We start from the raw sequence: 72089 nt of genomic DNA, 5'->3' as shown, positions 1-72089 counted from the left end.
TAGTACAAGTATTTTCAATGCATGCCTGGAAGAGATGATTGGTTGTCCATACGAATTTATAGTATCCTTCAATGACATAGCAGGCATATGCAGTGTTATTAACCAGGAAAGAGTCCCACTGAAGGTGAAGGTGAACACAGCAAGAGATTTAAGTATGATCTTCTGTCGTGGGTCTTACAAACACTTTGCTGGGTAAGTAAACATCCCTAACAAGTAATAACCCCAAGGCCACATTTATCAACTTATTGTGTCATTGCTTCTGATATTTCTGTATAGATAGACAAGTAATAAAAATAACAACTATGTGCTTTCAGGCTGCTATGTCGTACAACAATGTATCTCTAGAAATGAGAGTGGTCGGTGCTGAACCCTTTATAAGCCAAATGCGTAATTACAAATCAGCTTATTGTCAGTACGAGATGAATTTGATATATTTATAGCACATGCAGCATGCTGATTATACTCTGAGATCAATTAAACACTACTATAGCATGAGACCTGATCTTAACAAATGTTAAGCACTCCCTGATCACCTTGTTAATGTCAGGTCTCACAATGGGCAGTCAAATCTGCCAGTACTCACTAGTAAATGACAGTGGCAGAAAAAATAAACAGATCTGTTTCTGCCTATTGTCTGTACCAGTAACAGATCCCTGACTCGCTCTTCTAAAGTAAGAAAGTTGCTAAAACAACAGGATTTGTGTTAACAGGCATTTTTAAAAGATGCACAGTCTGAAACTTTGTTGTGATTTAGTGACTTCAATCGTATCCTGAGTGAGCTGTCAGAAATCCACAGATTTTTTTGAGGAACAAACTAAGCTGAGCTGCATGGAAGGTAAGTGTGAACATAAGAGACAATTTTACACTGCCTAACAGCCATAGCTCTCAAGCAATCAGGGATGAATCCAGAAATAAACAGGAACACTTTGAAATTATTAGTACTATTAACTTGATACATTGACAGAAAAATAGAATGAATGACTGTATTTTCTGAAGTAAAAGAAGTAGACGATATTGTAGTTTACACCGTACCATCTTGTATGACAGATCGCTGTATGTTGTCATGTGTACAGTGATCTATGTCTAAGTCCACTTGAAGAATCCCGCCACAGGGAAACTAATGAAAGTCAGTGGTTGTGGCAGTGATGGATTCAGATAAGCTTCCATGTGGTCTGGAGATTGTTGCTGTGTTTTATCTTGTTAACTTCTCTAGACTGGATTTAGATAGGCAGTCATATTGGGGCAATGTGTATGAGGTGTCATAATCAGACAATGAAAATAGATTACTTTTTACAGAATTTCTGTAACTGTACAGCAGTATGTAAAGCCAACTTCTAGAATGTAGTCCCATTTTTTCCTCATGTTTTTCACCTGTTCCTCATAAAATTTGTGGTTTTCTAACAGATCACAAAAGACTGAATTCACTAAATAAAGGTATACCTTTTAGTTGTAGATTTTATATCTTTAGAAAATGCATACTAACATAAAAGATATTATTCTATTTACAAGAGGAAGATATTTTAGTTTGGACAGCACCGTCTTGTTGGGCGGATTGTGGTATGTTACAAACTGTTGTTATCTTACAGGCGTGTCCGTCCACTCATAAGATATAACATATAATGTTATTTAATCTATCATGAATGATTGTTGTCAGCTATGTGCCACATGATTTTCAGAAGTAGCACACTAGCGTGCCAGACAAGGTACTTTCTCAAGCGTACTGCTTTGGCACCTTCAAGCCCTACTTCAGAAAAAAATGTACCTTAGGGTCAACACTCTGATACCTCACTCACACGCAAGTTCTTTGTAATTCCAGTGGAAATTTAACCTTTGTAAGCTTAGAGCCTCTGCAAATACATTTGCCACTTTCCAGACAAATACTGAGTAACTCTCCAGTTTTCTTTTTCTCACAATGAATCCTGAAGCTGTCACCAAATGCACCTAACTCAACTACAGTAGAAATGCAGTTGGAGGAGCAATTGAGGATCGTCATATAGCTCACATGTCTGCATCCTCCAATCGCATCAGTGATTTAGTTGAGTTAGACTTGTTTGATGACAGCTTCAATCTAGGATTTGTTGTGAGACAAAGAAAATGCACCTGTTACTGAAAGTGTAAGTTGAAATGGAAAAATGAAATGTTTGGCAGTACATCTTCCTGTTTTCAACAACAAAAAAAAAAAACTGCAGTGCATTATCTTTTCCACAAATCAACAGTTCAGTGAAAGTTTCACTGAAACAGTAAAAAAACGTAAGTTGAAACCAGAAAATCTATTGCTTTTCCGATTTCAGCAACAGTGCAGTGCATTTTCTTTCCCAGGAATCAACAGCTTTAAAAAGAGGGTGTCACTGCCCCTGCGACCAGGCTTGAATCTGCCATTGCATGGTTAGCATGTCTTTGGGAAGTGGAAAGAAAGAAGAGCACCAACAGAAAATCCACACCGGCCCAGTGAGGACAGTGCTATACAGACTCCGCATAGAAAGCACCGCAGCAAGGGATCAAACTAGGGACTCAAGATATGTGAATCCGTAATACTAACCACTACACCATTGTGCCACTTTAAAATGGAAGAAGCATCATTGTTGCGGGTCTTTCAGATATGATTAATATGCCATGGAAATCCTAATGTAACACTGAATAAAGCTTAATTTGATTTGAAACTTTGAAAGTAACAAAGCCAACCACATCTAAGTGTTACAGAAATAACATTTCATTACACTAGCAGGATTAGTAATCATTTTGAAACTTTTCCGTAAAAGAAAAAAAAAATGGGATGCCTTGCATCTTTTTGAGCTTAGCTGCTTTTTTAGGGTCTATGTTAAATGTTCGAACACGAACATTACATGGTCGAGACCAAATGTTCCACATTTGGATGTTCGAACATAAAAAAAAAAAAGAAAACACAGAAAAAAACACTTTAACAGTGTAGGCTGCACCCCCCCCCCCACTTAAATATACCAACTCCGAGACCGCACTTCAGTGCAGAAAAGGGAAATTCACCCTATCTGCACCATACGGTGCCATTGAAAGTCTATCTTTGAGCACTCAAAATTTCAAACGTTTGGTCTCGACCATGTAACATTCGAAATTTTGAGCGTTCGAAGATTTGACAGGTACCCGCTTTTTTATCTTCCAGCTTCCAGTAATGAGACAATTTATTTGAGTGGCAAAATCTGTTATGAAAAAAAATCTGTAGGGTTTTCCTGTCGTTGCTTATTGCAACACTGAACAGATTACTTCAATCCATATGTTTAGTGAGGTTTCCACCACATAAATACCAAATAAAGGTTTGGTGACAAAATGTACACAAGCAGTTTTGTGATTATTTCTATGGATGGTCTAAACAGTTTGTCATACTGTATAGTCCTGAACAATTTCTGTATAAGAGTAAAGCTTTTGGAATTGATATAAGGAGTAAAAATAGATGGAGACAGGCCACTTTGAAATAATTGATGTCACACAGATTCAGGTCAGTGTAAGTATGTAGGTGAACAAGTCCGTAGTCCAACTGCAGTGTGTTTCTAGCACTGCAGAAATAGTTAATTGCAATATAATGTAAGCAGAATCTTTATCTGTTTTCTGCCAGCATTTATAGATATATTTTAGCTACATTTGGTTTTGTCAGTAATGCTGTATTGGTGAGAAAAAATATCTTCCGTCTGGATGCGGCAACATAAAAAAAAAATCCAGGCAGCTTGCAGTGGCTGAAGCTTAAAAGATGTTCTTGTAGTCAAGACTGTGTTTTGATAGTGCTGTAAAATATTAAGCTGTTTTTTAACCATAACTTTTTTGTGAAAATAGATTTGTGATTGCATATGCAGTTTTCTTATTGTTTTGCTGGTTCCTTTTTACCTTAGTAATGCGTGATAACCCTAACCCTACCTACATCTAAATTACAAAAAAAAAATCCCATAACACTACTACTGTTCAGGCAAATTTGAACTGAATGTGGTCAGGTTTTGGGTACTGCATCAGACAAGGAAATTTGTTTCTTTTTTCGCTTTACTGTGAGTCAGTGTGGTATATTAGCGATGCAATGATTGGTCGATGTGTTTTGGTTGCTGTTTTATGCGTCGACCAATTAATATGTCAATTAATCATTATCTAATCATGTCTATGTCTATCTCTCTCTCTCTCTCTATATATATATATATATATACACATATATACACACACACACACACACACACACACACACACACACACACACACACACACACACATTCCTTTCTTCCAGTTTCAGCCTGTCCAGTTCATAATCCTATTCCTACACTGAATGAAAGGAAGTAAAAAAATGCAGAAAGATAGCCATTTGCTGTGAAACACTCTTGTTGTTTATTTTGCCTTACTGTTCCTTTTTCTTTTACTGGAAACTCACAAACATTGTTTAGAGGTGTTTAGAAATAGGCCATGTGTTTAGAAACTCACTGGTTGCTTATGGCTAGGATATGTTGCCCTATCTAACTTCGTGCAGCTGCTGTTTCCCCCCCACTTCCCCCAGAGTACAATTGATCGGATCCTTCAGGGATCTACTCATTTGTCTTTGTTAAGCTCTTAGTCAATGCTCCTCCATCCAGATATTCTCCTTGAGACAGTTTTAATGGACTGCTGTACGCAATCCTCCTGCCTCATACTAAGTCTGAGCTTGGGATTTTGTGTCAGTTTATGCTGATCTGGACACTTACTGTGAAGTACTAGTCCTACAGCCTCAGTCATAAATTTGTGAAATCAGATTGCATTGATTATAGGCTTTTCACTTGTCATGTAGGGAAATTCTTAGGATAACATTTACACTCACATATGCAGCCAAACATGTTTACACATGCACTACCACCCCCAGCCACTGCCTATCCGCTAAACTCCTTGGCACCATTCCCCTACAGAGACAGAGGCGGCACACACACACACACACACACACACACACACACACACACACACACACACACACACACACACACACACACACACACTAGAAAGAGCCAGATATGACATTCTTAAGTTCTGCAACAGTAACGTATTTTTTAATGCTGCATAATGGTTAAGTTGCATGTGGGTTCTTTTCTAAATTTATGGTGCTTTAGTTTCTGTTTCCTCTGAAATGCAGTCCTCAAGGTGAGCATATTTAAAACAAATCTGTCTGTTTATATGCTTGTTTGTTTAATTAACCTGCCCTCATCTCATTCTGGTAATTCAGTTTATTCTTCCTGTCAGGACATAGAAGTTAAGGTTTGAGCACCATAAGAGCAGTTTACTTCCCTGAGAATGGACTGACTTCAGCAAGTGGCCAGGTGTAACATTTAAAAGACATAAGATGAGGACGGAGCACTGGACCCATGTAGATGTGTACATACTAGTACATATAGGCATATTTCAGGGGACACTGGACACTACTGACCTGTTGCTACTGTGTTGTCAGCCAATTCTGTCCCCCCACCATTGCTGTGTCAAGGTAGGTGGGTATGTAGTAAATTATTAGTAGCATTCTGAGAACTGCTGTAGGGTGAATAGATTGTACACAAGTCCATTAAAACTCTCTCGGGGGAATGAGTAGTTGGAGGCATGCTTACTAATGCAAATGGTGAGAAATCAGTGTCTTAAAAAGAAACTGTGCTTCAATAGCTATCTTCCTGTTATTTGGAGGCATGCAGGTTAATTTTAGGAATTTTAGCAGAAATAAGATCTGATGCCTGTCCCTAGACCAGTGGGTATATTTGTTTTCACTTACATACAATTTAACAATGTGCAATTTGTCAAACTTGACTTGACAAAAGCATTTTGTCTGTAATTGTTAAATCAGATCAATAGCCCTTTTCCGTGAGATGCATTGATCTCAGAGTTGATTATATTAGAAAAGGGGAGCATTATGATGTTCTTCGTGTTTCACTGTTGCAGTCATCACACTTGGGTTATCTGCCTGCAGGTAGCCCTCAGTCAGCCCGAATAACAGGGTCTTGGGATTTCTGTGTCGGATGCTGTTGCCTCTTCCATGACCTCAGGACGTCATGTCGTCAGAGGTATAAAACATGCAGCTGATGCCATTACACCAGTCTTTCTTGCTGAGAAGGAGCCCGAAGCAGAAGCAGTTTGCAAGTGCCAGTCAGCTGCTACCTGAAATTTTCATTTTTTGAGTTTCAAACCTGAAGTCTTCTAAAGCTAAGTACCTCACTGGGGATTCTTTTTTCTTGCTCTAACCAATGTCAGAAAAAAGTTAACAATTGTCTTGCCTGTGGAAAGCAAATACCTCACAGAGATTTTCATTCTTACTGTGTCACCTGTTTAGGCCCAGAGCACGACGTCCCTTGCTGTCGGTTTTGTGCCTTAATGCCTGAACCATTTGTCATAGGGCTATTTTTGTAGCTAAATTCTTTCGCTCTCATTCTCCGTATTCCAAAATGGCTTCCATAAGCCATCCGACTACTGATCTTCTGAAAAAATGCAAAGACAAAGACAGACCGCATAGGTCAAAAACTGCCGACAATTCTTCTGTTAAGCTAGTCGCCAGTCCGCCGGTACTCAGTGAGGTGCCTTTGCAACCCCTGATGCCCGCTTCTTCAGATCCGCAGGCCTCTGCTGAGACCCATTCGGAGTCCAGTATGCCACGAGATGCTTCTTCAACTTTGGAACCTGCGGATGTCTCTACCTTGGATGGGTCTGCAGCCGCTGTGCAGGCATCGGCTTTTGAGGGTGTATTCCAACCTTCCAATATTCTTATTAAACCAACAACTTCATTTTTAACTAAAACTACCAAGTTTCTCAGGACCAGAGTTCGCACTACGCCTAGAAAACCGACGTCCAAAGCGCATGCTCAAGCTCCCATGCCACAAAAACAAATGCTTAGAATGGCTGAAGACTTATTACTCTAATTAGGGGAAGCCAGCCTTCCCTTGCTAAAAGCAAAGAATTGAATTTCCTTCTGATTCTACAGACCAGGAGTCCAGTGACTCTGACCCTTCTGATTACCAGGACATACCCTTATCTACCTATGAGGATTCAGATGCAGAGGAAATGATTTTTCTTTTGGTGAAACCTTGCATACCTTAAGAGAGCATTTCCACTGGGAATGCCAAGACTATCCTCAGTCCAAAAAGAGACTCAGGGAATTTTTAGATTTGCCTCAGCACAGGCCTCTAGCTGTACCCCCTGTCTTGGATATTGTAGATGATGTCTTCATGGAATCTAGTCTTACTCCTGACACTTTACCACCAGCTCCTAGAAAACCTGACAGGTACTACAGAGTACCTGACTCTCATAAATTTCTCTTTAAGAATCCTACTGCGGATCCGGAGACCATTTCCCAGGGACCTAAAGGCATTAAGGCTACTACAGCCAAAAACCCTACCCCTTCAAACAGGGATTCTAGAGCTTTAGACAGATGGGGTAAGAAGGTATATACCTCTGCAACTCTTGCCATCAGGGCTTTGAATTGCCAGTTTCACATGTTGAAGTACCAGCAACATATTATGGAACTAATTAAATAAAAAAAATGGTGTTACGTCCAGGTTGTGCAGAAAATAAAGATTTACAAGAGTTAATGCGTTCTCCAAACCAAGTTAGTAAACATACTTTGCAGTGTGGGTTTGATGCCTTAGAAGCATCTTGCTGGGCTGCTGTCACTGGGTCTGTACTGAGAAAGGCATGCTTGGCTGAAGGAACAAGTCTTGTCAGACCATGTCAAAGCAAAATTACTACATGTTCCATTAAATCAGGATTGTTTGTTTGGCACAAAAGCAGAAGAAGTTCTTAAAAAGATGGAAGAAAAAGCTAGATCTATGCAAACTGTCAAAGATTTCTTACAGCTGCAGCCACCTAGATTCAGCAGGCATTGGCCTTCAAAAAACTAGTCCTTTCCAGTCCCTCCCAGGCCTTCTCAGTCCAAACCCAGGGGAAACAGACCACCGAGACTACAGTCTAGGTATGCAGAGATCTAAACAATGGAGTGTTCCCACCTCAAAAACAGGGAGTGGTAAACCACCCCTTATGGAAAAAGTTACAATGACTTTCCAATTATCCTTCCCAGCCATGCCCAAGTACTTGCACCCCTAGGAGGAAAACTCGCCCTTCATGCAAAAAAAACTGGATGTCCATTACTCAGGACCGATGGGTTCTAAACATTGTATCCCAGGGATACAGATTCTACTTCCACTCACTGCCAACCCCAAGTGGGTTGCCAGACCTTCTTCCAAACCAATAGGCAGAGGCTCAAAGCAAGTACTTTCCCTTCTCCATATCAGGGCTATTCAACCTGTTCCAGTAGAACAAAGGGGACAGGGTTTCTACTCCAGACTGTTCCTGGTGCCCAGAAAAGAGAGCTTTTGGCACCCTATCCTGGATCTATCAATTCTCAATACCTTTCTGGTGATCCCAAAATTCAAAATGCTTACACTGCAACAGCTTCTTCCTATGCTAGCCAATGATGCCTGGTTAGTCACCCTAGACTTAAAATAAGCTTATCTGCACATCCCCATAAGGGAGTCTTGCAGGAAATATCTACGTTTCAGGGCAGGCTGTATGCACTATCAGTTCTCTGCACTTCCCTTTGACTTATCTACTGTGCCCAAAGTATTCACAAAGTGCCTGGCTCCAGCCATTGCATACCGCAGGCAGAGAAATATTCAAATTTACCCATACTTGGACAATTGCCTGATTCAGGCAGACAGTCAGGAATTGCTACTTCAGCACCTGGCATTTGTAAAAAGACTTCTTACTTCACTGGGATACACCATCAACGAAAAGAAATCACAACTGGTGCCCAGCCAACAAATTGTATTCCTGGGAGCAAGCTTGAACACAACTTCCCAGATGGCATTCCTCACTCCAGAAAAGCAGGTCCATTTGACAAACTATTTCAAACTAATGGCCACCAAAACCCAGATATCTGCAAGGAAAATACTGCAAGCCGTAGGGTTCATGGCCTCATGCATTCTGCTAATTCCATATGCAAGACTGCATATGAGGAAACTTCAATGGTACTTAAAAAGTCTCTGGTGTCAACATTCTCAGGACCTGGAAACAGTGATTCCTATCATACCTTGTCTAAGGGCAGAGTTCCTTTGGTGGGCAGAGGCATGTAACCACAACAAGGGACTTCCTTTCACTCAACCCCTTGCCACCCAAACCCTGACAACAGATGCATCAGACTATGCATGGGGGGCTCACATGCCAGGCAAATGAAGCCCAGAACAAATTCCCCTGCATATCAATCGAAAAGAGATGCTAGATGTACAGAATGTTCTGACAGCCTTCAAATACCTTATCCTTCCAGGGCAGCTCCTGATAAAGACAGACAATACCACAGTTATGTGGTACATAAACAAGCAGGGGGGAAATCATTCTTACCCACTCTGCAGGTTAGCCATGGCCCTGTGGAACACAGCCTTGAGCAACCAAGTACACCTACAAGCTCAATTCCTGCCAGGCAAGCAAAATTCACTGGCAGATGACTTAAGCAGAAATGTACTGGACCCTCATGAGTGGAAATTGGAACCCATCTCATTCAAACTTCTAACCCAGAGGTGGGGAACACCGGAGGTTGACCTTTTTGCCTCCCCCCAAAACCACCAATTGAACAAATTTTGCAACAGGAACCCTCACAGGAGAGCCTAGAAGGTGGATGCCCTATCCTTTACATGGGAAAACCTCTCAATGTATGCCTCCCCTCCTCTCAAAAGTACTACTCAAGATCAAACAGGACAGGCCAAGGGCAATCCTTATTGCACCAGACTGTCCACGCCAGCACTGGTACCCACTCCTAATGCAGTCTAACAGCAGTGCCACCCTGACACCTACATCAGACACCTTCCCTGCTGTCTCAGCAGGAGGGACAGATTTTGCATCCATAGCTGCAAACCCTAAACCTGCAGCCTGGCTTATCCCCTGAATATACCACCAGCATCCCTCAGCAAACAGGTGGTGGATGTCATCCTTGAGGGCAGAAAGGCTATTACTAGGAAATCCGATACTGAAAAGTGGAAAAGATATTGTTCTTGGAGTCAGTCTCAAGGAAAGGACACAGCTGTGCCCACCTTACCTCAAATCCTTGATTACCTAGCAGTGCTGCTCCACAGAGGCCTATCCTTCTCATCCATTAAGATTCATGCCTCTGCCATCTCAGCTCATTATAATACGGAGCCAACTCTCTTTTCTCACCCTCTCATCAAACAGTTCCTGAGAGGAGCTAACAGTTTAAGGCCCCCTGGGAGAGCTCCCACCCCCAGTCTGGGACCTTAACTTTGTACTGGAGAAGCTCACACTTCCCCCTTTTGAACCTGCTAGTTCAGCAGAGTTAAAATTCCTCTCTTGGAAAACAGCCTTACTTCTAGCTATTACTTCAGCAAGAAGAGTGTCTGAGTTACAGGCACTAATGGCGATGGAGCCCTTCATTATTTTCCATGCAAGCAAGGTTTCCCTCAGGACTAACCCATCCTTTATGCCCAAGGTGGTATCCAGTGTGACTTTAAACCAGTCCATCCATTTGCCAACCTTATTCCCTAATCCTCAGAATAAAGGAGAAAGGATCCTGCACTCCTTGGATGTGCATAGACAGCTCAGGTTCTACCTTGATAGGACTAAGCTTTTCAGAAAATCTGACCAGGTGCTAGTCAGCTTTGCTACAGGGGCAGAGGGCAAGGCGATTTTGAAGCAAACCATTTCCAAATGGATAGCACACTGCATCCATTTCTGCTACAAGCACCATGGAAAACCTACCCCTCATGGGGATCAGAACTCATTCCACTAGAGCTACTTCAACCTCTACAGCATTTCTCAGGGGAGTCCCTACCAGGGACGTCCTGGAAGCTGCAACCTGGATTTCTGTACACACCTTCACCAAGCATTACCACATACCTATGCTTTCTAACTCCAGAGCTAGATTTGCTACAGCAGTTTTACAAGGCCTGCTAGCCAGCCCTAACACTTATTGACTGCCTCCACCCTTCCTCAGATTTGGGAATCAACCCAAGTGTGATGACTGCAACAGTGAAACACGAAGAACATAGTACAGTTGTGTACACTTACCATAAATATAGATGTTTGAGTGTATTCACTTTTGCAGTCCTGGTTTCTCTCCCTCCAGCCCCCTGGATTTCTCTATCCTTTCTACCTATCCTCTTTATGGCCATCTTTCATGGCAGGGGTATTTACTTTTTACTGGAGGTGTTCCACACCATGTAATAGCTTCCTATTTGGGGTGCTCCTGACATCTGGGGCAAGAAAAACTGATGTAATGGCATCGGCTGCATGTTTTATACCCCTGACAACCTGACATCATGGAAGAGGCAACAGCATCCGATGCAGAAATCCCAAGACTCTGGTATTCAGGCCGACTGAGGGCTACCTGCGGGCAGATAACCCAAGTGTGATGACTGCAACAGTGAATACACTCGAACATCTACATTTATGATAAGTGTACACAACTGTACTTTTCCACATGTTTGAGGATGAGTGAAGGGGTACATTGGGTCTCTACAAGTTGGGAGACATAGAGAACCTTATTATCCACATGAAACAGTTTATTTTCTCTTTTATCTGCTGTCAGTGCCATTTTGACTGTTGTGTTCATTGAAATGACACTTGACTGTGTGTTTCAAGTAACAGACCATAAATTGACACATGCAGTTTTTGAGGTAAATTGTTCAGTGAGTAGATTGGTTCAGTCTTCTCTCAGCCAGTTATGTACATACTTGCTCATTGGGAATTCAAGTAAATCTACATATTTTCTTAACAGTGGCCTGTAGGAGACCAGTATTACATGCTGTGCTGAAGGTTATACAAGGTGTTGTAGACTGGACATTAGGAAATCTAATCCTTCTGGCTTCATATGTCAGCAGATCAGTAATCCTGGAACATATGTTGAGTTTGTTCTAACCCCTATTATACAATGTCTGGGCATTAACATTCAAAAACATACATACTGATTGGCCAGCCCAACTAGCCTGCTCGTTGTAAAATCGAGCATACACCAGCAGAAAAAAGTCCGTTTGCCGGGACTTTCTTCTATTAATATATGCTATGGCTTTCCAGTTGTCTTGAGTTAAGAGGTCAATAAGTACGAAGTTTGAAACCCAGACAGTTTACAGGCACAAGAGAGATGGGGCAGAAGTGCAATGAAAATCAGGTATGTTATGCAAAACTAAAGAAACGTACCTGATTGTCCTTCTATTTCTGACCGGCCTCTCTCATACCTCTGAACTGTCCAGATTTCAAACTTTATTAAAAAAAAAAAAAAAAAAGCAATGAAGATCTTCCTTTTTATGTTGCCTCCTTTTCAAAGCGCTAATGCATATGTGTGGGAACATAAGTCCCATACGCATGCACAGTACATCACGAAAGCAGCAGGATACTGAAAGAAAGCAAAAGAACACCATAGAGATGTTATACAAAAGACATTATTTAAGAAAAGTAAGTAATTGTTTTCTTAAATAATGTCGTTGTATAGTCTCTAAGACCCTACACAGCCGTCGGTACCCCCTCAGTATTTATTTGGAGAATCAGTGTCTTAAACGCTTAGCTTTAGCTATGGAGGGGCCGTCTGGTCAGCCTTTCGAGCCACCTAAGCAAAAGGCCAAAGTTGCTAGACCTGAATCTGTTGCTGCACCTCCTCCACCCGACGTCCCTCCTTTGGCTGACATCATCCTGGAGGAATGCTCGGAAACCGCCGATATGAATATAGTGGGTACCATTGGGGAAGCCACAGAACCCAGAGCAGAAGGCACATTCAAGGAGGTATGGCAGACATCAGCTTCCGATGGTGAGGGGGAACCTCAGCTTGTACCAGCCGTTTTGATGGGTCCTTCCTTTGCTACAGAACCTGGTGTCTCCAAGTCTACCTTGGGCCCTACACCCTCTAGGCTTTCACTAAAAAGAAAACATAAGTCAAAACATGTTTCTCCTCGTGCAGACAGCCAACCAGACTGGTAGGGCCTTTCTCAGAGCCTCTTCAATGCTTTTGTGGCTCTTAGGCCTGCTACGCCCTCATCCTCCCCAGTGGCACCCCCCCCTTAATTAGTCCTAGGCCTCAGGCTCAAGATGTTCCTCCACCTGAAGCTGAGGATTCCTCTGACTCATCTTCAGAGGACCTCTGTCCTATGTGTCTCAGTTGCCATCCCTCCCTTGGTTATGCCTCCCCAGAGGAGGGTTATGCTGTGACAGACTCTCCAGGTGATAACCTCACCTTTGGGGAGACCATTTCCAAAATAAGGGAGTTCTTTAAGTGGGATTCCACTGAGATGTTAGAAGTACAAAAAATGTATTACAAACTTCTGCAAATGGACAATCCTGCTCCTTCAACTATCCCTCCAGTCTTGCCAGCATTTTTGGATGCTTTCAATGCAGCCTTTGTGTACCCTGATTCACAGGCCCCTGCCCCTCAAAGGCCTGACAGATTTTACAAGGTCCCTGAAGGGGCCAAATTTCTTATTAAATGCCCTGTTGCAGATCCTAACACTGTATCAGTTTCAGCTGATAAGCCTCCTAAACTGCTTCCCCTCTACCTCAGTTCTCCCTACAGATAAGGACAATAAGGCCATGGAGTGCCTCGGCAAAAAGGTTTATAACTCGGCTCCCCTAGCATTCAGGGCAGTAAATTACCAAATCCATTTGTCAAAATATGTCCTAGCCCTGTTAGGCCAAGCCACTAAGCTTTTGTCTGAGATCCCTAATTCCCCTGCCAAGGCTCAGATATCCAGTCTCCTATCTATGTCTTCTCAGGTCACAAGGCATTCCATTAGATGCAGCTATGATGCCGCTGAAGCTTCTGCCAGATTTGCTGCATCTGCCTCTGTCCTGAGAACATATTCCTGGTTAAGGTTACAGTCCTTACCTAATGACATTAGGGCAAAACTATTGGATGCACCTCTGGATAACTCTGCCCTCTTTGGGACAAAGGTGGTTGAGTTATTCAAAACTCTACAACAGAAGAGAAGGGAGTTACAAGACCTGAAGCACCTGTTTATTCTCCTGTTCCCAAATTCCACAGGAATTACCCCCTCTAAAACACAATTTATAAGAAAACATTCTGCCCTACCACCTCTTTTCAGGGGCAGAAAGAGCACCAGGAAGCAACAAACTCATTCCAGACCTGCTCAGACCCTGGCTTAGAAGCCTGAATTTCAGAACAGGGCAGGTAGTCTGTGACTACCTGCCATTACTGATCAAACTCTCAATACCATTCCCCAATCCCTAAGGATCTCTCACTGTCTCCCTGTTTGGAAAAACATTACATTAGACAGGTGGGTCTTATCCATCATAGAAAAGGGTTATTTCATGACCTGGATCACAACACCTTCTTTGAGGGGCATTCCCCAGCCATCCAAAGTGGAGCTCCCTGTTTATCAACCAGTCATAGACAGTCTTCTTGTTCAAGGAAAAATCCAATCTGTCCCCATGTCAGAAACGGGAAGGGGTTTCTATTTAAGACTCTTCCTAGTCCCAAGAAAGGATGGTCCCTGGAGACCAATCCTAGATCTTTCCCACCTCAGTCTTTTCCTGCAAGTGCCCACCTTTGGAATGCTTACTCTGCAGACCATTTTCCCCTTGATTTTACCTCAGGGATTCTTAGGCAATATAGACATCAAGGATGCCTACCTGCACATCCCCATACGGCCCAACTACAGGAGATATGTATGCTTCTTGGTAGGCTCCTCACACTTTCAGTTCTCTGCCTTGCCCTTTGGACTTTCTACAGCATCAAGGGTCTTCAGCAGATGCTTGGCACCAGTGATTGCCTACTGCAGGACTCAAGGGATTCAAATATTCTCTTACCTGGACAACCTACTGATCCAGGCAGAATGTCCTGAAACTCTGCAGTGCCCTTTACAAACAGTGATATCAGTCCTGTATGCACTGGATTTCAAGATAAAACTACCCAAAGTCCAACATGAACCCCTCTCAAGACCACGTATTCCTCGGGTGCAGGATAAGAACAGTTGTCATGAGGGTCTTTCTACCACCTCAAAAGGTGTAAAGTTTAAAGCACTACCTGCACTCTGTCCTTCAAGTCACAGCCCTGACTGCCAGGCAGTACATCAGGCTTCTGGGTTATATGGTGTCAACTGTTCTTATGTTGCCACTGACAAGGCTCCACATGAGGAAGCTACAGTGGCACCTAAGGTCCATACAGACACAACAGTCGCACCCTCTGGAGTACAAAATCCCTTTCCTTCCTTGTCTCAGGAAAGAGATCCTCTGGTGGTTGAATCAAGTGACCATCAATCCAGGGCTCCCCTTACAAGCTCACTTGCCAGTTCAGGAGATGTACACAGAAGCCTCAGATCTGGGATGGAGAGTGGCCATGGGCTCTCTAAGAGTACAAGGCACTTGGTCAGACTCCATCAGACAGGAACATATCAATATCAGAGAGATGAGAGCTATTCTTCTGGCCCTGAAAGCTTTCCAACATACCCTGAAGCGGGGCCCCCTAAAGATGCTCACAGGCAACACTACAGTTGTGTGGTATGTAAACAAACAGAGGGGGGGACTCTTACTAGCTGTCCAAGTCTGGGAGCTTGCGACCCAGCAGGGGGTCACTCTGCAGGCAGTATATATCCCTTCAGATCAGAACACAGACATCTTGAGCAGATCCATGTCACAGTCCCATGAATGAATGCTCCACAGGGATGTGTTCTTGGACATAATCCACAAATGGGGTACACCTCAGATAGATCTGTTTGCTTCCCCTCTGAACAGACAGTTTCCATTATTTTGTACCAGGCTACCCAGTCCCCCAGCAAGGGCAACAAATGCCTTTTCAGTCTCCTGGAAGGGGATGTTTCTATATGCATTCCCCCCTTCGCACTTCTTCAGAAAGTCCTACTGAAAATCCAGCAAACCAAAAATCTTGTTGGGTGACTCCCTTCTGGCCAAGACAGCATTGGTTCCCCCTCCTTTTGCTTTTAGTCAGGGGCAATCACCACAAGTTACCCCACAGAGTGGACCTTCTCACACAGGACAAGGGAACCCTAATCCATCCTCACCAACAGTCTTTGAACCTTACCCCATGGGTGATAGAAGTTTGATCCCTTACAGACACTGTTACAATGAGGATGTGATCACAGTCCATCCGGAGGCCAGGAAACGTAATACCAGGAGATCTTATTTGTCTAAGTGGAAAAGATTCTCCATCTGGTGTCTAAAAAGGCAGTTAGACCCCTTTCAGGGTGATGTCCCCATGGTACTGTCTTACTTGTGTGAACTATTGCAGACAGGGTTGGCTTACTCCTCTGTTAAGGCCCACCTTGCTACTATTTCAGTTTGTCTGCCTCTGGCTCCCCATTTGGCATCTCAGTTGCTGCAAAGTTATTCCTAAAGGGAATGCTGCATCTCAGGCCCCCCCAGGAAACCTGTTCCACCACAATGGGACCTGAACTATGTTTTAGAGAAGCTCACGGTGGCCCCTTTTGAACTAGCTTCTAAGGCCTGTCTGAAACACTGCACTTGGAAAACTGTACTCCTGGTAGCCTTGACATCAGCCAGAAGAGTGTCAGCATTTCAGGCACTCATGTCTATTTCCCCTTTTCTCACCTTCCACACAGGTACACAGTAACCCTTAGGACCAATCCTTCCTTCATGCCGAAAGTGGTCAATGCATTATCCTTAAACCAAGGTATTCATCTTCATCTATTTATAGTCACACCTTTCATTAATTATCCAATAAAACAATTATGTATAAAAATACATGTTCTTAGAATCAAATTCACATTAAATAACAATATAGTATTACTATTACCTTGGGTCAACATAATGTTAATTTTTGTGTAATATGATTGATGAATTGTTACGTAATAATTTATTTTCATTTAATGGGGTATATTATAAGAAACGAAAAGGGGTGGCGATGGTGTCTTCAGCTGCCCCTTCTTATGCTAACCTCGTCATGGCATGGTGGGAAACCATTTTTGTTGAGATATGACAGAGGTTTATGATACATTATTACACAAGATTTGTAGATGATTTATTTTTTGTCATGGAAGGAACAGAATCAGAAGTAGAAAGCATGATAGCGGTTATTAATGGTAAGTCCAAATTTTTAAAGTTTGTAAAAGGGGACTCAGGTACTAAAGTTAATTTTTTAGTTGTTTGTTTAGTATGGGACCGTAAAACAGTTTGAAAGTATGATACATAGAAAGAAGATTTTTACTAACGAGTATTTACACAACAAAAGTAATCAGCCTTTTTTCATTAGGAAGAATATACCTAAAGGTCAGTATATACGGGCAAGTAGAATGACCACCAATGACAAAAATGTTATAGGAGAATTTAATTTTATAACAAGTTTGTTCCTGAAAAGGGGATATGATGAAGAGTATCTTAATTTTTTAAGTAAAGATATTTTAAAGAAAAGATATACTTTCTATCCCCCCATTTTAAGAGTTCCTTTCAAGTGCAATACAGACACTAATAATAGTCATAATAAAGATAAAAAAAGTACTGTATGCACTTTAGATATGACTATTGGTTGTTCAATAATAAGAAACATAGTACAGAGAAATTGGAAAATTTTAGAGGAGAATGCTGATTTAGTCAAGATAATTCCCACTAAGCCCGATTTTATTTATCGGAATAATTATAACATTAAGAAATTGTTACAGAAAGATCATACTAGATGTCTGCCTGAAGTTATGCTTACAAATAAAAAGTTAGGGATGTTTAAATGTGGACAATGTAACTTTTGTAAATATATATTGGAAGGTCCTTATATCATGTTAAATAATTTTCAACAGACATTTAAAGTTCTGGGACATCTAACCTGTAAAACCAAAGGAGTGATTTATATCAGTTTATGTAGTGATTGTGATGCATTCTATGTAGGGATGACTACACGCACATTACTGGCACGTATTAGGGAACATGTATATAATATTAGGATTAAAGATTCCAAAAGTGCATTCTTTAAACACATATTGGAATGCAATAAATATGAAAAACAAATTATTTTCAGTTTTGGAAGTAGGAACTTTAGATTTAAGGGGAGGAGATTTTAAAAATGATCTTGAACAAAAAGGAACCTTGTGGCAAATAAAATTAGAAGCAGATAAGAAGCCAGGGTTGAACGAAAATATTAACATAAAGTGTTTTTTAAAGTATAGGAAGTTAAAGTTATGAAAGGTATAATGACAGTTATTGATACTTTATTGTTATTTATAGGTTCATAGGTGTGTACTAGGCTAATGGCCCCGATGTCTTTACAAACCTAGCCCATAGGATTACCCTGACATCATGCCACCCAACCTTAGTGCATCTCTCGAGTAGAGCCACTGGAGTGATCCCGGGATGAATTTTCTATTTCCCATCCACTCATCAAGGTTTCTCTTGAAGAGGGCCAGTGATGTGCTCTGTTTGAAATGTATGGGAAGTCTATTCCATAGCAAGGGCAGTCTCTGGGTTATCAACCTCTCCCTCCAGCACATTCTGTTGATTGTGGTAATGAGGCTGAGGTCACTGGAGCATGTGGTGTCGAGGGATTGGGATTTCTTTAGATGTAGCATTTCTAACAGAGCTGGATCAGACATGACTTTGTATGTCAAGCAGAGATCGCCTCTAAGTAGACGATAAGAGACAGAGAATAGTAGGTTTTTGAGTCTGTCCATATAGGACAAGTGTTTAAGGCCTAGGATCCTCTTTGTGAGGTACTTTTGTGACCTCTCCAGTTGTTGCAGGTGTCCATTGCGGTGCATGCCAAATGGGGCATTGTACTCGATAATTGGCTTAATGGAGAAGAGTAGAGGGAGACAATGACCTCATTCTTCCTGGATGCAAAACCCTTAGTAATGAGATGTGCTATGTAGAAGGACTTTCTGACCACAGTGGCAGTGTGGTGGTCAAAAGAGAGGCTGTTGTCAACCTGTGTTCCCTAGATCTCTTATAACACCTTCTGTGTTCAGTGGACTACCATCAATGTGGTAATTCATGGGAACCAATTTTTTTCCAAGGAGATGATGACACATTTTTTGGGATTTAGCCTAACGCCATGGTTGTGACACCAGTCGTTGGTCTCAGTGAGGCCTTTCTGTAGGATGGCAACATCACTTGGCGAGTTAATAATAGCTACCAACTTGCAATCATCTGCGAACTTTGTCAGCCAGAGACCCTTTGTGTTGGCCTGGACTTCAGAGAAGTAGATACCAAACAGGAGAGGACCCAGGACCGAACCCTGTGAGACTCCACTCGTGACTAGTCAGCAGTCTGACTTGGAGTCCGCTACTTTCACACTGTTGGTTCTATCTGTGAGCCAGATTGCAACCCACCTAGTGATATAGAGGTTGATGCCTAGCTTAGTGAGTTTTTCTGTGATTCCTGAATGGGGAATGGTATCATACGCCTTGGCCAGATCAAGGTAGGCTGTATGAACCACCTTGCCTTCATCCACAGCTCTGGTGACTGGCTCAAAGAAGTCAACCAAGTTGAGCAGGTATGATCTACCCTTCACAAAACCGCACTGTGTGAGATCTAGAGTTTGGAGATTCCCTATATCCTTGTTTATTAGGTCCGTGATGATGCATTCCATAACTTTGCATATCAGACTCATCAGGCTAAAGGGGTGATAGTTCCCAAAGTCTGTAGTTGCTCTTCCTTTGTGGAGTGGGATGACTATAGCAGTGCACCATTCTGTAGGGACATAGCCTGAGTTGAGGCTGTGATTGAACAGGGCACACAGGTGAGGTGCCAGTTCACTCTGTAGTTCATGTAGAATACAGCCAGGGATATTGTCAGGTCCCATGGAAGCTGTATTCTTGGCCCTGGACAGTGCTGTTTTAACCTATGCAGCAGTAATACTAGGTGCCTGGCAATCTACTGGTATTGTGATTGATCCTTTGGGGTGGAGGGGTAAAGTTGGCACTGAATCTGTCGGTCATTATATTGGCAATATCTGTTGGCTCGGTATAGGAGGTACCATTGTGCAGTAACTAAAGCTGGAGGAGTGTCCATATTCACCAAGGATATTCACACTACCAGGCTAGTTGCCCAACACAATGCATCTGAAATTCTCCAGGTGAAATTAACACTAGGTAAGACTTCAATCCAAATTGTAGCTTGCTACAGATCCCCCACCATGCCCCAAGATTCTCACTACACCTTTCTAAACATACTGGAAAATATTAAGATACAACCAAACACCCTAATACTGGGTGATTTCAACTACCCTGCCACTAACTGGGAAAACTACTCGGGTACCAACACCTTTTCCCAACGGTTCTTGGAATTCATAAATTCCAACGCCTTGGATCAACTAATCCATTGTCCCACCAGGGGCTCCAATGTCCTAGACCTGGTCATTACCAACATGGGAGATAGATGCTCCATACCAGTGGTCACCCCCTCATTGGTCAGGTCTGACCATAAGCTAATCACCCTTGCCATCCACATCTCACCCCCACCCCCCAGTAAGGAAACCTCTGTAAAAACCCTCCAAAGCCAACTTCATGCTATTCAAGTCAGAAGTGACAAACTTCATGACACCCATGCAGACAGGAGCTGAAAGTTTGACTGCTGAATCCTACACTAAGGCACTGTACAAGCACATCCACTCGTGCATGAATCATGCCATCCCAAATAGAACCAAGATGCTCTCCTCAAAAAAAAGGAAGCCAATCTGGTGGTCCCCTGCCATAAACAAAATATACAACAGAAGGAAGAAACTGTTACAGAAACGAAGAAAATCCCAGGATGCAAAAAACTCCCTTACCAGCCTCAGTAAGAAGCTGAGATCCCTCATAAAATCCTCCAAAGCTAGTTACAAAAATAAAATTGCCAAAGATTCCAAAGACAACCACAAGGCATTCTATAATTATGTCAAGAATCTAAATGGCAATGCTCAGATCTGCTCTGAGCTACAACAAATGTGTATGCCATTAGATCTGATGCTACAGTTTAAAAAGGAGATTGACAGCTTTCTTAATCTAGCTTTGGAAGAGGGTATTATCAACAAAATAAATGTCTATCATTTGACTGTTTCTGACCCTCAGTCACAATATCTGTACCTCTTACCCAAGATTCATAAGGATTTGTAAAATTCCCCCAGGGAGACCAATTGTTTCAGGCCGTGGGTCATTAACTGAACCATTGTCAGCCTTTTTGACCAAATATCTACAGCCTTTGTTGCCTTTAGTTCGGGCCAGAATTCAGGACACTACTAATTGTTTTACAAATTATTGAAAACATGCAATTAGAGCCGGACTGGCTCATATGTACCCTTGATGTGTCCTCACTCTGTACTAATATTCTACACTGGGCTGGCCTTGAGGCTTTACAATTTTGGCTGGACAAAGCCAGCATTTATCTCCCTGGATTCAATACTTTTTTGGTTTGTTTAACCGAACACGTGTTGACCAAGAATGTTTTTTTTTTCTTTGGTGCTTTTGGCAAGTGAAGGGCATGGCTATGAGGGCATCTTTTGCCCCCATTTATGCAGATCTTTTCATGGGCTATAGTGAATAACAGTTAATCTATGATGATCTACATAATTTATATCTTAGGGAAATTGACATTTGGTGACGCTACTTAGACGATTGCTGGATGGTGTGGAGGGGGGATACCGTTTTTTTGCATGAATTTCTGGAATATTTGAATTAGAACAAATGGGGCATTCAGTTCACTTTGAATGCTCACAAGGATTCTATTATGTTCCTAGATGTTACCATCACTAGGGATACAGACCATAAACTAAAAACTGAGGTGTTCTGCAAATATCCTCAGTATAGCACTCTTCTTCATGCCCACAGTCATTACCCCCGACACATCATCCGCAATATACCCAAGTCGCAATTTCTTAGAATGCATCGCATTTGTTCCTCACATGACTCCTATTCCCATTATGAACAGGATCTACATGCCAGATTTATCCAGAGGGGATACAGTGATAATAATATCTGTCAGGCCAGGGACTTTGTCAGGCAACAATCCTGATCTGATCTGTTGAAATATAAACAGTCTTGTATTGATAAAGACTTACAGCAGCCTATTCGATTGGTTACGACTTTTGGACGGAATATTCAAACCTTTAAACACATCATTAACCATCATTGGGGCATTTTAAAAGCCAATGCCAAGTTTAACGAAATTCTTCCTTCTAAATGCTCTTTTTCCTTTTGCAGGGGACCCACTTTGGGGTCTCATTTCAGTCATTATAAATGCAAGGTGCTGCCCTCATTACAACAATCTACATTGTTTGGGAACAAGGTTAGGGGTTGTGTACCTTGTGGACATTGTTCTGTATGCCCCCATATATTTAAAACCAAGACCTTTACTAGTTCTAACACCCCTAAAGTTTATGACATGTTATGTTATGGTAATTGCAGTACTGAGTGGATTGTGTATTTGGCTACCTGTTCCTGTTCGGCGTTCTATGAAGGACAGATGTCTAGGCCATTGAGGCTTCAAATGTCTGAATACCTCAGTGAGATCAGGAATATAAGACCTACAAACGCTTTATATAAGCACACTTTAATTCACAAAATGGCCAGGTTTACATTTACGGTTATTGATAGGGTCCAGGGCCAATGTTTTTCTAAAGTTGGTTGGCACACGTTATTAAATAATAAAGAATCAGGTTGGATTATCTGGCTGGGGGGGTTTGTTTAAACCTGGCTTTAATGAGTTGTCATAGATTTTTTAACCAACCAATGGTATTTTTATATCCTAATGATGCTATCTATTTAAGGGATTGTTAACTTTTGCTGTTATTAAGCACTGATGAAGGCTGTTGCCGAAACCAGTATGCTGTTTGCTTTTGGTGCAACCCCAATAAAGGAGTTTTAAGTTATCACCCTTTTGTGCTGGACCTTTTTTGTTTTTTACAATTAAATATACTGATCCCAAGGATATTGCCAATATCCTGGCAGATCAATTTACTGCCAACTTCACCCCCCCTCACCCCCTATAGGGCCCATCTGAATACCAAAAGATTGCCAAATTCTGGTAATCACGGCCACACAGGTAGAAACCGCTCTCTCCAAAGCTAAGAATACAGCATCCATGGGACCAGATGGCATCCTGGGCTGTGTACTACATGAACTACAAAATGAACTGGCACCTCACCTAACTGTCATGTTTAATCATAGCCTCACCTCAGGCTTCGTGCCCACTAAGTGGCGCACAGCTACAGTTATCCCACTCCACAAGGGGGGGATCCACCTTGGATCCCAGGAACTACCATCCCATCAGTCTGATGAGCCTGATCTGCAAGGGCATGGAACTCATTATCATGGAACTTATAAACAAAGACACTGGACCCCACCCAGTTTGGGTTCGTCAAGGGCCGATCTTGTCTCCTGAACCTGATTGACTTCTTCGAATCAGTCTCCAGAGCTGTGGACGAGGGTAAGGCAGTCCACACAGCCTATCTGGACCTCGCCAAGGCCTTTGACACCATCCCCCACTCTGGAATTATAGATAAACTTACTAATCTGGGCATAAATCCCTATATCACTTGATGGGTTGCCAACTGGCTTACTGACAGAACTCAGAATGTAAAAGTAGCCGACTCCAAATCTAGATCCAGACAAGTGACAAGTGGAGTACCTCAGGGTTCAGTCCTGAGACCGCTCTTGTTTGGCATCTACACACATCCTTTTATGTGGCACACCTCATCACTAAGGGCTTGTCATCAAGAAAAAAGGAGGTCATTGTCCCACTGTACTCATCTCTCATTAGACCCATTATAGAGTGCAATGCCCCATTTGGTATGTACCTCACAAGACATCTGCAACAGCTGGAAAGGCCGCAGAAATACCTCACTAAAAGAATCACAGGCCTAAAGCAGATGCCCTATGCTGATCGTCTAAAAAAACTCCAGCTATACTCTGTCGCATATCATCTACTCAGAGGTGATCTCTGCTTAACATACAAGGCCATGTCAAACCCTGAGCTGTTGGACATGCTCCACTTAAAGAAATCCCAGTCCTTCAGAGCCACATGCTCCAGGGATCTAAACCTTGTCATCACAGTGAACAAAATATGGTGGAGCGATACGTTCCTGACCCAGAGACTCCCCATACTCTGGAATAAACTGCCCATACATGTCAAACAGAGCACCTCCTTGGCCCTCTTCAAAAGGAACCTTGACGATTGGATGGGAGAAATTTACCCCGGGGATCATGCCAGTTGCCCTGCTAGACGGGTCAAGGGAAGTAAATATTGTGAGAAGAAATATCCAGGGAATTGTTATGGCTAGGTGTGTATAGGCCCTAGGGCTGATAGCCTGGTACCAACCTATGAACCTAAGTAGCTCAGAGCAAATCTGGGTATTGCCATGGAGATTCTGTGCATAACTATATTGTGGCTGTGTTTACTATCTGCTGCAATTCTATTTTCATAGCTAGCTTTAGAGGATTTAATGAGTGATCTCAACTTTTTGTTGAGGCTGAAAAGGGAGTTTTTCCAGTCTTAGGACTTCACCTTATTCCGCATCAGTTTCCTCCTTCTGTTGTAGAGTTTGTTTATGGCAGGGGACCACCAGATTGGCTTCCTTTTTTTGGAGGAGAGCAGTTTTTCATGATGGTTACCTTTGCAGGGGGGTGGGAGGGATGTGGATTTCCACGGTGATTAGTTTGTGGTTGGATCTAACCAGGGAGGAGTTGACTATTGGTGTAGAGAAACGGTCGCCCATGTTAGTAATGTTGCCACCTCTAGTGGGGGTAAGAACGAGCTGATCCAGGGCATTTGAATTAATGAATTCCAGGAAACGTTGGGCAAGTGTATTGGTACATGAGTAGTTTTCCCAGTTAATGGAGGGGTAGTTGAAGTCGCCAGTGAGTTTGATTTTAAGAACATGTATTTTTATACATAATTGTTTTATTGGATAATTAATGAAAGGTGGGACTATAAATAGATGAAGTGGCATTGTATTTTTTATTTTTCGCATTTTGAAGAAGTTAGTTAGATGAAAGCATGAAAATAAAAAGTGTTACGCTGAAGGGGTGGTTAATTTCTCCTTTTCAAGCCTTTATTGACCATCAGAACCCTTTACTTTTGTGTGGTTTTGTCTTTGTGATGGTGGCTCTTCGTATTTCAGCAGTCAAGCTATTCATCTCCCCACCATCTTCCCTCATCCACAGAATGACAGTGAGAGAGTCTTACACTCCCTTGATGTTCACAGACAACTTAGATTTTACCTTGATAAAACCGAGTCTATCAGGAAAGCAGACCAATTGTTTGTCTGCTTTCATCCCAGGGCTCAGGGGAAAGCAGTGACAAAGCAGGCCATTTCTCCCTAGATCTCCAAGGCAGTTTCCTTCTGCTGCTCATGGGAAAGCCTTAGGATCCAAGATTAAGGCTTGTTCCACTAGAGCTATGGCTTTATCTGGAGCCTTCTTTAAAGGGCTGGACACTGCCTCCATTTTAGAAGCAGCTACATGGACCTCTGTCCACACCATTACCAAACATTACAGAGTGGACTATGTTTCCAATTCTAGGGCAGGATTTGCCAGGGCAATCTTCCATGGATTCCTAAAAAGCAGTTCCAAGCCTCCACCGTCTTCTTTCGTTTGAGGTTTGGCACTCACCCAAGGGTTTGGAATACTGCAACATGAGAATAGAAGGACATGGAATAGTTGTGTAAAATCTTACCATAACCGTAGATGTCCTTCTCTGTCATATTGCATTATTCTTTCCCTCCCTCCTTACCCCCTTCTTCAATAAACTATCCTTTCTTGGATGGCAATGCACTAATACCATTACCCTGTGACTGGGGTCTGACTGGGGTACTCAGTTGTGAGGTATGGTATGTGCAGACATCTTTTTTATGACCCACGTTCCCTTAGCCAACATCAGACGTCCCAAGTACCTGGCAGTGACTAGAAGCTTTTATATGCTGGCCAGACATTTGGGGTAGCTGGAGAGGATAACCCAAGGGTTTGGAACACTGCAACATGTAAGAGAAGGACATCTATGGTTATAGTAAGATTTTACACAACTGTTCTCTCTCTGATGTCTACTTTATCCCCCACCCCCTGTCCCCATAGTAATGTTGGTGCTATTACAGAACTTTAAAGTTGAATCCCAGGTCACTAGTATATCTTTCCACCCCCAGATCCCTACTGTAATGTTGATGCTATAATGGCACTTAAAGCATTCCTTGGTGTATGGTGGTCTCCCCCAATCCCAGTACTATCATTGGTGCCATCATGGCAAATAAGACAAACCAGTAATTCCACAAAATGGTGAACCACCAGCAGAAAAAGCAGCAGCAAGTCCATCATGGATAAAAGTTCCTGTAAAAGATTTATTAACAAACTCACACTTAAAAACAGTAAAAAATAATAACAAAGTATCATTAAATAAAGTGAAATACTAGCACTTTCATCCTGGTGTTGGTGCCATTATCGTACTTTTAAAGTAAGCCCTGGTGTGTAGTGGTTCCCTTCACATTCATGTTTGGATGTTGAACATGGCCTTTTATCTGCGCTTGCCACTGCATTGTGGTAGGGGTGGCTGTGCTGATCTACATGGCCAAGCATTTTCTTGAATCACTTAGCCATTCAGATGCCTTCCTGGGGAATGGTTCTGGGGAAGAGAGCACATGGCTAATTAGCATATTATGCCTCTTCCCCTAGAATGCTTCATTAGCATTCAGCATGGCCATAGGGTACCCCTTCATGGTACTGCATGTCGTCATGTTGGTGGAACATGCAACAACATTTAAGGGTACCTGCTGAACAGCAAAAAGGTACTGCAGTGAGTACACTGCATGTACACATTGTGGTACCTTTATTAATTTAGCCCATAGTGTTTGTTCAAGACATAGAATTGCATAACCCTTGTAATGCACACACCTGTCCTTGTCTTAATGATGTAAAGAAAGTGGATTTCCTCAGAAAGTATGAGTTAAATGGATGTGATGTTGCACACCAGTGGTTCTACTTGGACTGTCATTGTCAGCTTCTGAAATGTCAGGATTCACTTACAAATTAAACAAATAGGTAACTTTTATTCTGAGCAAGATGGCAGTTCAACAGAAATGATGTCAGCACTTATAAAATACACTAGCACTAGCTTAAAAAATGCAATGCATTATAGCATAAATACACTCTTAAAATGACATTGTCGTACAGTAGTCTTAAAGTAGTGAGGGCTATAGTACAAATTCACAATATATACAGATACTATAGCAGCATTATACCAATTATCATTGCAGCGGAAGAGTATGAAATGTACACTAACCGATCCTGAATAAATGTATATTTCTATTTACTATCAACTTTGTTGTGATCTCCAATCCATTTTCAGCCTTGAGTATTTTGACTTTATATTTATTATGTGTGATGTGGGTATTTTGGCATTTACTCATGGGTGTCAGAAAACTCATCACTCAGGTTTTGTCCTCCTGAACAGACTGTGTCATGTGAGAGTAAATCCCAGGGTAACCACACCAAACATTGTAGATTGTTGTCATGTGCTTCTGGAAATGCTGGTGCAATTCGTTTGATTCAGTGTTCAATGCCGCTAACTGAACTTGGGTCGTACTCTGGGCTTCATCCCTGTATAGCACACAGCTGAGGCTGTGACAGTTCATTTTTTAATGTATTATAGTAGCACAGTAAAGGCTGTGCTAAGATTTGCTACTTTTGTAGTTTACTTGTTTTGTTTTGGCAGTTTATTGTTGTTTGTTTGATAATTAGAATTAGGTTCACTTTGCCAGTGGAATTATTTTCTGTTAGGCAAGTTGTAGTTATTTTATTTTTATTTTTTTAATGCAACATTTCTTTCAAATTTAAACACACTACATTTCAGTTGCGTTAATTTAGGTGTACAGTGTATTTTGTGGACTGTTTGTATGTGTTTTTGGATTCAGTGAGTACATTTTTTTTCCATTATTTTGAAGTGAATGAAAAATGTAATAAATGGTTTGGTTTAGTTTTATTTCATTTCATTTTACTTTTTAAAAAGCTCAATATAGAACTGAGTTTGGGGTATTGTTTTAGGTGGCTTGGGTGTTTTGGAGTTGTGTATGTTTTGGAGTTGTGTATATCTCTGTGCCTTGTGTGTGCAGTGTGTTAACTTTTACATTATTTTATGAGTATGTGAATGGGAGATAATGGGGTCTAGTCTGCATGTGTGTGTGTGTGTGTGTGTGTGTGTGTGTGTGTGTGTGTGTGTGTGTGTGTGTGCGTGTATTGATATATTCCTTTTCATTTGTTAAATACATAAGATGCACTTGGTGAATGTGTCAGTTTTTAGACTGGCTTGGAACACTGGTTAAGTGACTTACATCAAGATCCATACAGTAGACAGATAAGTATAGGAAACAATTTCCGAAATTGCAGAATGAAGATCTTAACAACTCATAAAAATGTATACCTATGTGTAGTGCATTACCTCTTGTTCCTCAGAAAGTACATAGTAATATAAACCTTATTTTATCAATTTTCTAAGTGAATAGTACTAACTTTTAAGGTGTGTCCTTTATCTTTAGCCTTTATTTGTGACTTTAATAGGTAACATTTTGAGATTCAGTCTCCCTGGGATTAATGCAACTACCTTTACAGTAGTTTACAAGCTAATTCTAAACACAAAAATGACACAATACCAAAGGATGGAATTGTGGATGAAGCGAACAGTATAGAGGGCAGGGACGTCGGAAGGCATACGCACTGTATTGATTTCAGTACAACTTCTTAGAAGAGGGGGTAGCATTAAAAAAAAAAGTACGCATTTTTAAAGGTTGTTGGCTCTTTTAAGGGGGATACGTGCCAGTCGGAAGTGAGCTCATGTCATGTCCAGCTGGCCGCGAGCAGGAAAGAAGACAATCACAAATGGATTATTTATCGTGAGCGGGAAATGTGAAGATGGAAGGCAATCGAGTGTTAGGAACAGATTATCAGGTAAGGTGTGTGTGCCTGTGGGAAATGCCACATGGAAAATGTCAGCTCTGGAAAAAAATCATTACAAACACACGCACATCTACAATACAGACTACAGACAGTGCTTGAAAAAAAGGGACACACTATAAACTTATAATATATGACAAAGACTTGTTAAGCAGTAAAGACAATCAAACTGTAACTTTATAGTTGATGAGAATGCATTTTAGGCAACAAAACAGCAAGTTGTCTGACTTTACCTTCATTACAGAAGTTACTGCCTTGATGATGAAAGCAAAGTAGCACAACAACTTTTGAATTACATTGTGTGCCCAATTTGTTCCCTATGAAAGGGAGGCCTGTAAGTTGTAGAAAATGGATCCAATGCATAAAATGGATCCAAAGCTTTAGATACCTTAGCTGCTAGAGCTGAAGAGAGAGCTGAGGAAGAACAGCGGTCAAGGGAATCACTTCCTAGACTTTGTAGCCTTTTCTTTTTGTTTATCTCTCTTGTCCCCTTTGTGCTTGTCTGAAAGCTTCTTTCTGGATAGTGACACACCAGAAGCAGAAGACAGAGCAGGTGGAGGGATGAGACCTTTGAGGACTGGTTTGTTCTGATGTCTGACCACTGTCCTATGTTCAAAGGAAGTGCAGATGTCATAACCCTCATCTAAGCGACAAGCCCCAAACAATAAACACACTTGGCACTGTTGTTTGAATTTGGCATTTTATTGCCACAAGATGCATACTTCTTGAACCTTGTAGGTTTATCTGCCATGTCAAATGGGAAAACAGCCACAATAACAAACATGGCAAAAAGTTCAAGGACAGTTGGAAGAATAATACCATCTATGGTATAGAGAAACCCCTATAGTGCAGAGGACAGCAAAAGCAGTATACCATCAATGGGGATACAAGATATCAGGTAAAACACTGGTAGGAGAAGTAGAAAGGGCCATGTGACCAAGAAAGGCAACAACAATTAACTAAACTCTTTTTGGGGGGTGGAGGAATATGAAAAATTAGAAGATGTTCATCGTGTTTCACTGTTGCAGTCCTTGCAAAATGGGTTATCCAGTCCCCGGTAGCCTGCCAGAATACCAAAGTCCTTGTGTGTGTGTGTGAAAATGCCCCCACAGAATACACCTGCTGGCTACAGGTGTCTGTGAAAATGCGCCCACAGAATACACCTGCTGGCTAATGTTCAGGCTCAAACCCTGTACCTTTGCTTCAGGGTAAGAAGAGCCTAAAGTCCTTAACTACCACCATCTCTGAACTTTGTTCAGATTTGTTTTTCTAATGGTTGTTAGCTATGATGAGAAGTAAGAACTGAGAACTGAAGTTGTATTTCCCCCATTATTGTTTTTGTTGTTTGTACAGGTTTTTTGTGCTAAGAGGTTGAGAGTTATCTAAATGATAGCCATTAAGTTTGTCTTCCTATTTTTCAAACTGCTGATTTAGCATAGTGGTATGTTGCACTGACTGTAATGCATATGGTTCTGGGTTCAAGACATGCATGGTGATAACACAGCATTTTATTCTAGCAACTTTCCAAAATTATACAAGCACTGTTTAAAATGTGTCCCTGGTTTTTGGGCTTTTGTCCCCCCCCCCCCACAATAAATGTTGCCTTTTTCCAGATTTCTTGTGCTGCAAAGTTCAGAGATACAGTTGAGTGTTGACATTCTACAAGGAGCTGAGAGCTGCATGGGAACTAAAGTTTAGTGCTGCTTATGCTGAGTCTGCTTGTACTGTTAATAGCACAACAGGTAGTGTACTTGCTTTTGATGCAGAAGGCTGTAGGTTCTTCTCCTACAGTAGGTAGATGCATTGCTGATACTGTACTAGGTTGTAAAGGGGGGTGGATGCTGTAGTCCGTTTTGGCGAAGATATCTAGTAGTAGCTATGAACCTGTTATCAGTTTGCCATCCATTCCCTATTGCAATATTACTAGCGTATCATTGTTTTTAATGCAACATAGGCAATTTATTCCTCAAGGCCAACAGGCACTTTATTTGTAGATGAAACCATGAAATATAAAGTTGTTTGCTAGCAGCAGCATCTTCATTAGTTACAGATTTCTTTAATGTGGAATTATGTAGATGGCTTTTACTAGTTCAGAGATTGTGCATATTTACTGATACTGGTGGACTGTAGAAGTTTGAGTAGACACTTATGATGGAAATGTTATGAATTGGGCTGTTTTGTCATTATTGGTGCATGCATTTTGTTTCATTGTTTACTGGAAAAATGTTCAAACCAATAAATTTAAAACGCTGTCTGACAACTATACTGTATTGTACAAGGAATATAATTTAATACAATCAGGAAGGTGTATCAAAGAGCACGTGTATGTTTCATGTGCAAGGGGCCTATGATCTGAAAACAGCCCAAAGTTAATCTTTATCTGCCACTGGCAAAATGTATTTTCTTGAATGTGGGTTTCAATGAATGTGAGTTTCAAGGGCAGAGAAGTTTTAATGCTAAGTCTAGTTTCATTGTGAGACTACATTGCTTTGTTTAGCAGATATTTATTGGTGTTTGTGCTGTAAAATGCAAAATAAAACTTTTCTGGCAAATCATTTAGGAATGAAGCCACTAAATAATGACCAACATTAAGTTTCAGACGTCACAATCTTCAGAAATATGCATGCTAAAGCAAGATCTGTTATTCTATCAACTGTCTTATGTTTATACAAGATCAATTTTTAGTACTGTTTGTATGTTCCCCCAATATATTTGGCCTTGTCCAGATTTCCTGCATTAAGAGGTTGAGAGGTATGTGCAAATAAATCGCTTTATAGAATTAGGAATATCCAAACCTCTCAACTGTCCCCAATTTTGGCTCAAAATGTTGCTCTCCCCCTAATAATCTCTCCGCAAAATAGCAATTTTAGAGGAAAATATGGAGGTTTTACAATTATAAATAACTGTAATGATCAGAGTTATAGATTACTTTTAGTTCAGAAATGCATGTAGATTCTCTAATTTTGTCAGCTGCTCAAGTTAACAGTGCTCATATTAAAATGATGTCCCTTCTTTGACAGGTTCCCAACTGTATTGTGTTGCAATTTTATATTTTTGCATCACGTTTTTGGTCCATTTTCTGGCAAATTAGTGGCAAATCATTAAAGACTGAAGTTAGAAAATAATGGCAGACATTTGAGTGTCAGATTTCATACCTTTCAGAAAATCCGTACTAATGCAAGACCTACTACTATTCTATTATCTTTCTAAGTTTATAAGAGCAATATTTTAAAAAAATGTCCTTATTTTTGAGCCTTTGCCTGATTTTTATTTATGGGTTTGTGCTCTAAGAGGTTGAGAGGTATGTGTGTGTGTGTGTGTGTGTGTGTGTGTGTGTGTGTGTGTGTGTGTGTGTGTGTGTGTGTGGTAGGTAGGTAGCATGCTTCTCAACTGTCCATATTTTGCAGAATGTCCAGATTTTTGCCCCATATTTTTTGTCTGTTCCTCATAAATTTTGTGATTTTCTAGAAAATCATTGAAGGCTGAAGTTGCTAAATAATGACAGACATTTGAGTTTCAGACTTCATGTCCTTTAGAAAAATTCATACTAGCACAAATCCTGTTATTTTAGCAACTTTCTCATACTAGCACAAATCCTGTTATTCTAGCAACTTTCTAAGCCCACAAGAGCATTCTTTAATATCTGTCCCTGTTTATTTTAGGCTTTGTCCATATTTCTTGCACTAAGAGGTAGGTAGGGGTGTGTGTGTGAATGAAACACCCTAGTTAGGGGTAGCAGGTAGTTAGTAATTTACTCAAGCTCAAAACCTGTACCTTGGTTACAGAAAACAAAAGCATGAATCCTCTACCCCAACTACCTTGCTGCATTTTTCAAAGAACAGACTTTCAGGTTCATTTTCAATTCAAGGAACCGAGTTTGAGTGAATTTATATTATATTACTGAAGAGGCATTACAGCGAATGCCTCTTCATCGACACTAAAAGAGCGAACCGTGAATTACGAGAATGGCCGTAGCGTGGCTGGGGGGGGGGTAACAGTTTGAGAGCTGTGAGTACAAATTTGAAAATCCTAGCTACACCCCTAATAGAGGGATATATCATTGGTTTGCTGATTGTAACTGCATTATGTGTTTGAGAGAGAGCTGTCAAGAATTTCACCTTGAGAGTGAAGCTCAAGACCCAATCATAACTATTTGTAATGCATGGAGTTTTATCTACTCCACGTGTTACAAAAAAAAAAAAAAAGGAAGCCAAAGTGTTTTACAGGCTTTGAAAACCAGTAAAGCAGTTAACGAGTGTTATAGCATAGACAACAAGTAAGGAAAAAAAGAGTCAAGAACCGTCTTTAAACACTGCCCTAATTTAAATAAGTTACTTAGGCTGACATCTGTAAACTTACACGGATGTAGGAGGAAAGATATTCAGGGACTGTTTAGAGTGAAGGAATGTCCCTTCCCTTCTACCCTTCTGTAGCAGCAGTTAGGGAGTGTGTAACATTTGTTACATCATATCTGTGAAAGCACTGTTAGTCAGGTTTTACACCACAGAAGCAGGTAACAAATTTATCTTTTTTCCAGTTTTGAAGTGTAATCACACTGCTTCATGCACTATGCTACGGTTAAACATATTACCATTTCCACTGGTATTTAAGCATTCAGATTATATGGCTTAGCCCTCTAATTGTAGTTTCAACAAATGATCAGCAAACAGAAATGGGGTTAAGACACGGGGGAAAAAAAGCATATATAATATCCCATGTTTAACAAGTGAGGCAGAAACAACAGACCGCCAAATCTTAGAGCAATAATATACGAAATATTATAGCAATTCACCATTGGAAAATAAAGTAAAATGTTTGTGACAGACACATATTAAAAAAAAAAAGCACAGCTTTACTACCACCTCAATGTCTTAGAGCAGTAATATACAAAATATTGGAGCAATTCACCTCTGAGAAAGAAAAGTAGATGTCTGTAACAGATACAGGGGATGAATTCAAGTACAGTCTAATGAAAATATCAGCAAGTCCTTAGCGGAGGCTTGTCTGTTGATGCCATTTACTTAGGCTTGACGTACAGCTTTTGACAGGCAGAATCATACTTAAATACTAAGTAGATTAAAGGGATGAATGTGAACAAGACTCTGTTTGTACAGGCTGCATTGTACCTAGTGGGCAGGGAACATACAGTGTAAAGATTCTGGCCGTAAACTTTAAAAGACAGGCAATGTCTTGTGGAACATTGAAGGGGCAATATTAGGAGCCATCAATTTTAATTATTTTTTTGCATACTTGGAGGTCAGCATAGAGATGTGCTTTGCATTTTAATCAAGAAGGGCATGATAAGAAGGATTTCAGTGTAATTAAAGTTGATAAAGTAAATCCCAACCTTCAAAATTAATTATTCAAGGACAAAAATAAAGCAAAATACTTGGCTGAGATACATAAAATGATTTATTACTATGAGGTAGGTTAGTGTTCCTCTTGCATTTGCCACTAACTAAATAGTTTGGACAACCTGTAAGTAAAATGACAGCCTCAGTCATTTGAGCAAATGCACAGTCTTTCTCTCTCTGTCTGTATGTGGTTCCTGTGTATTTTGTTGAATGTACTGAAAGAGTTTAGTATACACTGTCTTTTCAAACTGTTGCTTACTTTATTAGCTTGAATAAAAAGCTGCAAAAATGATATGAATTTACAATAGTGTAAAATGCTGAGAAATTAAAAGAACAGTAAGTGTGCTGGCAAGCATTTATAGCTTAGTTAGATTTTGGCATCCCTGGAAAAAAATATGTTATTGAGAAAAAAAGTTTGTAAAATAGCTACTCAGATGGCAGCTGAAAGTACATCGAAGTAACTTCAAGGAAGATCGGAACACAAGCAAGATAGTGCTGGAACACTAAGTTTCAGATCATGCAAGACTGAATTTCCTGGACCAACGAATCAAGGACAGATCATAAATTAGAAGAACAAAGAAAAACTGTTATACAAAGAAAAAACTGTATTACATCAGACTTTGAGAAAAATACCAGACCTTCTTGTATAAATGTAACTGTGCATAAACAAGCTTTGGGAATGTGCTACAGAGAGATGACATATTTTTATTGCTTGCTTGTAGAACCAAAATGAGAATATAATAGTGTAGCCTATCAACTGAAACATTTTGTCTCCATGTATTTATTGTACTCAGTACAATACAGTAATGTTGTTGTTGTTGTGTCTTTTGGCTTTTCCCAGTTAGGGGTCGCCACAGCGGAACTCCGGTCCGCTAATGATTGGCAGTGAATTTTTATGTGCTGAGTTGCCAGCCCTGACACACAACCTTCAATGAAGGTACGCCCGTTCACACATGTCTCCACACAGAAGACGCTTTAGCTGAGAATCGAACAGGACAGCGTCTTACTGTGAGGCGACAATGCTACCGCAGCACCACACAATACAGTAATAAGACTAGTTAACTACAATAAATAGTTAAATAAACTGTAGTATGCTTGCATGCAAAGGCAAGTAACAGAAAGAAACCAACAGGAAGGCAGTACAGAATTCTTCAATGGCGAGCCACAGTTGACAGACCAAATGGTTTCTTATTGTAACAAATACAGCTTCTTTTTATTCAGTTGGTATGTTCAGTTCCAGTGCAAATGTTTGCCTCCTTCTTCTGTACAGTATCCCGTAGCAGAACAGTCCATCTCTGCAGATTCCACAGGTCCTGTATATTCACACAGCTGAGTCTGCCAGCTGTGTCTGACCACCTATTGGGAGAATCATCTAGGGACTTTCCACGCTTTCTCAATGGAAGATTTCACCACCTTCCACACAGAAACTGGTAATTCTTTTTTTGTTTTGCATTCTACAAGCATGAATGCTTTCAGGTAGACAGTAATGACAGTCCAGCACATGTATGGTCAGTATTTAAAGATTGGTATAAACATAACTGTAGCACATGTAGTACTTTACTAGGTAACGTTGATGTCAATGCTTTATGTAAATGCATTATGTTTGACTGGTATCTTAAACAGCAACATGATTGGTATGACAGTAAACGTTTATGTCTTAAAAGTAATGGTAAACAACCAGATGCATTATGTCCTGTCACCACATGTAAAATGTTAACTTCAGAGTTACAATATCAGTCAAGTCAGTTATTTACAGACTCTTCTGTACATCTTGCTAGACAAACATGGCATAAAACCACTGCAGATTACAAAACAGCAGCAATGAGGTTCATGGAGAACTGACAAAAAGATTTAATAATCTAAGACACAGTCAGAGCGAGTTCAAAACGTTCAGACAACATATGCAAACACTTTTTCAGAAGTGCATAAGAGCTTTAAAGTCAGCAGAACAGAATACTGACAAATATAATCTGGTTAGTAAAGAGTTAAAGCAACAGCAGTTAACTATGCTGATAAATAATTTACGATGTACTATTCTACCTTTCAAAAATAGTTGAGTACAAGAGCACAAACTTTCATTCAGTTACAGGAAGGCACTTAAATAGTAATAACAAAACAGTTCTAGGGCATAAAAATCAAATGAGAGTAGTTAAACGCAGAAAAGACATGATGTCACAAGACTGACATGCAAGCATTTTTTTTTCATCTAAAGTGCAGCAAAAGGCAGACCACAGCAAATGTAAATCGTGTATTTCTCTTTTGTTTCTTACAATATTTTGTAATTGTATGATAACATAAAAAATAGTATAGACTCCAGTTAAAACGGTATTCAAAAGCATTATTATGCATACTTAGGCAAATTATGAATATCAAGTTGCAAGAATGTTTCAACGAATGACTGAAGATATGAGTAAGTGCTAAAGGAGTTATGGGTTAAGCATCTGGAATGCGCAAAAAGAAAAAAGTAAGTAATGTGAGCTCAAATCTTTCCAGGCTGGAATGGGTAGTTACGAAAAATGTTGCATGACATAAAATGGTACTGATACTGAAATCTATAAGGGCAAGGAGACAAGACTGGTTGTCAGGCCATTACATTTTTCTAAAATATTATTGTTAAATATTCACATACAGCATTAAATAAAAGTCTACAAAAGTCCTGTTTGGTAATTCTAATAAGACCACAATTTTTGCAAGTAAATACTACACCAAATACAGTCAGTACATGGGCTATGGTATGCAGTTAAAATAAATGATGCAGGACCCTTTACAAAAAGGGAGGGTACAAATAGCTACTAGTACTACAACTTTAACATTATAGGCAACAGCAAAAACTTTATAAAAATAATCAAATCAAAAAGCAAATGTGTAAGACCAATGTGTCATGTCTAGGTAACAGCCAAAGGGCAAGCAAACATTCAGTTCTCACAGCATAAAGTAAATAAACAATACTGAAATAAAATAATGTATTATACTACAGGGGGTAGGGCATGCTTTCAATTTTATACTAACTGTGTAGACAGTACTGCAAACAAAGTGTTAATACCAAAAATACATTTTACTGTTTCAAGTAATGTAATTAGCAGGCTTTAGTTTAATGCTAGGTTTGGAAACCTAGACTGAGCCATGTATATACAAATGCAAAAACAATCTGTACAAGCAAGTGTATTCTGTACAGTATATAGTAAATGGTTTGTTAAACTGTTCTCAAAAATTGCTTCTCAGTTCATTTATATGTATAATAACAAGTCAAAGCTTGACATCTGTGACGTGTTTTTTTCTTCAAAAAACAAGATTGCAATGCCTTTGCAATAAAATCCTCAAGTATTGTCAGAAAATTACTGTATATAAAGTCATATTCAGATTCATCCAGTTCTAATAGTAATGGTTGGCATCATTGTGTTAAAAGGTTTTGTTTCCCAATGTGTTTCTACTAATATAAACAGTTTTGTATTTAAAATAAAACAGAGGGATTGTATACCGTGATATGTTTAAAAATGTTTAAATGCATATGCACATCTATTTGCTGGTTAGATGCATTTACACATCTGTTACTATAATATATGTAAAAGTAATATAGTTAGTTAAATACATGTATTTCTGTTTGCTAGCATACATATATTCTGGTACAGCTTGAGACAAGCTAAATGTTCAGTGACTGAACATGCTTCAAGGACTATAGATAAAAATGCAGCTGCGAGACAAGGCACGCAGCATTCAACACAGGCATCTGCATTACATTTGCATCATTCTGAATATCAAAACAGAGGGAATTACAATATTTCATAAATAAAACTTAGTTAAAAAATGCTACATGGGTGCAACATTTGCCTGGAATTCTGTTAGGGGTAAAAGCTACCCCAAATAGCAAGACAGGGATTTCACCATCTGAAGTCATGACAGGCAAAAAAATGCCCACACAACTACCTTTTGATCCAGAGATGGGACGTAACAGACCTTTGTTAAAGGTAGCACAACATCAAAAATGGTTAAAAGACATCGTAGAACAGTGTGATTAAGTATCAGAACAAATAGGGCCTTTGGTCTATAAGGTCAAATAAAGTAAAAAGAACAAGACCTTGCTAGTTCACATGGATCAAACGAGAGTCATTGTTTATAGTGATCAGCAGCAAAATGCATTGTTTTTAAAAGAAGGAGGAGCAGATGCTCAATGAAGTGTATGTTTCTGTTTGTTTTTAGAAACAATCTACACGACTGAATGCCAAGCATTGTGCAAAGTTTGTTAAAAGTATTCCCAAAAAGGTTGTTAGGACAAACAAGTTTTGATAAACGTGAAAAATGTGATTGTTATTGTAAGTGTTGTACTCAGTGGACTCCTTTTGGTAAAATGCCAAACAGAGGGAATCAGGGTTGTTTATTACAACATTTCACGAATGACACTAAGTTGGGAAAATGCTACACAAAATAGATCACAAGACATTTTCAGTTGTAAAAAGCATACAGCATGTACCTTTGGGAGAATAACATTTAACACAAATATAACAGCATGGTTAGCTAAACAAGGTCAGGCATACATAAAAGTAGCGATACAATCAAAGACTGACAAACATTTCAGTAAACAACTCTATCCAAATTGAAATGCTGTACATTACCCCCTAAAATGTTAACAGTTCTGACAAGGGAAGACATCATGCAAAAATGTCACAGTGTGTGGACAATAACACAAAAATAAGAATAAACTCAGAGGAAAAAAAGCTATTATTTTTACCAATGCTCTGTTTATTTGTACAAATAGCACAAAGATACATGGAAAAGGACCCTGGTTGGAATACTTACCATTCTGGGTAATAAGCCAGTACTTCATACAGATCAAGTGGTAAAAATACCATCCACTTGTACCATGATAGGACAACAATACCAAAAAAAAAATATTACACATCAATATTACATCCCCAAGTTGTAAAGCCAAATGCAGTTTTAAAAGAACTTGGTATGAAAACTAGTAGGACAAAATATCTCACAGATTGTACACTTACAAGCACAATGAAATGTTACTATTTAGTAAGTCATCACAAGCATCTTTAATAGACAGATTACAGTTTAGTACTAATGTATATAAATTTGTAAATTAAACAAAATGTTGTGTAAATGGACAATATTGCCTTCAAATTTCAAAATGTTTGTTAAAGTGGCACCACAGGTTGTATGTGTAGTTTCAAATAACCCAGTGTTAATAGTAAAAGACAAAACAGAAGCTGACACTGCCCATAATTGGTGGGACATATTTACAGGATGGTTATCATCTGGAACCAAATTGCTAAATGGGTTAATACATCCTGTGTTGATAGTTTTAGGGGTCATAATAATAATAATAATGACAGCTTAAAATTGTTTTATATGCTGCAGGTTACGGAGAGTTGCATCAACAAGTTATGATTGTAAATATGAGCAAAGTCATAAATGCTGTAAATAGAAATGCTAATGAAACAAATGCAGTCTTTTCTTTAACTAAAGTTTAGTCCGTTCCTCAAACAAATAAAAAATGGGGAACTGAAAGAGTTTAGTATACACTGTCTTTTCAAACTGTTGCTTACTTTATTAGCTTGAATAAAAAGCTGCAAAAATGATATGAATTTACAATAGTGTAAAATGCTGAGAAATTAGAAAAACAGTAAGTGTGCTGGCAAGCATTTATAGCTTAGTTAGATTTTGGCATCCCTGGAAAAAAATATGTTATTGAGAAAGAAAGTTAGTAAAATAGCTACGCAGATGGCAGCTGAAAGTACATCGAAGTAACTTCAAGGAAGATCGGAACACAAGCAAGATAGTGCTGGAACACTAAGTTTCAGATCATGCAAGACTGAATTTCCTGGACCAAAGAATGAAGGCCAGATCATAAATTAGAAGAACAAAGAAAAACTGTTATACAAAGAAAAACCTGTATTACATCAGACTTTGAGAAAAATACCAGACCTTGTGGTATAAATGTAACTGTGCATAAACAAGCTTTGGGAATGTGCTACAGAGAGCTGACATATTTGCATTGCTTGCTTGTAGAACCAAAAGGAGAATATAACAGTATAGCCTATCAACTGAAACATTTGTCTCCGTGTATTTATTGTACTCAGTACAACAGAATAAGACTAGTTAATTACAATAAATACTTACATGAACTGTGGTATGCTTGCATGCAAAGGCAAGTAACAGAAAGAAACCAACAGGAAGGCAGTACAGAATTCTTCACATACGTTTTATCGACAAATCAAAATTCAGATAGTCAACAAATTCAAATGGTCGACAGCTATGTGAAATTGACAATTCCCAGGCTAAGGACGATATGACCTTCCCCTGGGGATTGTACAGTCTTGCAGTTAGTAAATATAATGAACAAAAGGTGTGAGGGTGGTGCAGCGGGGCTTGTTCCCCTACAAATACTTTTTCTTTTCTATGTTTTTTCTGAGCATTAGCCATTTCCATGCATTTAGTATTAGTTATTGCACTATATATATATATATATATATATATATATATATATATATATATAGATAGATATATATATATATGTGTGTGTGTGTGTGTGTGTGTGTGTATACACACACATACTCACATGTTTGCTCACAGAGCACATACTAATATACATGTGTGTGTTTAGATATATCAGTCCATTTTCACATTGCAATACCACATTATCCATGTCAGTGGTTTGTGAATCCAGAGCCTTTCCTAGCAAGTAGCATTATAAAGTGAATAACATTTATTAATGAGATGTTTTACCATAGTAGGGCTTTACATGGACATTGTTCATTTGCATTGGGGCAGTTTTGCACATAGTTGATTCACCTATCCACATATCTTTACGATGTAAGAGAAAATAGAAGACTCCAACAACACCCACATGCGCACAGGGATGTAATGCCGGTTTCAAACAGAAGACACCCTAACAAGTAACCAAACCATAGAACCAACTACTGAAAGCCTGTAATGCTGAACCACTACTGGTTAAGGAGTGAAAACAGAATTATGAATAAGGACTAAAGCAACTAACTTTTTATTTTCTGGGAGACCGAAACAGATGTGACTTAAATGCGCTACCCAGAAGGTGTTGTGACACACATCCAAGAAAAACATGGGATTTTAAATTCACGTGTTATTAAATGTTCCAAAGAATTTTAAATACAGCTAAGAGAAAAAAAAAACGACTACAATAAAAATTGTAATGAAGCAAAGGAGAGCATGAGAAGCGTATCGCGACTGTAATTCAGAGGCTGCGCTGTGGCGCGGTAATTAACAGCTAAGCTTTGTTGCTGGAGGCTGTGGACTAGATCCCATTATCTCTCATTTACATATTCTGTGACAGTACATAGGTCAGTTAAAGTCCTTGTGGTAGAGCCTCCATGTTCCTGTGGAGCCACTCCGTTATAAAACAATGATAATAAAATATTCTTCAATAATAATTTAAAGAAACACATGGATATTTCACATTTTTAAAGCAGGGTTCAATTGTTACCATTGGCTACTTAGCATGACATTTTGGCTGGTGAGATTTTACCGTGTTCACTTTATCCAGTGCCAAGAACTGAATGGGCATAAGGTGAAGAATTTGCAAAAAGACATCTACAGGTGTGCAAGATTTTCATGAGATTTGCTGTGAAGAGAGAGTGCTGGAGCTCATCAACATATATTGTCTAGAAGAAGTGCCTAGGAGAAGTAAGAAGAGATGTAAATACAGCTTGAGTGAAGAAGGCTATTGACATAAGAGTTTAATTTGAAAATATTTGTAAGGACCAGGATGTATATGATGCACCTTGCCTTGAGCTGTGAAGTTTAAACAGTTACAGCTTGCAGTCTTCATTTAACACCTGGATCACACACAAGATCATTTAACACCTGGATCACACACAAGATCTAGACATGGTTGAAAATATGCATTTTCACAGTTCTTTAAAGGGAACATAATCAAGCTGCTATGAAACCATAATAGGTGAGACACCGATTTGTAATTATGTTGAAGTGGATAGAGTTTGGATTACCTTGCCAGATTAAGTGAGCCAAATGACCCCCTTCTGATGATAGTGTCTGCATGTTTCCTTGCTCCTTATGTTTGGCTTGTTTAAACATCTGTTTCTCCCCATCTATGCTTTCTTTCTTAAAATTTTGGCTTGGCCTGTCTGCAAACATCTTTCACCTTATATCCTGTGCAGTGTTTCTTTTTGGTAAACTGTTACTTTTGTTGCAACCCAATCAAAGGACAAAACTCCTGGTTACCCCATGCTTCACTTGTTTCACTTGTCCATTAGTGAGTCTTTATTATTCTTGTTTCACATGCATTAATGACCTGTGTGGGTTTTAACTTATTTTACAGACAATTGCTGCCCCCCCCCAGTACTTATTGTGCCATTTTCAGGTTAACACATTTTTAATGACCAGTTCTATGGCACAGAGAGATGAAAGAAAACCTCAGCTAGGATTTTAGGGAAGGCTCTTCTGTCATATGACAAATTGTGAAGGAGAACATTGTTACAACAATATTTGGTCCATGTTGAGAATGTAACTTTACCTGTTTTTTTTTCATTAACTTTGGGACCATCAGCCTTACTAAACTGCTTTTCTGAATTTTTTCAGATCATTGTTGATCATTATTCATTACAGCCGAGTGCACCTCCAGGCATTTCTGCAGTTACCTTCTACTGCCCCTCTAGGCGTAAAAAATTTCTTGTTCATGTTTGCATTAATAATTCCAAAACCATGTTTCATACAATGTATCAGAATATTTTATCTTGAAGCGTACATGATGGCAAACACAATTGTATTGATATTTGACCTCTGTCAATGACTATGTGTTTGAACTGTAAAGTGATAACTTAATTTTTAAAGGCTCAAGCCACACCCAGTGGGAGTTAAAGATACACACTCAAAAGAGCTGTACTGGTGGGAATGAGTGCATTTCATGACACTTTTAACAGTGGGCTTCTTCCATTAATCGTAAGTGGATGCCTTTCAAACCAATGTCACAGAGTTCCATTCTACTGGTGGATTACCTATAATATGTCTTTTGCTTTATGGGCCTCATAGCAATGACTGTTATTTAATACTAGTTTGTTTGCTGTCTCAAACAACAGTAGGAAGATCTTTTTTATTCTATTGAGGGTAAAAGATGGAATTGTCTTCCATTTGATATTAGGCAGACAGAAAGTATTCAAGTATCCAAACAAAAGTTAGATCTGTTGTTTGGGGTAAAGTTTTTTGGACATTACCTTTACGGAAAGCAGCTAGCACTGATGCCTTCTGAGTTCTGTGATCTAAGCTGAATATTTAATATGGGAACACACTGCGATTTTGCATTGTCCCAGTATTTTGGCTTTTGTTTATTTATTCATTTATTTATTTGTATTTATTACTGTGTGTTACTGACCAGGCAGAGTGCATAGAGCCTCTGGCCATTTTCTAGGGAGACTCAGTATGGCATTTATACTGACTGACAGAAATGTAGCCAGAACACTTGAGAAGTTACTTTATTTTTTTCCCATCAGTAAAACTCTAAGACTTTCTGGAATCATCCAGAGAAGCTAGAGACATACCAAGTATAAAAGCAGGGGAATAGTGGATCTAGTGTTGTATGTACTATATTTACAGGAGATAACAGGAATATGTCAGTTTGTCACACTGGAACACAATGAATAAGAAATAAAGAAGGGTAGGAGTCCAAAGGCTGAGGTGATTGAACTGAATGACTCTGGTGAGGTGCATTGACTTGTGAAGAAATTATCATTGGTCAGTTGTGCTGGTCTTTATGAGAAATTTAGAAGCCATGTACTGTATTTGTCAGCACCTGAAGAACTTCATACTAATGTAGACTTGAACACAGAAAACATGTGAGTACCTCAGGTCATCATTGCAACCATAGAATGAAATATTTGCAAATATTCATGCCTTTGTGTTAATACAGTTTTTTTTCAGTCTCTAGTGCAGAAGGATGGATGAAAGACCTCCTGCCTACTGTCACATACAAAAGATTTAGTACAAGTAGGTATAGAGCATGACTTATTAATTCTGATTCATAGCAGAGAAGCTGTGTGTGAAATGAGCTTTAAAGAAATATTTGGGTTGGAGGTCTTCTGGGCTGTATGCCTATGCTGTACACAGGATTAGTACTGAGCAGTAACATCTGTGGTAATCATGCCAAATAAATGAACATTAATGAGGCTATGATGTGAATCTGCAGTTAAAGGTGTAAGTAGGAAGCAGTATGCAGCTGTCAGTGGGGAACGAAGACAAGAGCATGCGATGATGGCCAGTAAACAGTACCCTAGTCCTGCATGCAGTGTTGTGGGATTCTAATGTGATTCCAAGACAGTGGAGAGCCAAGGACAAGTGCACACAATGCTGGCCAGTAAACAGTACCCTAGTCCTGCATGCACTGTTGTTGGATTCTAATGTGATTCCAAGACAGTGGAGAGCCAAGGACAAGTGCACACAATGCTGGCCAGTAAACAGTACCCTAGTCCTGCATGCAGTGTTGTTGGATTCTAATGTGATTCCAAGACAGTGGAGAGCCAAGGACAAGTGCACACAATGCTGGCCAGTAAACAGTACCCTAGTCCTGCATGCACTGTTGTTGGATTCTAATGTGATTCCAAGACAGTGGAGAGCCAAGGACAAGAGCATACAATGCTGGCCAGTAAACAGTACCCTAGTCCTGCATGCAGTGTTGTGGGATTCTAATGTGATTCCAAGACAGTGGAGAGCCGAGGGCAAGAGCACACGATGCTGGCCAGTAAACAATACCCTAGTCCTGCATGCAGTGTTGTTGGATTCTAATGTGATTCCAAGACAGTGGAGAGCCAAGGACAAGTGCACACAATGCTGGCCAGTAAACAGTACCCTAGTCCTGCATGCACTGTTGTTGGATTCTAATGTGATTCCAAGACAGTGGAGAGCCAAGGACAAGTGCACACAATGCTGGCCAGTAAACAGTACCCTACACCTGCATGTAGTGCTGTAGGATTCTAATGTGATTGCAAGATATTGTGTGTTACTGACATGCATAAAGCATGCACAAAGCAGTAATGTTAAAGCTGGTATCAGGTGAAATCACAAAAAGGCTACACAGACGCAAGGACTCATTCCCCAAAATTTATTCTTAGCACTTTCATCTCAGACAATGACAAGACAACATCAGATAAAACCACAAATCCAAATGAACTTTTAAATATACTAAGAAGTATGTGACAGCAACATCTCATTATGTATTTAAAGAAAAACCTCCACAAAAAATTCCTTTAATACATATCATAAAAAACACATATTGTTGGGCAAAATAAAATATTATAAAAGGTTAGTCAACCAAAAATTTGACTATTAAAGTTATCTACGTTGTGCTTTTAATTTTAAACTGCAGCCAATGGATGCCATTTCATTAACCCCAGCCCAGCCCACTGCTCTCAAACGTAGGATCCAGTACAACTCCCTTTTCTCAAGGAATAACTGCCATGGTCCACTCCTAGGGTTTGGCTTCACTTGTTCAATTACCATAAACTTAAATAGATGTTCAGGGAAGTCTGATAAGTGCTGAAAGAGGGCATTTGTCATGCTTTTCTTATTTATCTCGTAGATGTGTTCATAAATACAATTCTTTAATTTGCACTCGGTCTTCCCAATATAAAATGCCGGGCAACATTGACGGGCCTGGGCTGAATAAAATGGCATCCATTCTCTGTATCTTAAAATTGTCCCAAGACAAATACTGTCATCAGCAGAAATCACTTATAGTCAGCCAACTCTTTAGTACAAGCTTTCTTTAGACTACCACATAAAAAAAAAAAATCATACAGCTTGAGCGCTTTCATCCCATGAACTGGGGACTTCATCAGAATCTAATTACACTCCATAATGCATTCATTTAAATACTTTTTAAAATGCATGATGTCACTACCATTCTCATTCATTTAAAGGTACCACTAAATTTTTTTTAAGTCTTTCGGCTTTTCCCAGTTAGGAGTCGCCACAGCAAAACTCTGATCCGCTCATGATTTGGCAGTGGATTTTTACGGTGCCTAGTTGCCAGCCCAATGCCCAACCTTCAAAGAAGGCATGCCCATTCGCGCTCGCGCCTACCTGCATGTCTTTAGCGTCACTCGACCGCGGGGAGAACATGCAGACTCCACACAGAAGGCGCTCCAGCCGAGAATCGAATGGGAGAACCTCTTGCTGTGAGGTGACAACGCTAACCCCTGCACCACCACGGCCAAGGTACCACTACAATTAATCTCCCAAATAGTATGTACCAACTATGAAACTATACAGCACATAGTTAAAACCAAACTCTGAATAAAAAAATCATTTTGTATTACATACACATTAATAATTGTAAACTTTAACAGCTTTTTTAATATTAACTTCATGAACATTTTTATATGTTTTAACGTAATCTAAAATATAATGTTAAATTCCTCTCACTATTTGTGTGAGAAGTGCCCAGAGTAAAAAAACTTAATAGGTAGCTTTCTTAACTAACATTGGTTTCAGGGACACCATTTCATTTAAACCTGGTGCATATGTTGCTGCTAATTTTATTTGCCACTTAGTCCCTCTCTTTCTTCTATGTAGTTCCTCACCCCCCCCCCCCCCCCAGGGATGTGGCTTAACTCACTACACAATGCCAAGTAAAAACTGAACAAAGTTTTACACATACTGTAGAGTGTTTATATAGGGCATTATTCAAGTTCTTTGTGGCAATCTGATACTGGTGCTCATATATCCTGTCCCTAAGTCGCCTTTCTGTCTTGCCAATATAGTAATCTGGACAAGATTTACAAAGTGCCAAATAAATCACCCCTGATATTTGACAATTATCTTTTTCAAAAAACATTCAGAGTGTTTTGTAAAATGAGTGTGTTCTTAACTTGACAGCGACAAGGACAGGGAAGACAGATGGAGGTGAGTAACCTCAATGAGGAAGATGAGATACAAAAAGAAGGGGTTGTGAATAATACAAAGGATACCACATTTATAACTATACAGAAACAGTGCGTACCAAAGAGCATTTCTCCCTATTCATGAAAGCTTTAAAATATGTTCCAACAAGGAAAATTAACTACATGGATGTAATTTTAGAGCTAAACATTTTTATGAGGAAGCTTAATTTCGTATATATTTTTCAGAGTCAAAATTCATGTAGAAAAAATAAAAAAGAGATTACGTTAAAAAGTACTATTAACCCACCTTTGGAGCCCACCCTATGTGTCCTATATAAAGCTGTTATGGATGATTTATATGCACTTAAAAGTAAAGAAGAAAAACAGTGGCTGGTTCATAATTTAAATAAAAAAGAACAAGTGTTATTAGAACAGCTTAGAAATGACAACTCTATTAAGGTCAGGCGACCAGATAAGGGAGGGGGTACAGTGTTACATGGGCATTACAATACTCTCAAAAAATATTAGAGATGCTTTATGGTACTGAAACATACTCTAATGCCTGCCTTAATGAAATAAATATAGGATATCTTTGTACTGACTACTATTTCGAAGAAGATTTGATAGATGAAAGAATTACACCAGAGATATATAACTTCTTAAAAGTTAAACACCCAGTTGTAGCTACTATGTTTGGGAATCCTAAGACCTATAAAGGGTTGGAAGATCTTAAGTTTAGGCCCATAGTGGCAGGACAGGGCTCTAAAACTTGTCCATTTGGGGTGGTAATAGATAAATGGTTAAAACAGATTTACAACAAGGTTGACCACCTTTTGAATGATTCCTGTGACTTCCTTAGTAGGATTAAAAATACTCTTTAGGATGAAAATATTTCTTTTCTTACGGTGGATGTGGTGGACTTGTACAAATCAATTCCCAGGTATGAAGGAATAGAGCTTTGCTCTGAAAGTATGAAAAGACACACTAATTTTTCTGACAATAAAGTGAGTTTAATTTCAAAATTTATGGAGTTAGTGTTGGATTATAATTATATATACTATGAGGGAGAATATTTTAAGCAAAACAAGGGTGTGGCAATGGGGGCATCTTGTGCCCCCATTTACGACAACTTGGTGTTGTTGGAATGGGAACAAACTAAAGTATTTCCTAGTAAGTGGATTAAGTACATCAAAGTGTATGTACATCTTTTGGATGATATTTTCATTTTGTGGACAGGGACGGAGGAAAATAAAAAAGAATTTGTTGAATTTTTTAATAAATCATCCAACTTTTTGAAGTTTACTTACACGTGTAATGTGGAAAGTATTAGTTATTTGGATGCACACATACAAAACACCAGTAATGGATTCAAATCAAACATTTATAGGAAATCTACATTTAGTAATTCCTGTTTAGAGTATACTAATGATTACCCCACCATCAAAAGAATAACATTGTCAAAGGTCACTAGTTTGGGTTGCTGCTATGACCTCTGATGGAAATGACATTGATGGAGAATTACAAAAGGTTGCACACTTGTTTTATGAAAGAGGGTATGTATCCTTTTAATATGGTGGAGAAAAACTTAGAATATGTCAGAAAAGAATGGGGTGTACAATACCACTGTTAGCTAATTCACTACAAGTAAAAGAAACCTCTGAAGAAGAGAAACAGTTTCATAGAGCTATGGTCATCCCATTCAGTAGACAAGTTAAACAAGTGAAAAAGATTTTTCAAAATAACTGGTCTATTCTGAAGAACAACCGTAAAATATTATCAGTGGTAGGGAAGGAACCTACTTTTGTAAATAAACCAGGGCTTAACCTTACAGGAGTTTTTGAACTTACTAAAAAAGTGAAGCAATAGAAATTGTTGGCACAACAAAATGTGGTGCAAATATATTTGAGTTAAAAACACACTAATTTTACAAAACACTTTAAAATCCAAAGTGTTTTTTTTGAAAAAAGTAATTGTCAGACATCAGGGGTGATTCATTTGGCTATTTATAAATCCTGTCCAGCTTACTACATAGGTAAGACGGAAAGGTGTCTTAGGCACAGAATATATGAGCACCAGTACCAGATTTCTACAAAGAACTTGAATAATGCCCTATATAAATACTCTATAGTATGTGTAAACTCTGTTCGGTTTTTATTTGGCATTGTGGAGCGAGTTAAGCCTAAGGAACTGCATAGAAGAAAGAGAGACTAAGTGGTGAATAAAATTAGCAGCAACATATGCACCAAGTTTAAATTAAATGGTATCCCTAAAATCAATATTAGTTAGGAAAGCTACTTCTTAAGTTTTTTTACTTTGGGCACTTCTCACACAAGTAGGGGAATTTAGCATTATATTTTAGATTATGTTAAAATGTTCATGAAGTTAATATTTAAAAAGCTTTTAAAGATTATACTTATTAATGTGTATGTAATACAAAATGCTTTTTTATTCAGAGTTTGGTTTTAACTGTGTGCTGTATAGCTTCATATTTGGCACATACTGTTTGGGAGATTTAATGTAGTGGTACCTTTAAATGAATGAGAATGGTGGTGACATCATGCATCTTAAACAGTATTTAAATTAATGCATTATGGAGTGTAATTAGATTCTGATGAAGTCCCCAGTTCAGCGGATGAAAGCGCTCAATCTGTATGTTTTTTTTTTATGTGGAAGAATAAAGACAGCTTGTACTGAAGGGTTGGCTGACTATAAGTGATTCCTGCTGTTGACAGTGTTTGTCTTGGGACATTTTTTTCTTTGCTGTATTATAGACACTGTGGTTACTTTTGGTTAGTTTTAGTTGTATCTTAAAATTAAAAGCACAATGTAGATAATAATTTTAATGCGTAATAAACAAAACACTAATGGCTAAAAGTCGTACTGTGCCAAAAAGTAAATAACAAGAAGAAATTGACACAGTGTGACTACCAAGGCAAGCAGCATAAAAAACATAAAAGAATGATCGAAACTTGTTTAATAAAAAATATAGGATAAGCACTTTCACATAAAAATGCTTCATCAGATCCTCAAACAACACAGACATAGGTTCATAGGTTCATAGGTTGGTACTAGGCTATCAGCCCTAGTGCCTATACAAGCCTAGCCATAACAATTCCATGGCTATTTCTTCCCACACTATTTACTTCACTGGACCCCTGTCTAGCAGAGTGACTGATGTGATCCCCGGGGTGAATTTCCTTTCTCCCATCCAATCATCAAGGTTCCTTTTGAAGAGGGCCAAAGAGGCACTCTGCTTGACATGTATGGGCAATCTATTCCAAAGTCTGGGGAGTCTCTGGGTCAGGAACCTATCCCTCCAGCATGTTTTGTTTATTGTGATGACAAGGTTTAGATCCCTGGAGCATGTGGCTCTGAGGGATTGGGATTTCTTTAAGTGTAGCATGTCCAACAGCTCTGGATTTTTGACATAGCCTTGTATGTTAAGCAGAGATCGCCTCTGAGTAGACGATATGCGACAGAGTATAGCTGGAGTTTTTTAAGGCGGTCAGCGTAGGGCATCTGCTTTAGGCCTGTGATTCTTTTAGTGAGGTATTTCTGTGACCTTTCCAGTTGTTGCAGATGTCTTGAGAGGTACATACCAAACGGGGTGTTGTATTCTATAATGGGTCTAATGAGGGATGAGTACAGTGGGACAATGATCTCCTTTTTTCTGGATGAAAAGCCCTTAGTGATGAGGTGTGCCACATAGAAGGATTTCCTGACTGTTGTGGTGATGTGGTTATCGAAGGTGAGACCACTGTCCACCTGTATCCCTAAGTCTCTTATCACACTTTCAGTGTTTAGTGTACTGCCACCTATATAGTAATTCACAGGTACATGTTTTTTCCCAAAGGGGATAACTATACATTTCTTGGCATTGAGCTTGAGCCCATGGCTCTGGCACCAAGCATCTGTTTCTGTAACGCCCTTTTGTAGAGTATCAACATCATTTGGGGATTCAATAATGGCTCCCAGTTTGCAGTCACCTGTAAACTTTGTTAGCCAGAGTCCCTTAGTGTTGGCCTGTACTTCAGAGAAGTAGATGCCAAACAAGAGCTGTCCCAGGACTGAACCCTGAGGTACTCCACTTGTCACTTGTCTGGAGCTGGATTTGGAGGCGGCTACTTTTACAGTGTGGGTTCTATCAGTAAGCCAGTTAGCAACCCATTGGGTAACATAGGGATTAATGCCCAGCTTAGTAAGTTTATCTATGATTCCAGAGTGAGGGATTGTGTCAAAGGCCTTGGCAAGGTCTAGATAGGCTGTGTGAACTACCTTACCCTTGCCCATGGCTCTGGAGACTGATTCAAAGAAGTCAGTCAGGTTCAGGAGAAAAGATCGACCATTCACGAACCCAAACTGGGTGGGGTCCAGTGTTTGAAGGTTGCCAATGTCTTTGTTTATAAGTTCCATGATAATACGCTCCATGGCCTTGCAGATAAGGCTTGTCAGACTGATGGGACGGTAGTTTCCGGGATCCAAGGTGGATCCCCCCCTTGTGGAGTGGGATAACTATAGCTCTGTGCCACTCAGTAGGCACTAAACCTGAGGTGAGGCTAGGATTACACATGACACTTAGGTGAGGTGCCAGTTCATATTGTAGTTCATGTAGTACACAGCCCGGGATGTCATCTGGTCCCATGGATGCTGTATTCTTAGCTTTGGAGAGTGCATTATTTACCTCTGTAGCCGTTATTACCAGAATTTGGCAATCTTCCAGTATTGAGATGGGCCATTTAGGGGGTGAGAGGGGGGTGAAGTTGGCACTAAATCGATCTGCCAGGATATTGGCAATATCCTTGGGATCAGTATATTTAATGCCATTCTGTTTTAGCTTAGAGCAGATCCGAGCATTGACATTTAGATTCTTGACATAGTTATAGAATGCCTTGTGGTTGTCTTTGAAATCTTTCATTAACCTTCATTTAAAAACATATCCCCCAATCAGAATACGCAAATAATTAATGATGCAAAGGTCTTGATTTCAGTGGTGGTTTTAAAGGAACAGTATAATTTAAACCTGGAAACCTATGTGCTTGCAACATAGCTATCCATTTCATTTCAAGGCATTCCGTTTTGTTAATTATATCCCCTCCACTAGCTGATTCAGATACAACCTCTATTACAGTGAATTTAAAAGAGTGTCCAACATTGTCCATAATATGTTTATACAAGGCATTTAAATTACTCATTCTCCTTATATCTCCAAGAAGTTGTAAAACACGGTCCTTCAACTTTTGGTTGGTCTTTCCTACATAATAGGATCCACAGTCATTACAAGCAGGTAGATACACTAAATTGGCCATCTTACAATTAGCATGTATCTTAAAAACATAGTTCTTATTGGTCATTGGATGGACAAATGTGTTACCACAAAACATGTAAGTACAAGCCTTGCAAGGAAAGGAACCAAATTTCACAAAAGTTTTATTGGACTTTCTGAAAGATCTATAACACAATTCCCTCTTTAATGTCAAATTATTCCTAAAAATAAACTTGGGAACATCACCAACTATCTTAGAAATGGTATCATCTGAACGAAGTATAGACCAATTCTGTCTAACGATGTCACAAACAGAATTGATATCACTACTATATTTCAAAGAAAAAACACATTTGGGTCTATTACTCCCCTTAGTATGCGAGATTACAGCTTCTCTATGCAAAAAAGGGATACTCGCTATGTCCCTTAAACTATTCACTTCTTCTACCTTCTGTACTATATCCTTTCTATGATAGCCTCTAATCGACAGTTCATTAGCCAATAGGTCCCTAGCCTGAATATAGTCACTATCACGTGTATGTAATCTGGATAAACATAAAAATTGCCCCTTCATGACATTCCCAAAAATCCTTTTGGGATTCATACTATTCCTGACCAGCAGATTGTTCTTCCTGCATTCTTTTCTGTACATTAAGGAATCAACACTTCCATCCAAATTAATAGCTGGAGTGGTGTCAAGAAAATCTATATTATTCCTAGATGTGTGCATCGCAAAGCTAAAACACATACTGCTGTTTTCCAAATAATTCACAAAATCATGCAATAAAACATCCGCTCCTTTCCATAAAATAAAGATGTCATCTACAAAATGCTTGTAGAAGACAAGATTAGACTTATACATATGGTCAGAAAAAACAACGTGGCGCTCCCAATCTGCTAGTACCAAATTAGCATAGCAGTTTGCACAGGGTGTGCCCATGGCAACACCCTGTACCTGCAGATAGTAAGCATCATCAAAAGTGAACACATTATATTTCAATATCAACTCAAGCAGTGCACAAATAAGCTCAATACGTTGGTGTGTTTGGTCAGTGACTCTATTGAGAAAACTCCTAATAGAGTCAACCCCAAATTAATTAGGCATAATAGTAAATAGGGTATTAATATCTAATGTCACTAGTATATAACTCCCATCATTCAAGTTCAGACCACGAATACATTCACCAAACCTTAACAAAAAATCTTCAGTGACCTTTAATACTGCTGGTGCCAGCGTCAAATAGGGTTTAGGTTTAAGCTTTTGATCAAAAAATAAGGATAGAGGCTCAGTAGCCCATCCTTTACTGGCCACAATAAGCCTTATAGGTGGTTTTGTCTTCCTTTGTGTATCTTAGGTAGACCATTAAAAGATGGAATTACTGGATGTTCTATAAGCATAAAGTCATATAACTCTTTAATTAACATGCCATACATCAAAAAATCATAGAGACAAACACGTATAGTTTGAACAAAGTTATTAATATCATATCTAGCCACAGGCAAATATGAGTCACGCTGACTCAAGAGTTCTATCATCCTTTCAAGGTAGTCATTTGTATTTGTAGCCATTGCTACAATCACCCCCACCTTTATAAGTCTAATAAAACTTTTGTGAAATTTAGTACCTTTCCTTGTAGGTCCTGCAAAGCTTGTACTTACATGTCCTGTGGTAACACATTTGTCCATCCAATGACCAATAAGAATTATGTTTTTAAGATACATGCTGAGTGTAAGATGGCCAATCTAGTGTATCTAGCTACTTGTAAGGACTGTGGGTCCTAAGACCAACCAAAAGTTGAAGGACCTTGTTTTACAACATCTTGGAGATATAAGGAGAATGAGTAATTTAAATGCTTTGCATAAATATATTATGGACAATGTTGGACACTCTTTTAAATTCACTGTAATAGAGGTTGTATCTGAATCAGCTAGCGGAGGGATATAATTAACAAAACGGAATACCTTGAAATGAAATAGATAGCTATGTTGCAAGCACATAGGTTTCCAGGCTTAAATAATACTGTTCCTTTAAAACCAGCACTGAAATCAAGACCTTTGCATCATTAATTATTTGTGTTTTCTGATTGGGGGATATGTTGTTAAATGAAGGTTAATGTATATGTTGTTTGAGGATCTTATGAAGCATTTTAATGTGAAAGCGCTTCTCCTATATTTTTATTAAACAAGTTTTGATTGTTCTTTTGTGTTTTTTATGCTGCTTGCCTTGTTAGTCACACTGTGTCTATTTCTTCTTGTTATAATAATTTTAATAGTCAAATTTCTGGTTGACTGTACCTTTTATAATATTTTATTTTGCCCAACAATATGTGTGTTTTATGATATGTATTAAAGGAATTTTTATGTGTGTTTTTCTTTAAATACATAATGAGATGTTGATGTCACATACTTTTTAGTGTATTTAAAAGTTCATTTGGATTTGTGGTTTTATCTGATGAAGTCTTGTCATTGTCTGAGTCAAGAGCACTAAGAATAAATTTTGGGGAACGAGCCCTTGCTTCTGTGTGGCCTTTTTGTGATTTCAAGTGTTTGTGGAACTTTATGCTGTGGCTTGTTTCTTGCTGACACGGATGGCTTCAGGATGAGTTTCTCCTACCCCTACATTATTTTTTAAAATTAATCCACTACTATCAATAAGACACAAAGTGACTTAATGTTGTTGATTCAACAACTTACTCAGAAAGTGGATTCCTTGGCTGCGGAAGTGCAACAACGTTATTCCACTCGTTTGAGGTCCAGTACCTTGCCTGAGCAGCCTCATAGGAATGAAACCAGTTCAGCAAGCCTTCTAGCCTCTGGACAAGGTGATGGGTCTGTCCATATTCTACCTTCTGGTAATTTGTTGTCTAGTAGCTCTAACCTGAATGAATGGCTCCAACAAGGTATTATTTTTTCTCAGCATGTGGCCCCGCAAGTTAGTAGAACATTAAAAACAGTTTTGATTTTTTTCTCATAAGGTTTTGAAAGTCTGTAAATTACAGACTGAAAAAGCCTATCTTTTAGAATGTATCAAATGTAACCTGGTCCCTAAGGGCCTGAGAATGTGGAAATTCCCAACAGGAATCATTAGGGATTCACCATTACACCAAGAATTTAGTGCTGTTTGACCGCCATGGGTGCGAGTACATGGAGGTGCTCATAAAATGTAACACTCAACTAGTGGAAGAGCTAATTAAAGAAGTAAAGGAACTGGATATAGTCATTAACACAGATTTGCTTTTTGAACAATATCAGGTGGAATACCATCAGGTTTTCAAAAGCATTGACAATCACATTACTAACATTAAATTTAGTAAATTGAGAAAACTAGACAGAGATCAGCATGAATATTTATCTATGAAGGTGAATCCATTGCCACCATCTTCTCAGGCATGGGGCAATCAGTTTGAGGACACTTTGGGATCTGCCAATAACAATGCCAATATGGAGCTCATTAATATGGATGAGGGGGGCTGAACAAGGAGAGAACGCCCCTTTAAACCAACCAGTGCTACATCTGTCGGAAAGGATAAAGGAGAGAAAACTGAATCATGGCCGTCTTGCAAAATGTCAGAACAACTTTTAGAACTATCCAGCCCACCAACAACTACCTTTTTCATCACAGAACAACGGATGGAGCCAGAATCAATAACAGAGGTCATGATTACTGAAGGTACAGAGATGTTTTCTAACATGCCATGTTTTATAGTGAACAGAACTGGAGATTTTTTAAATTTTTAACTTTGGTTCTCATGTTTTTGATTCTAATGTGGCGAACCGGTTCATGAAGGAGTTTACGTTTGTACCAGGGTCCAGAACTGATATTGCCCATGTTTTGTTGAATTTAAAATCGTTTGTAAGGAAGATGAACTTTTAAATCATGCTGAATAATAGTTGTGAACAAGGTAGGAATTAACTCTGGGTTCCTAGTGTATGTAACCTTCCATTACACCTGACTTTTATGCTGTTTGAAAAAATATGTGAAGGGGATTTAAGGTTTGTGTTGAAAGGTAGAACAAATGTATCTAGCAATTTAAGTTGTGTGGAAAAGGAAATGCTTAGAGTTTTGTGGCAAATGAAAATTCGGATTATTCAGCCTGATAAGGGTGGGGGTTGTAATTGTGGATTTACAAGACTACGTGAATAGAATGTATTCAATTCTCTTCAGTGATGCTTACAGCCAAGTTTCCATAAATGAACTTAACATTGCATATGCTAGAATTTCTACACAATTAACTGACATGCTTTTGGAACAACATGTCTCTTTGTCTGGCTTTAGATATTTGAAAGTGAATTTTCCAGTTATACCTACAATGTTTGGTTTGTTTAAATTACATAAAGACTTGGTGGATCACCCTGTGCATCCAATAGTGGATGCTCATAATTCTATTATAGGTTCATAGGTGTGTACTAGGCTAATGGCCCTGGAGCCTTTACAACCCTAGCCTAAAAAAATTACCCAGGCACCGTGACACCTGATGTTAGTTCACAGTGCCCCTATCCAGTAGGGCAACTGGAATAATCCCTCGAGTGAGCTTTATGTTACCCATCCACTTGTCAAGATTTCTCTTGAAGAGGGCCAGCGAGGTGCTCTGCTTGACATGAATGGGGAGCTTATTCCAGAGTTTGGGCAGTCTTTGGGAGATGAACCTGTCCCTCCAGCATGTTCTGTTAATTGTGGTAATGAGGTTGTGATCTCTGGAGTGTGTGGTGTGGGAGGATTGGGATTTCTTTAGGTGTAGCATTTCAAGTAGGGCTGGGTCAGACATGGCTTTGTAAGTCAAACAGAGATCACCTCTAAATAGACACTAAGAGACTGAGAACAGCTGAAGTTTCTTGAGTCTGTCCATGTAAGACATGTGTTTAAGGCCTAGGATCCTTTTTGTGAGGTACTTTTGTGGCATCTCCAGCTGTTGTAGGTGTCTGGTCAGGTACATGCCAAAAGGGGTGTTATATATGATGATTGGTCTAATGAGGGGTGAGTAGAGAGGGATAATGAACTCTTTCTTCCTGGATGTGAAACCTCTGGTTATAAGATGTGCCACGTAGAGGGACTTTCTGACCACAGTGGCAATGTGGTGGTCGAAGGTGAGGTGGCTGTCGATCTGGGTGACCAGATCTCTTATGGCCCCTTCAGTGTTCAGTGGGCTCCCATCAACGTGATAATTCATGGGAAGTGAATTTTTTCCAAAGGGGATGATAATGCATTTTTTTACATTAAGCGTCAGGCCATGGTTCTGACACCAGTCATGGGTCTCAAAGAGGCCCTTTTGTAGGATGTCTGCATCACTTGGGGAGTTGATAATGACTCCTAGCTTGCAGTAATCAGCAAACTCTGGTCAGCCAGGGTCCTTCTGTGTTGGCCTGGACTTCTGAGAAGTAGATGCCAAACAGGAGAGGGTCCAAGACCAAGCCCTGTGGGACTCCACTCATGACTGGTCAACAGTCTGACTTGGAGTCCAAAACTTTCACTCTGTGGGTTCTGTCTGTGAGCCAATTTGCAACCCACCTAGAGATTTAAGGATTGATGCCGAGTTTGGTGAGTTTATCAATGATACTTGAGTGAGGAATGGTATTGAAGGCCTTGGCCAGGTCAAGGTAGGCTGTATGCACTGCCTTACCCTCATCCAAAGCCTTGGTGACTGCCTCGATGAAGTCAGCCAGGTTCAGCAGGCAAGGTTTCCCCTTGACAAAGCCAAACTGTGTAGGGTCAAGAGTTTGGATATTGCCTATATCTTTGTTAAGCAGGTCCATGATGATGCGCTCCATAGCTTTGCATACCAGACTTGTCAGGCTAATGGAGAGATAGTTCCCAGGGTCTGTAGTTGCTCCCCCTTTATTGAGTGGGATGACTTTAGCAGTGTGCCATTCGTTAGGGCCATAGCATGAGGTAAGGCTGTGATTGAACAGGGCACACAGATGTTGTGCCAGTTCATTTTGTAGCTCATGTAGGATGCAGCCAAGGATATTGTCAGGTCCCATGGATGCTGTTTTCTTGGCTTTGGACAATGCAGCTTTTACCTGTGCTGCAGAAATGGTGGGTACCAAGCTTTCTTCTAGTATTGTGATAGGGCCCTTGGGGGGTAAAGTTGGCACTGAATCTGTCGGCCAGTATGTTGGCTACATCTGTTGGCTCAGTCTAGGAGGTGCCATTTTGCAATAACTCAGAGCAAATCTGTGTATTGCCTTTGAGGTTTTTGATATAACTAAAGAAGGCTTTGTGGTTGTTTTTGGTGTCAGCCTCAATTCTACCTTCATAGCTGGTTTTAGAGGATTTGATAAGGGATCTCAGCTTTTTGTTAAGACTGATAAGGGAGGTTTTCCAATCTTGTGACTTCATTTTTTTTGTAACAGTTTCTTCCTTCTGTTGTAGAGTTTATTGATGGCTTGGGATCACCAGATTGGCTTCCTTTTTTTGGAAGAGAACATCTTAGTTCTGTTTGGTATGGCAAAGTCCCTGCATTTGTGTACATGCTCTTACAGTGCATTAGTGTATGATTCGGCAGTTGTGCAGCTATTTTTCATTGGCATGGGTGCTGAGAAGTTAGCCACCTCTGTTTTTAGGAGCCCAAAGTTGGCTTTAGAGAGGTTTTTCAGGGTGGTCACCTTAGCAAGGAGTGTAGGTGGGATGGAGATTTCCATGGTGATCAGTTTGTGATCAGATTTAACCAGGGAAGAATTGACTATAGGTGTGGAGCACTGGTCTCTCATGTTGGTGATAACCAGGTCAAGGATGTTGCTTCCTCTAGTGCGGGTCAGAATGAGCTGGTCCAGGGCATTGGATTACCTCTACTTTTGCTAAATTCTTAGATATCAAACCAAAGGACCTTTTGAAACATGAACAACATTTATGTGCTGATTCATGGGATCTTCTTAGTAAATGTAATATGGTACAATTTGATCCAGCCTTTGTCTTTTTGACTGTTGATGTTAAGGATTTGTTTTCATCAATACCTCATGATGTGGGCTTGAATTGGTTTGAAGAATATTTGCTTGGGAAGGGCTTATTGCAAAATGACATTAATTTATATGTTGAAATGATGGAACTGGTATTGACCAATAATTATATATTTTTTGATGGACAATTATTTTTATAACAAAGAGGTGTAGCAATGGGGGCAGCTTCTGGCCCCCTTTATGCTAATATTGTCATGTGTGAGTGGGAATGAAGGTTTTTGTTTGGACATGTCCTTTTTCAGAATTGTATATTGTATTTGAGATATTTGGATGATTTGTTTTGATGATGTTGGACTGTTTTTGGAGTATATTAATAACACTACCGAGTTCTTGAAATTTTCATGTGTTAAATGATGATTGTATCAGCTACCTTGATGTTAATTGGTCAAAGATGTAGTTAATGGTAGGTATGTTTCTACCATTTTTAGAAAGCCCATGTACTCCAATTCATTTTTGCATTTTGATAGTTCACACCCTCTGTCCCAAAAGAAAGCAGTTGTCAAAGGTCAGTTTGTCAGGGCTGCCAGGATGGTATCATTGTTTGATGATTTTGTAAGAGAATGTGCCCTGTTGTAATCTATGTTCCTTAAATGGGATTATCCAATGGAGTTTGTGAAGGAGATCAAGTTGGAAGTGATAAATAAGCGAGGGAAGGTTCCTATTTTAATGAGTTTGGAAGTTAATGATTCTTATAGACCTATTGAGCCCACTAATATGGTTTATGAAAGTAATTTGACTGCTCATCAGGATGTTGATACAAACTTTATTATGAGATTCACTATTGATTTTAAACAGATTAGGAACATTATTTTTAAAAATTGGTCTGTGCTTATGGATGACCATGTGGTAAGGCAAAAAATAGACTCTAAGCCTTTGGTTGTATACAAGAGGGGATGATAATTCATAGAACCATGTGGAGAGATCATTTTGCCCATATAACTTCAAAGATAAAAAGTCTTGGCAGGTGTCCAAGTGTGGATGACGTCATTTTTGTTCCTATGTAACACTGGTGAACTTTTAGATATCAATGGATACCATTTGAATGTTAATGGGAGGTATAATTGTAACAGCTCAGGGGTAGTATATGGGGCATTGTGTCAACGTTGCCTGGTGTTTTATATTGGGAAGGCTAAGCACAAATTAAAGAATCGTATTTATGAACATTATCTATGAGATAAATAAAAAAAGAATGAGAAATGCCCTATTTCGGCACTCTTCAGACTTCCCTGAACATCAGTTTAAGTTTGTGGTAATTGAACAAGTGAAGCCAAACCCTAGGAGTGGACCATGGCAGTTATTCCTTGAGAAAAGGAAGTTGTACTGGATCCTACGTTTGAGAGCAGTAGGCTGGCCTGGGGTTAATGAAATGGCATCAATTGGTTGTATTTTAAAATTAAAAGCACAATGTAGATAATTTTAATAGTCAAATTTTTGGTTGACTATACCTTTTGTAATATTTTATTTTGCCCAACAATATGTGTTTTGTATGATACGTATTAAAGGAATTTTTTGTGTATGTTTTTCTTTAAATACATAATGAGATGTTGATGTCACATACTTCTTAGTGTATTTAAAAGTTCATTTGGATTTGTGCTGTTATCTGATGAAGTCTTGTCATTGCCTGAGAAGAAAGTGCTAAGAATACATTTTGGGGAATGAGTCCTTGCTTCTGTGTGGCCTTTTTGTGATTTCAAGTGTTTGTGAATTTAATGCTGGTATCAGCACTGATCACATGTTCAGGAACAGCATGTGACAGGTGGTTCTGTGAACAGTACAACTTCAGTCACAGCGAACAGAATGCCTTCTGACTGCAGTAATACACCTCATATAGATAACTCCTGAGCCTGTTGTCATGTTCATAAAAATGTTCTTACTAAGCATACAGCCAAGAAGATGATCACTAACTTCGACCGCATCACTCAGTAGGATAGGAGATTAACAGCATCCCCCATTAAGCAGACTCTCTGTGCATGTCCCTAGTGAAAATTTACAATCACCCTTCTTGACTGGCTTTAAGGGTGCTAGGGAAATACTTTGCATGATACGTAAGGCCATCTGTGGCACTCACCCCTGAAAGAATTTTGTTTCATGTTTGGTATTGTTTTGTACTTGTATCAGAACACAGTGTCCCTATTGTGCTGCAAAATGACAAGGCAGTGCTCCCTCAGTAGTAATTTGCAGTAATGACCTTCATGACCGTAACACATCAGCACACCCTGATCTTTCCTTGTGTACCAACAAGAGTTTGAGTTCTGTAAAAATACAATATTTGGGAGGTAATCACGAGTGTCTTTGTTGTGTTATCAAGTAGATTTTTCCTAACAAAGCACGACACCACATTAGAAATATTGTGTTTCATATGGTATGAACATTCAACACAAGAACCAAAACATATGAATCAAACAACTTGTGTTTCAGGTTTAACAGAAGCAGCCATGCACCAAGAATGTGGTAAGTAATACACATACTAAATAAACACGTCATTAAAATAGACTGTATACTTCATACAGAGCTAGACTATATACACAAATGAAGTAACTTACCAAGTCCTTGGAACATCAAATCATAATCAGTTTATGTAGAATGAAATGTTACATACCTCAGTATTTGAAATGTTTTCTGACATTCATTGACAATTTGTAGGTTAAGTATTTTAACATAGTATATGAAAAGTTAGAAAGAGAAATACTTTGTAGAGTAATCTACTGTGTTGTAATCTAAAGCTTAATAAGAGCATTAAACATGGTTAACAATGGACAGTTTTGTTTTTCAGTATTAAAGTTCCATGAGCTAAAGAATGCTTGTAACCATGTTACTTGTTTATTGTTTAATAGCTCATGAACTAATAAACTTTGTCAGTACTAAAATTTCATTAGACAAAAATTACTTGTATCCACATCATTTCTTTGTTTATCAACTGGTATATACTGTCTCATAAACTAGTAAACGGACATGTTTGAACATAGCGTAGGTACCAAAGACTATGTATTAGAGAAACTCTATATTGATCACAAGCATAACACGATGGAGAAGAAGTGGGAAAATAAAATTCATTTTTAGCAGGAGTCAGATAGGGATTAAAAAGGTCATGTGGGTTTTAAAAAAACTTTTAAAGGAGATGAAAGCACATGCATTTATCTATAATTGATTCAAGATGTTCACTGCCTTAATAAGGGAGTCAGTCTCTTCACAATGTGATGAATGAAGTAGAAGTCACCAAAATTAGTTTTCAGAAACTGAGTATAGACTTATGAGATTGTTTTAGGCACTAATAAATGTTTTTCAACTTTATAAATTGCTTACATTTATTTTTACCGAAAGAGTTATCTTGAAATTTAGAGGTGATGTTTCTTTACAAAAAGATCTGCTGCACATACAACCATTTTCATGTCGAATTTTGTGACTACTAGTGTCTGTCAAAAAGAATGAGAATTTCTATTAAACATGTGCCACCAATAGAGATATTAAGATTTTTAGCAATAGGTTCATCAAATTGTGCAGTACAATGTTGATCAAGTCCTTCTTGCAAAGACTTATAAGAACAAAAAGAACAGTGATTTTTTTTTAAAAGGAAGGCTTGCAGAGCTGTAAAGAACAGTGGTTGAAAATGCCTCATAATAATCTTGTATGTCAGATTTTAACTCAAGTAGGTACTCAACATTAGCCCTTAAAAGCGATATAAAGCTTTTAATATTTGGGTAGCACTAGAAATAAGATAGTGCCAAAAGAAATTTGTTAAATTTAATCCACCTAGATGTTTAGTTTAGATAATTTATAGGAAGATAATAATGAAAGTGTGAATTAATGTTTTTGTTTTATTTTATTTTTTATGTACATTTTCAGACCTTCTATGTTTGTATAAAGATTTCCTAAGCTAGTTGATATGTGAAGTCTTTGACTTCACATTACATTTGTTAACTATTGCCAGCAGGTGAATTTTAATTGTAGAAGACAATTGATTGGTTGTTGTGAAACAGTGTGGGTGACGCAGCCCCTTTTTATTGAGATTTTTGTAGTGTTTGTATTGTCTGAAGAAGTGCCAGGAGGCACGAAAGCGCTCACTAGTTTGTGCTTGAATAAAAGTTTTTTTCTTTTATTTAATATCATGAGAGCCATGTTTGTTTTCTCCCAACTTGGACTTTAATTTATAGGAAGAGACTATGAAAGAGCTGGTTCTATGGTTAATCATCAAATGTAAAAAACATTGAATGGCTAATCCATCGAACATTCACTTGAAGGAAAGTTCTCTTCAGCAAAAGTGTGACATGGGGAAAGTAGTTGCCAAACACTTCCCTATCTCACACACCGCAGTATTTCAAACCCACCCAGGTGGGAGGGTTTCGCCCCCCACACATCCTGTAACTATATATGCCAACTGTGAGATTGCACTACGGTGGGGAAAGGGTTTGGAATACTGCAGTGTGGGAGACAGGGAAGTGTTGGGCAACTAGTTACTTTCCCCATCTCACAATTTCACTGAAGTGAATGTTCGATGGATTAATTTTGATGGTTAGGCATTCAATGATTTTACATTCCGCAATTAACCATAGACCCTGAAAGATTTAGGAAGCTAAATGAAGTTTTATAAATAATTTTTGAAACTTTTAACAAATGTTAAGTTAGTGTTTGACATGAGTAATTAATGAAGAAAAAGTGTGAAATTACATTCATTTTGTAGTATGTTTTGCCATGATTTCCATAAATTAAATTAATTTGGTTATAATGTGTGGTGTTCTGAGTGAAAGTAATACTTATAAATACAAGCTAAATGAAAATTTTAGGCTGTATGGTACAGTAAGACAAAGAGAAGAATAACAGGTTAGAAAGTGTGGTGTGTGTGTGTGTGTGTGTGTGTGTGTGTGTGTGTGTGTGTGTGTGTGTGTGTGTGTGTGTGTGTATGTGTGTGTAGGGGGGCCTTATGCAGGTAATTAATTATGCTCAATCACATTCTTTTGGCTGTTGACAATCACTTCAGTATCATCTTTTAGTGAATCAGTTTTTTGCACCCAAGACATGACAGCATTTACCCACAATACCAGTTCCGCAGCGAGCCCTGCTTGTAAAAGGCTTTCTGTTGCATTAGAATAAATATTTTGTGTAGAAAATTCAGTCATCATTGCCTCCACAGTATGTTAAGTAATTGACTTTACTGTCCAGTTTGTCAGTCTGTCCCTTAAAGTCACCTGCACAAATGAGCAGGTCTTATCACCAGTATGTTGTGTCCTTACTTACAACATACATTGTACAACATATAAACTAAAAACCTTCCAAACAAGACAGGACAAGAGTTTTTTGCATCTTTACCAACAGAATAATGTCCCAGTTGAGGGTGTATGCCCATACAGGCACATACGCAGTACATACTCATTAACATCAGCAAATGCTGCAAAAATTTTGTAGCATGTTCTGAAAATAAACAACAGATTTACAAGGTTGAATTACAAATACACACATGTAAATAAAGAGAGTGCCATCTGCTTAGGAACTGGTAGAGTGACAGAAATGAAAGGATGGTGTTAGCTTTCATTTGGGACTTGAAACCAAGACCTCCAGCTTACCATGCTGGAGTTACTGCTGCTGGAACAACAAAAGCCTCGAATGTATCCAGCAGCAGATATACCTAAATGGTATGCTGGACGTCTTCGACTCATGTTCCAGATAAGAACTATTATTATCCTTTAATTTATGTGATTCCAATTGATTTACAAGTAGTTTTAGGACTTGTCACCTGAATTTTGACACCAGTGTTCAAAAATATAAAAAACTTTAAGATGGCTAATGTAAAACTTTTTACTTTTTTAGATATGAGAACTCTGAAAAGTGGCATTTAGCCCTTCTGGATCTTTGCTGATTTAGAAATTGTTGAATATGCTGTCCTGTTTAAATTATTCTGTTGTTGTTGTTGTCTTTCGGCTTTTCCTGGTTAGGGGTCGCCACAGTGGAACTCTGGTCCGCTAATGATTGGCAGTAGATTTTCACGAACGCCGAGGTGCCAGCTCGACGTTCAACCTTCAACGAAGGCACACCCATTTACGCATGTCTTTCGAATGCCCACCCAACCACGGGGAGGACAGGCAGACTCCACACAGAAGGTGCTCACCGCACTCCAGCCGAGAATCGAACGGGAGAACCTCTTACTGTGAGGCAACAACGCTACCGCTGCACCACCACGGCTAGATGTTTAAATTATTCTGTACAAAAGCTAAATTACATGAATGGGAAAAAAGCAAATTAAAATACCTTGTCAAGAACAAGACACTTTAAAATGTTTGCCAAAATAATTGCTTTTAAAATACTTTGGAATGCAGCACAATTCAGAAGACATTAATATTTTCTTTGGAAGTACGGTGAGTTTTTTGTAGCTCATCAGCTTCTGGACTTGTAATACTTTTTGCATATCTATTTGTTTGTTTGTGTCTTTCGGCTTTTCCCGGTTAGGGGTTGCCACAGTAGAACTCCGGTCCTCTAATGATTGGTAGTGTATTTTTACATACCGGGTTACCAGCCCTGATGCACAACCTTCAATGAAGGCATGCCCCATTCACATATGCCTCCTCATAGAAGACGTTCTAGCTGAGAATCAAACGGGACAACATCTTGCTATGAGGTGACAATGCTACCGCAGCACCACCACCGCAGTACTTTTTGCATATCTATATGGAATGAAATTTGTCTGCCTTCCCAGCATACCAGAGTGTTGTCACTTATTTTTTCATGGACTCCAGATGTAACCGCTGCACTGCTGAAATGTGTAGTTGTCATTTTGTTTTACAAATGACTTTTTGTAAATAAGCGTACCCTGGTAATGAAGTATACTAAAAATGTGATTTGCAGCGTGCTGGTAGCATTATAAAACAGTAAAAACAGGATAACAGCTACAAGTTTATTTATTCCTGTTCTCTGTTTACTAGAAATCTTAAAGAAATGTTAAAATTAAGAAAATTGCACAGTGATTGTTTACCATATTCAGATCCTGTGAGGGCTAAACTGCAGATAAACATCACTCACCCTTTCCAAAATTCCTGAAGGGATGGACAACATATGAAGATAAGAAACGTCACGTAGTGTTGAAAATACTGTCACGGTAGTTTATAGCTGGTAGTACTTGAGTGTTTTAGTGGACAGGGAGTTCTACATTTGGAAACACGTTTAAATAATATAATAGTACTTTGGAACATTAACATGGCAAAAGCATCAGTCAGAAGAAAACAAAGCTGCATGGACAGTGTAATGTTTTGCTCATTTAAAGAACTGTTAGTTAACCTGACACCATAGCTTTCCTTTAAGTTTAGCTGCCAGCTGCTGGAGCAAAGGGCAACCAGCATAAGAAAGGAAAAGAAAGAGAAGGCCAATTGGTTCAAAGCAGTCTGACAGGCCATAAATGAGAAGGCAGGTGATATAAATGAAGATGTCTGTATACATTCAGCAGGGAACCTGCAGATGGGGCTGGCTTAATCCTTTGGCTACGTTTTTTTGCAGCTTATGATTTATCCTGGGTCAGGAGTCACAGTAAATGGTGCCATTTCCCGGTTTTGTTATGTTTGTTATACCCTATAATTGCCTTATTGACTCCATAATATTTTAATGTGTTGCAGTTTATGGCTTTTGAAGGTCAGCATTAAAAACAAAAGACTGAGTCCTGTTCATTTGTTTCGTATAGCTAACAGTTTATTGTTTTCAGTAAAACATTACATCTGTGTATGGGTAATAAATGATGTCATATGCAATCATGGATAGATATAAACATGTCAAGAATTCCTCATCACCAAATGAGTAGTGGATGCCTGGAATTGTATACTGTAGTAAAAATTAAGACTTTGTGTCTAGCTATTCAGGCCTTTGTGTATAGACAGGCATCACAGCATTTAAAGTGACATGCACATGACGATACTTGAAAATCATTCATTACTGGAAAGCTGGCAGATGGTTGCTGTAAAGAATAAGCATGATTATCATGGTGGTTTCAGCCATGGTAGTCAACCTGAAATTATACTTACATTTAATTAGTGAATGGGTGAGTGGAGTGGTACATTACATTTATAAACTATGACCCAGGTAGCTTACATAGTACAGCAGAATACATTTTGTAGTAAAAGTGATAGTGATAGGTGTGATGGCCCAGTAATCAAGAAGCTTCAATCATCATCACTAGCGTCAGTGAGGGACATACACATTGGGAGGATGACAAGTACACACACAGTAAAATACAGTTTTCCTTAAGAGCACACAGAGATCATAGTCAGTCTTGAGTCTGGTTTCTCCCCATTTTTCCAGATCCCCAGTAAGACTCCCCACTGACACAGCTATAGAGTTGAGTCCTTAGCCAGGGTTCCATGCCAAGTCATCCCAGCACTCTCTTTGTCCAACCAGTACTTCGTGTCCCTGCCCAAGTAGCTGGCGCACACACACACACACACACACATACTTTGAGATTTGATTTATACACAAACACACAGCTGGGAAAGGCTGGCACAGGTTTACTATCTATGCCCCCTTCTGCCCAGACTATAAGGTAGCTAGCACTGCCACCAGCACCCCTTATCAGCTACTTTAAGGCCCTTCCCAAAGGGTGACCAATCTTACTGTGTAATGTTACTATTATCTAAATGGTAAGTGTGACCAACAGCAAGGCTATTTGAGTGGCCTATACAGTGTCACCAAATACACATGCAAGTACTCTAAGAGATGAAATATCTCTAAACAAACCAGCCACAATTAAAGGGTTTAAATATATTTAATGATAAATAATAAAAGAACAAGACAATACTCAATAATTCAACACAGTGACTACAGAGTTCAGAATCACAGGAAATATTTTAAAACAACATTGCAGGACAGTATCAAATAAATCCAGAAAACATGTAAACTAATCTTTACTATATTCCTGTATGTCTCTAAAGAAATACAAAACTTAATCTTACTTACAGAGCAAGGCAAATGTAGAGCTGATGAGGAGTGGATGTTTCTAGATCCAAGACAAGATACAAAATGCACAGACTTACTCTCTGAGATAGTTCTTAAATTAATAATACACATTACTGCTGGGTTAGCTGGGATAACATCATTCTTTGTCACCTGGTTTCAGTTCCCAGTCTAATAGAAACTTAGAATTTAGCACCTCAGAGGTACATGTCTCTCAGGTGTTTGCCTAGATCTGGAAGTCATAAAACAGTTAAACACTTTTACATTTTAAATGTAGTAATTACTTCTGTTTCAAAACAATAGAAATACCTCCTAGCTCTAGACATCCTGTCTCTTTGCATTAACTAACTTTTACAGCACAGTAGTAATAAACAATTTCAACTTATTTTCTTGAGGTTTTTCAATTTAACTCTGTATGTTCCAGCTTCTACCATTAAACACACATCTGCACAGGTATATAGTTTATACACATTTCTGATCTTTTTCATCAGGGTACACTGTGGTTACATTCTTGAAGCTCAGTACATAACATACAGTTCAACACACACTTCTGCACCAATAGTTTAATATCCACATAGCATATAGTTCTTTTGCATTTGTAAGACAAAGCTATGGATCATATTAATATTCACAAATGACATATGATTATTTACAAAATTCAAGCTAGCTAGGCTGGCGGCATTTCAGTTTGTCACAATAGGAAATATACCATTTTTAATCTGTAGAATGGAGACTATTTATGTGTAAGATCTTGTGGATTTCAAGTACTTGATTAATTTATAGTAGTTGCATTGTGATACCTTAACAGTAAAAGGGACTATACTGAGCATTTTCAAAAATCAAGGACTATAACAAAGCATAACAGGTATGGGGCTGTCCCTCTAGGTCTGAATGGTCTTGTTAGGATTAGGGCACAAATGAAGAGGGAATTAGGAAAGAAGCTTATAGGAAACAAGGATTTGAGATGTGTTGACAGTAGGATAAACTAAGCAGACCAGATGGACCTTCTGTTCTCTTTTATCAAAACATTGTTTTTGTGTTAAATGAAGGGAAAATGCAGACAGTGGTTTGTCAGCTAACTGAAAAAGATGTGCAGGAACAGTGAGCCTGGTTCAAAATAACATCCCTGCTGAGGGGCACAGTGTAACTGGACATTCTGCAGGGTACTGCCATCCTCCAATGAGTGTTGAATGATAACTGCTCACCTGCTACACAAGTGCCACCTGGAATGGAATGGCAGTCGAGCAAACATCCCGAGTCATACAGTAGTTATGTGCTTTGAAAAGAAAGGGCATTCTATGTTAATTAGTCTGCTTATGTGCATTATTATACTCCTAATAATTGTTTCATTTATTTATTTATTAATTTGACATGTGTTAACCGGGTTAGTCTGACTGAGCAAAAAGCCCTTTTTCAGATTTATTTATTTACTTATTTGATATATGTTAACTGGGTTAGTCCGATTGGACAAAAAGCCCGTTTTCAGCGGATACCTGAGAAGAAAAGCTTCAGTAGTACGAAAAGAAAAAAGGTAACATAACAGATAAATTACAATGAGAAAGTTGTACCTAAACTAAGCATACATAGTCCAAAGAACAAAACTGTCAGAGAAAGCAGAACAAGTAAACAACATTCAAAGTAATGTACAATGTATACATCATAATACAATACAGTCAGTATCATACATTAGTAGGAAAAGAAAAATAACAAAAGAGTTTGCAGGATAATGGAAGCCATAGGAGAAGCAGAATATTTAAAGTCATATAATATGTACAGGGGGTTAGTCCTGAATATGTACAGGGGCTAAGTCCTGAATATGTACAGGGGGTAAGTCCTGAATATGTACAGGGGGTAAGTCCTGAATAGTTTGAGAAGATCCATTTGTAATCCCATGTTTCACTGTTCTGTCCCTGTCTTCTGGATGAAATCACTCAGCTGCTACACATGAACTGCCCTGTTAGCAAGGGCGCCCGCAGGCAGGTGCAAGGGGGTGCACTTGCACCCCCCTGGAATCGGCTACGGCTAGATAATTAAAAAAAAAAGTTTTTTTTTTTTTACGCACATTCTCCTTTAAGAAGGAGTCCAAATAGTCCAGTCGCAGGCGTGCTGACATCATCGTTGTCAGTTTAAGGTTTGTGAGCGGGAACTCACACAGGCGGGACCTAGCAAGCGGCAGCACTTTCAGAAAGAGAGAAGATGGGAGCGGGACCTGACGACTGGAAGATGGGAGCGGGACCTGACACTTAGGTGTGTGAAACGGAAGATGGGAGCGGGACCGGACACTTAGCAGAAACGAACGGAAGGAAGATGGGGCACTTTCAGAGGTGTGTGTGTGTGTGTGTGTGTGTGTAAAATGCCCCAGGTGTACATGGTGGTGGGTAGTGAATAAGGCTTGAACCCTGTACCTTGGGCCTAAGTGGCAAGAGCCTGAATTCCCTATCCACCACCATTTGTGAAAATGTTGCAGGATTTTCCCTCATACTTTTTCTGTTCCTCATAAAATCTGTGGTTTCTGCATTTGTGTCCTTGTTGCCTGACAGCTACATGTTCTCTGGTTTTATTCTTGGCTGTCTGGAGTGTTTCTCCCTGGGCCTCTGCTAAAACTTAGCTTTTTTTTTTTAAAGTCAGACTTTCCTGGTTAACAAAAGTTAAAAAATGGACACTTGTCAGACTTCATATTCTTCAGAAAGTGTATGTTAACAAAAGCTTTTATTCTAGCAATTTTCTAAGTGTACAAGATGGATATTTGAAATGTATCCCTGTGTTTGGGACTGTATCCCCATTATTGGCTTCGTCCAGGTTTTGTGCTAGGGTTGAGAGTTATGGTAAGAACTGAATTCACTGAATATGTTTGAGGGCTGTATTCACCCAGTATTGGCTTTGTTCAGGTATTTATTGGCTTCATCCAGGTTTTTGCTAATGTTGAGAGCTATGGTAAGAACTGATTTCACTGAATATGTTTGGGGCTATATTCTCCCATTACTGGCTTTGTCCTGGTGTTATTTGCTAAGAGGTTGAGAGCTATGGTGAGAACTGAATTCACTGAATGTTTGGTGGTTGTAGTAGTCACCCATTATTGGCTTTGTTCAGGTCTTTTGTGCTAAGAGGCTGACAGCTGTGCTATGGTGAGAACTGAATTCACTAAATGGTAGCTATTTAAGTTTCAGTCTTCCTCTTTCACAAAACAGTTTATTTGGCGTAGTGGTATGTTGCTCTGACTGTTTTGCACGTGGTCCCCTGGGTTCAAGACGTGGCAGTGAAATGTATGGTGGTAACGCAGCATTTTATTCTAGCAACTTTCAAACATTATACAAGCAATGTTTAAAATGTGTCCCTAGTTTTTGGCCTTTTGTCCCCCCCAATAAATTTTGGCTTTTTCCAGATTTCTTGTGCTGAAAAGTTCAGAGATACAGCTGGGTGTCGGAGTAGATTTTACAAGGAGCTGAGAGCTGCAGGGGAGCAAAAGTTTAGTGCTGCTTCTGTTTAGTCTGCTTGCATTGTTAATAGCACAACAGATAGTGTACTTGCTTTAGATGCTGAAGGCTGTGGGTTCTACTCCCACAGTAGGTAAATGCATTGCTGATGCTGTATTGTGTTGTAAAGGGGTGGATGCTGCAGTCTTTTGGCAAAGATACCTAGTAACTATGAACCTGTTAACAGTTTGCTATCCATTCCCTATTGCGGTATTACTAGCTTTTCATTTTTTTATTGCATGCAACAAAAGCAATTTATTCTTCAAGAGTAACAGGCACTTTATTTGTAGATTAAACAATGACATATAAAGTGTTTGCTAGCAGCAACCTCTTTATTAGTTACAAATTTTTTCAATGTGGAGTTTACTACTTCAGAGATTGTGTATATTTTTACTGATACTGGTGGACTTGAGTAGACTTTTATGATGGAAATG

Source organism: Protopterus annectens, chromosome 2.part2 (genome assembly GCF_019279795.1).
Source record: "Protopterus annectens isolate FY-2018-M chromosome 2.part2, PAN1.0, whole genome shotgun sequence".
Taxonomy (NCBI): Eukaryota; Metazoa; Chordata; order Ceratodontiformes; family Protopteridae; genus Protopterus; species Protopterus annectens.
This window is presented reverse-complemented; position numbering follows the sequence as displayed.